The sequence below is a fragment of the Bidens hawaiensis genome, unplaced genomic scaffold, assembly GCF_021521415.1.
Source record: "Bidens hawaiensis isolate Kalapana, Puna unplaced genomic scaffold, B.hawaiensis_p1.1 tig00000097_1, whole genome shotgun sequence".
Taxonomy (NCBI): Eukaryota; Viridiplantae; Streptophyta; class Magnoliopsida; order Asterales; family Asteraceae; genus Bidens; species Bidens hawaiensis.
Window position 1 is genome coordinate 675939 of NW_027491017.1, and position 72089 is coordinate 748027.

The following is a 72089-nucleotide window of genomic DNA, read 5'->3' on the forward strand; positions in this document are numbered from 1 at the left end:
ACTCTCAAACAGACTTCAATATTCATGATAATATCAAACTTTGCTCGATAATATCCTACAAGCAAACATGTTCTCCTTGATCTCTTCAACCTTTATTAATAACTTATTCTATCAAACTAAGTGTGTCGGTTACTATAGCTTGCTTGGGGTTGAACCTTGCTCGTAGAAGTCCTTAGTATAATTTCATTCATTTCCTCCAAGTGTTCTTGAGATCACCATTATTGAAACCTTTCTCAACCCACAAAATTACTTGGTTTAAGCTCGGTTAAGTCAAGATTTTGCTCTGAAGCAAACCTTGCTCGATTGAAGAACAACCTTGCTTGATGAAGTGTAGTTTGCTCTAACTAAAAACTTAGAAGAACTCCAGAAGATAAGCTTGCTCGATGTAAGATACATTGCTTGAATAAGTATTAGGCTTGCTCGAAGTGCCTAGTTTACTCGTATTCCATACTTAGCATATTTCTTGAGAAAGTTGAGAAGATTCCAATCTTCCTTGATCATTTTTTATCCCAACGCGCATACACATAGTGGAAGGGTCCGACAGGATATAACCGCGTCGCTTAATGCTTCAACTTCGGTTGTTATGCTTAGTGGTTTTCATTTCCCCTATTACTATGGATTTGGCTAAAGGAATGGGAGGACAAAATTTTATATATATTATGAAAGCTCACCAACATATTTTGTTGAGAAATATTATTATTTTAACGTGCTACAGGTTAATACGATGTAGTGCGAGGACAAGAAAACTAGTTCGACCTTGGAGTTATTCAAATGAATAATATTTGTTTCATTCCGATGAACTGTTATTTGTCTTCTTATCAAAAAAATTTGTGTATTTGCGAAGTTTATGGAATAAAATAATTATTCTGTCACTATTAATAGTGTAAAGAGCTTATGAGTGATCTGTACGTTTCACCCGAGTGCATTCCATTTAAATCTGGGGTGTTACAAAATTGCATACTCCTAGCTCAATCATGGATGCTATTGTCATAGCTCGCTTGGTTAAGTAGAAACGTAATCTGGATTATTGGGTCATAAATTGGTGACACTAATGCATATCAAAAAAACAACAATATGATCAAGACGAAAGAAGTGTGGCGAGTTGATATTGTACACAAAGATAGTTAAATATATTTAACATATGTTTTTCAATTTGGGTAGGTTACCGAAATCTCCATTGAGATTTCGGTCTAGATGGGCTTGCCCTGTGGGCTTGAAGTAGAAACCCTATATAAACACTTGTTAATTTACTGTTAGGTTAGTACTCTTAATAGAAAAAAGCATAGCCTCCATCATACTTAGAGAGTAAGATATCCAGTTTGTTGGTTTATTATTTGACAACTTAGTTCATACTATAACTGTATGCATCGAAACCATATTACATAGTGTTCATCTTTCTATTACTTCGTTATATTCATCTTGTTCATCGTTGTTCTTGAATAACCACATTAACTAGATTCCTCCTGCGTAACGAATGTTTGTTGTTATCATATTGTCAAGATCTAGAGTTCAGACTTACATTTGGTATCAGAGACTATAGATCTATTCTAGGCTCGGTTTTTATACCAAAGATTCATGAAACTGGTGTTTTTAGATTTTTCAAGGTGCTCGGAGTTTTGAAGATTTTTGTGGTTCTCGACTGTGTTTTAGCTGTTGAATCACTGGAGGTAGTTGTAAACCGAAGAACCCAAAGAACATGTCCTTCGGGTTTATCGGATCTCATTGATTGTTGAGTTGGGATAAGATTTAACAAAATTATATTTGAAATTCGATAGATGTCAAGATCTCTTGCAATTCAGGATTTTGATTTATTTTCAAATTTTGGTTCTCGGCTTATCGAGTTCTTGGCAACAAGGAGTTATCAGTAACAACATGTTATCAGCTATCATTAGTTCTCGGTAAAGATAAGTAATTGGTACAAGGTTATCAGTGGAAATGGTTTTCGATGATAGTAAGGGTTTTCGGCCCTCTAGGGGAGTTTTTCGATGACAATTCTGATTCTCGGTTTAGTTCTTTCCGCTACGATGGAATCAAAGGACATCAGTGTTTCCACCAATATTCATCAAGAGTTCGACTCTGTGATGGGAACCACGATTCGGATTCCTCGTATGTAAAGTGTTGAGGTTTGAGAAACACATGAGAATGAAGGATCCAAGGCTTAGAGGAGTATTCTAAGAGGAACAACCATCATCACTTATGAGTTGGATGACAAAGAGAAGACTAGGCTCCCAAACCAGTTGAAAAATTCACTGATGATGACTTTGAGAAGGTTGATGATGATAAAAGACCTTATCTACTCTTACTCTAGCCCTGGCTCCTGACATTTTTCTAGGCTTTAGAGAAATCAAATCGACCAAGGATTTGTGCGAGCCTCTCATTAATGTTTTGAGGGAAATGAAGACATGTAGCAAAGTAAGAAGGATTTGTTGCGTTAGGTGTTCAATATGCTTAATCACATTCTGGGTGAATCTCTTCATGCACAACTCCAAAGGTTCACCAAGCTTGTAACACGAATGAGATCGGCAAAAATTGAGTTAACTCATTTAGAAGTCAACAAGAACCTCCTGAACTCATTTCCTCAAAGCTGGGATATGAATGTTGTTGTGATTAAGAAGACTAAGAATCTTGGAAGGATGACCATAAATGAGATGAAGGTGTGATTAATGCCTGTGAAATGGATTACAAGAAGCGTCCTATTAATCATGCTAGCTCCTACAATATTGTTGGCTTGAATTCATCCTCCAACAATGCCTTTTCGGCTCAAAATGGGTTTGCAATGCTCAAATCCACATTGAACCAGTCCATTGCTCCAGTTTATCATCAACCTCGTAACCAACAAATTAATTTTAACAAGATGGTACAAATAAGCTAATGAAAAAGACCCAATGATTACTAAAAGCGGAATCAATAGTAATCAAGATGTTGCTATAATAATACCAAGATAACAAACAAACAAGACTCTCAAAAGATCTACATTAATATTAATCAATAACACAAAGGAATAACTTTAGGGTTTCTAGGTAGAATGTCAAGTGCGGCGGTTTTCAGTACGAAAATATTTTACCTGCTTGGAAAGTGTGTAACTTGCCGTTTTTCACCGTTGTCATAAATGTGACCTAGTATTTCCTTAAATAGTCACCCCTGAGACATTTTAGAAATCCTAATCATTCTTAAAACATATTCCAACATATTCAAAATTATTGCAAGTGTCAGATAGGTCTTCGAGTAAGCTTTTGACTTTATCGATCAAACCTTGTAATCCATAAGTGTGCTGAACATTTCTCTGAGCAAGCTTTTACTTTGAATATTTTCCTTAGAAATTATTCTTCAAGCAGACTTCAATCTTCATGATATTATCAAACTTGGCTCCAGAATATCCTACGAGAAAACTTGTTCTTCTTGATCTCTTCAACCTTTTGTCAAAGACTTATTCAAACAAACTAAGTGTGCTTGGGTACTGTAGTTTTCTTGAGGTTGCACCTTTCTCGTAGAAGTCCTTATAATAATTACTTTAACTGCTACAAGGGTGCTTGAGATCATCATTATTGAAACCTTGCTCTACCAACCAATTTACTTGGTTTAAGCTTGGCTAAGTTAAGGGTTTGCTCTTAAACAAACCTTGCTGGTCTAAATAACAACCTTGCTTTATGAAGTGTAGTTTCCTCGAACTAAACACTTAGAAAAATTCCAGAGGATAGCCTTTCTTGACGTAAGATACCTTGATTGAATATGTATTAGGCTTACTCGAAGTAACTAGTTTTCTCATATTCCATACTTAGCATTTATCTTGAGGATGTTGAGAAGATTCCAATCTTCCTTGATCATATTTTTTCCCAACAATCTCCCCCCCTAAATTAGAACAAACTCAGATGCACCAAAACATCTCCAGATTACATACACTTGTTAAAAATTCACATCAATTGCTTAAAAGCAGTAAATTATATTACTTGTAAGAAAATTTTGCGTATACAGAATTCTGCCACAAGGGCATTACACATCAAATTGAAATAAAGGCTACTAAAACAAACCAACCATCATAAGGAGTTTTTAGCAACTTCTTGTTGTTCAACATTATCTCTAGTTTCTTAGTTGGTTGATTAGGGGACATGCTACTTCAGCTTCATTTTGTTGGAACATGAAAATTTCATAGTTAAAGAGATGGTCACAAGATAGTTTCCATATCTTTATGTTGATAAGATCTTCCAAGTCCAGATATTTCAATTCACTGTCATTGGAGATTATATGAGGTATCATCCCCTATGAGTTTCTCAGCAAGAATTTTCCATTTCTGTAATCATACAGAATGTTTGAAATTCTTTCATTTATTTCATCTTGTGAGATTGGTACATTCATTACCCTTCTCATGATGATACACTCTTTCAGAAAAGGGAAATCCTAACTTTGCATGTTCCCTCAAATATCTTAATAATTCATTTTTTTTTTGCACTAGTAGATCTGTGTCTTTTCTAATAATCAGACAAGTTCAATATTGCCATTTCAGTTAATTGTTCATTAGTAAAGCTACTGAAGTCATATTTGAGGATTATTGACCTTATTTCTCCATTTTTCATCAGAAATTTAAGATCCTCTATACAAGAATCATAAAATAATCCGTTTGGTAAGTTCCCATTATTGACTGAATGACTCTCTTCTACAACTTTTGCTCTTGTTAAAGGTTCAGGTACCTTAGAAGTTGTTTGTCCTTTAAGAGATGATTTTGATTTTCTTGAGGTACATCCTGACCTTTTTCTCTTCTTTTCATCATTTAGTTTAGAAGATGCATAATTTGACTATTATGAAGATGTTTTCATTTCAACTATAATGTGCTTTGATTGGTAAGTCTACTTTTGGGACACCATCTTGATCTTTTCATTACTGAATTGAGTAGTTGTTTTTTCTTCTTTACGGAGTTTTCTTTTGATAATTTTGAATTTACACGTGATTTCTTTCTTTTTCATGGATTTCACAGTGTCAAATGTTACTCCATTGTCCACAAGATATTTTGGTTTACCACCATATTTTCACGGTAATTTTTCATTTTCTTTCTTTTCTTTCTGTACATGTTATTCTCTTAGTCTTTCACATGCTGAATCAACATTGTTGACATTCTTTTTATCATTCTTATCATCCAAAGCCTTGATGACCTTTTCAAACACATTTTCTAGTTTTTCTTTTGCAGCCTTTTCTTTTTCTTCATTTTGAATTATTGAGTAATGACACAAGCACCCTCTTTGGAATCTCTTTATCATTTAATAATTTTTCATTCACTTATTGTGGGATATATTTATCATTTGCATTGTTAGTTTCATATCTAGGTTTTTTCTTACTCTTATATTTGATTCAGGAATATTCTGTCTCGAATTTTTGTCTTTCTTTGCTCAAAGACTATTCTAGCCTTTAGTTCATATTCAGCAACTTACAGAATTTCTTCATTGCTCCTTAGAGTATTTACGAACTGCTTTTGATCATTTGTTGTTGCAATTTACTTTCCCTTGAACTTCTTTCTCTCTTCTTCATCATTTTCATGAATCAATTTATTTCTTCTTTTTCTGAAAACTTATCACCTTCAATCTTAGTTTTATTTGAAACTGAGTTCTATGATGCATTATCATAGAGTTTCAACAGATGTGAGGCATTTTCTTTTGCATCAATCATCTCATGATGTGAATCATCATTTTCATATATTGAGAGAAGATTTAATGCATTCCCCTCCTGTTTTGGTGCATCTAAGGTCTTCTCAACCTCATATTTCAGGGCTTAAATTTCTTCAATGCCTTCTTCAGTTCATCTTCAAATTCTGTTAAACGATTTATGTTTAAATCATTGCAAAAAGAGTTGAAATTCATTTTGTTCTGCATATTATTGACCAAAGCACAATCCGAGTACAAATTAGTAAATTTAAAGCCAAAACGTGAGAACAAATCAAGTATAATGAGAGATAATTTTTTGTTGAACATGTTTTTCAAAAATGTGAATACCAACAAACAAAATAGAGATGTGAGTTAAACTTGAAATTAAAACCCTTAATCGTCTGAATGTATAAAGGCGACAACTGATTAAGCAAGTTTGTGTAAGATGACAATTTGATTTTAGGGTACTAATACATAATAGGTGGAGAGAAAAGTGACTAAAAAGTTCTGTTGATTGTCTTTGTACAATTGTACACTGGTTACTTTAAGGTAAGGATTAACGTTTTTGTCGTAGTACATGAATACTAACATCCACCCTATTTCCAAATCTTCAAACAAAAAGTTGGCTCAAATCTAAAATAATTTGGAATTTGCTCAAAAGCATAATAATCAAGCAAAGAGTTAACTTTGTCTAAGGCTAAACTATCAAGTATGCTCAAAAAACAAAGTTTATTTTAAAATACATCAAAACATCAAGTATGCTTGAGGACACTTATAATGTCAAAGGTATATTAGAAGTGCCCTCTAAAGTTAAAGTGTACTTGAGATAACAAAGTTTGCTAAAAAACACTTACATTTCAGACAGTAATCAGACATAATCAAAAACATAATCACATCAAGAATTTATCAAATATGCTCTAATGAGACAAATTGTCACATAAACATCCAAGTTTACTCGAAAGTACGTATTCATGCAAAAATTTTCACAAGTATACTACAAAGATAGTTAGTAATCACACAACATATTCAAAATAGACAAATCATCAATGAATATTTCATTTTGAGAGTAGATTTGCTATTAAATGCAACACTTTTGACATAGACCTTACTTTAAACAGTTTTCCTTTTAGTTCAAAGTTTCAGAGAAAATGGTGCATTTTGAGATCAAATTTTATTTTATCATTTTAAATCCTTTTCTTTTATGAAAATATATTAACATGGGGTCATATTGACTAGGTAACCTCTCAATACTTCATCCTTAGCATCATTATGACACATCATGCAGGTTAATTGCAGGTAATTACTTAGCATGATTTTCATTACATCGATGATATGTTTAAGTTTCAATTAGTTGCATAATACATAAATGGATAACACTAAATGCACTATGATGTCTCATATCTCTTCTTAAAGCTTATTTGGCTTTCTCCAGATAAACCCCAAATTGACTTCAACCCCATGATAATTGGTCAAAACATCTTTTGATGACAGAACATGAATAAATTTTCTTTAAAACAATTTATCTTTTCAAAACTTTTCAAACTTTGAGGTGGAACGTTGGACGTACATGCCACACAATTCGGACTTACATACCTTTGTAGTTCTAGTTTAAACCCTCATGTTTGTTTTTTTATCAACTTTTGGTTGATGTATAATCTTTTTGCACAATTTTGTTCTTTGTCAAATATAAAATGAATTATGTTGAGTGACCAAATACCAATAGGCTTGTGTATGACTGGGTAGTTACCTTTCTGCCTATCATTTGGAGAGATTTATCTTGAAACATGCATATTTCAAAAATGAATCTCTACATTAAGTTTAGTATTTTCTTTTATATTATATCACCTCAGTTATTAAACATCATAGAAAGCTACCATACTTATCAATGATTGCTCTAATGGTCTTTTTAGCCTATTAAATGCATAAGATTAGTGTAAATAACCAATTTTCTATCATTTCCCAAAAGGTTTGATCAATTTCCATATAAAACCTTTTAAGCTTCTTTAAATTTTGAAATGAATAATCTTATTATGTCTCAACACCATGAGCTTTCACTTTCATCAAAAACATTTTTCTTTTGAAAAACTTCATTGATAATTCATTCAATCACTTAAGTTTCCGCCCAAAAGTAATTTTGACAAAGACAAATTGTTTACATAATCAAACTTAATCAAGAGTCATATTAATGCATAAATACAAGCTGGCAGACATGAAATTCTTATCAAGATAAAACATGCATAAACCAACTTCTTCTTATCAAGATAAAACATCCCTTTGCCCACAATTTTCCCTCCATTCTCATCACTTTCAAAAGCAACTAGGCCTTCTCTTCATAATTAACCAGTGATCTCTTATCACAGGTCATGTGCCTGGAACATCCACTATCCATGTACCATACATCATTGACTTCTGTGGATTGTTCCTGCACAGTTGAAAACAAAATGATCAGTTAAGTGAAGAATCACAAGCCATGCTAGATTGCAAATCATCAGCAACAACAGTTGTTGGTGCATGATGCCAGTAGTTCATTTATCTCGTGTTTATTTGTGTCTGTAATCATTACATTGTTCTTATCTTGTTGAACTTGTTTAGTTTGCGTTTTGTTTAAGCGAATTTGTTTAGTAGCGAAGTTAGGACAACTTCGCCTAGTATGTTAGGCGAAGTTGTCGTGCTTTATAACCTAACTTCGGCTACTAGTTTTGTGACATGACGGCTGAGTTTGTGACTCGGAGTGTTACGTGTTTTTGGTGTCTTTGTTTATAGACATCGCAATATAACAAGTATTCCTTTTTGTTTGTGTGTGATTTACGTGTTCCTCGTGTTAGCACTCGTATCGTATACGTAGGGGATTCCGCACCGTCATGTTACGAGATACTCCTGTGTAGATCCGGCTGGGAACCTACAATTGGTATCAGAGCAATTCTGCTCGTGATTGTGTGGTTCGGGATTATCACACGAGTGTTAAAAGTGTTATGTAAGACCTTTCACGGAATCGTTTTACATTGAAACATCGTCTTTTGTTAGTTTCTCTTCAATACACTTCAATCGCTCCCTCCTGCTACTCCCACAACCCTCCAGCTCAACATAATTAAACTGAAAAACTAAGCCGTTCATCAGGCAAAGTTGCCGTCACCAAGTTTAGGGTTTCAGCGAAGATATAGGTTTTCAGCGAAGATATAATGGTTAGCAAAGTTAAGAAGCGAAGTTGGGATCAAGGCGAAGTTGGGATCAAGGCAAAGTTCTGATAAGTTTGATTTTCACTGTTCACAGAATATTGTATTTGGATTCTAGGTCTCGTTTCGTTCAAGTATGACTTCGGTAAACATCATAGAACTGGTAAAGATGGAAGTTAAAGCTGGTTCAGCAACAAAAGCTCCAAAAATTCTGAAAGGAACTGAGTTCGTTGCATGGAAAGATAGGTTTGAACAATATGTGAAGTATCAAGATGCAAAAATGTGGGTCTGCATTCAAGATGGGTACATCCCTCCAACAGCTATGTTTGAAGGTCGAGAGCAGCTTAAGAAGTACAATAAGATGGAGGACGATGAAAAGAAAATGTATGAGGCTGAAAGCAATGCATTAGCTAAAATCACCATGGCACTACCTCAAGAGATTCGTCATACTTTCAGAAAGTACAAATCTGCTAAAGAATTATGGGAATCATTAGAGAATCGCTATGAAGGTAATATTGGGATTCGTAACTCAAAGTCGAAATTGTTGAAAACTCAATTCTCGATGTTCAAAGGATTTAAGAATGAGTCACTTGATGACATCATCACAAGATACTATCACTTGATGACAGAACTGAATAACTACTCCTTGAAGTACACAGAGCCGGAAATTGTAGAAAAGCTTCTGGATGCTCTCCCAACAAAATGGGATATATACACAGTTTTGATGAGAGAAGATAAAGAGTTTGAAACTTTTGATTTAGAAACGGTGGTCAATACGTTACGTAATTATGAGCTAAATATGTAAAGGAAAGAGACCCCTACTGATTAGGTTCAGGATCCAGGAATGTATGGTGCAAAAGGGGCTCCAAACTCAAGATCTAAATCAAAATCAACTGCTTATTACTCAGGAGGTGTACCAAACTCAACTTAAGATGGTCATATGGTGATGAATATGGATGGTGACATATTCTTTGTAGCGGGTGGAAGTAGCTCGTCAAAACCTCAATCCTCAGCTAGTAACTCCTCAGCCAGTGCCTCTAACAAGAATTACTCACAGATGCCTATGAGTGTGAAATCAGCTGAACAACAGTTTGCTCTTTATGCCTCTTTCATCGCCTCATATGAGAACTACATCAAGGGAAAGATAGTCGACCCTGAAACTTAGGATGAGGATTATGTTCAGATAGATGCTGATGACATGAAGAAATGGATCTGCAGTGGCAAATGGCAATGATTGTAAGAAGGATGAAAAGGTTTATGAAGAAGACTGGTAGAAAATTCGTTGGAGAGAGACCGGGGTTCGACAAGTCAAAGGTTCGCTGCTACAACTGTCAACAGAATGAACACTTCGCTAGAGAGTGTACGAATGAAAGAGTCGATCGAAGTCAGAACAGGTCTAATCAACAGAATGGAAATGGAAATGATGTCAAGGCCATGGTATCTCAACAGAACGGTGGATATAACTGGAATATACAAGTTGAGGAGGTAATTGAACAAGCAAATTTGGTGAACATCGAGAGTGGAAGATGTGACAAAGAGTCAGTGGAAAATCAAGCATACATGGCAGAAGTGAATAATCAGCTTTTAGAGGTATGTTCGGAATCTCAGTGTAAACAAAGCGAGAAATTAAATGCTTTAACTGATCAGTATGTTAACTTGGATAAAGAATTAAAAAAGGTTAAAGGAGGAACATCACTTTTCTAAAAATAAAGAAAATAGTTTCTCAGTAAAAATAAAAGATAGTGAAAAAGATATAAGAAGCCTTAAGGCCACACTTGCTGAGAAAATTCAAGTCATCGATATGAGCAATGAAGTTGTGGAAGATAATACTAAAATTATATCTGCAAAGGATAAACAGATAGCTGATTACCAAGTAAAAGTGGTGGAATTAAATAGGAAGCTTAAACAGTTTAGGAATTCATCCATGATGCTTGATCATACCCTAATTGTTCAACGTTCCCCTATCAACAAAGGGGGAATTGGATACAATGAGGTTCCACCACCTTTCGATTATAATTATACTTATAATCCTTGTAATCAGCCATCTGAGAGTCTTGAAACTAATCAGACTGTAACGGGTAATGTGAAAGTCAACACGGTACCCGTTAAAGTCAATAAAAGCAATAGTAACGAATCTGATCAGACAAATTCTCCTATCACAAGTCAAGGGTCAAATCCTGAAAAGTCCGTCGACTCTGTCAACATAGATGATGAAGTTGTGTTACTAAAACGGGGGGAGAGTTATGTCTTTGATGAAAAGAAATCTTCTTTAAACCCATATGCCCCCCCCCCTATGTTAGACAATCTGTCAGTAACACAGCCTCATCTTCTGCTACCACTTTCGAAACAAATGTTCGTATGGACACTAGTTGTCTAAAAGGAGTTGCTTTAGGTGTAACAAGATAGGACACCTTGTAAATGAATGTCCTCTGAAAAGGAGAAATTCTAGAAATATGAGGCCAACAAAAACTGATAATAAAATGCACTTTAAAACAGATGCTGGTTATAAAACTAATGCCTCCAACTTTAAGCGTTGGACAAATTCAGGATTTCAAAGAAACCAACCTCAATTTTTCAAAAGAAACCACAGATTAGGTAATTTTGAATTCAAGAATGCTAGAAACTTAAGAATGTTTGGATGGTCTCATAACCAATTTTCTAGATATCCTCCATTCAGCTCAAATAGAAACTTCCCTCAAATAAATCTTGGGCGGCCGAGGAATTGGATACCGTTTAACAGGTTTGATCAACCCAAGACCAGCAGGTCTTGGGTCCCTCCTTTTTAATTCGTTTCTTTAATTGCGCAGGAACAGTCGAACATGGCTGTGAACAACATGTGGGTTGTCGACGGTGGCTGTTCCCGGCACATGTGTGGTAACAAGAAATTGTTACCTGATTGGAAAGCTGTTCAAGGAGGAAGGGTAAGTTTTGCAGGAGAAAGCGGAGGAAAAATTACTAGAATCGGTATAGTTACAAATGGAAGAATAAAGTTGGAGAAGGTAAATTTCGTGGAAGAGTTGAAGCACAATCTCTTGAGTGTCTCTCAAATATGTGACAAAGAGTACAATGTACATTTTACGAAAGATGATGCACTCGTGCTCTATCCTGGTTTTAGAATTCCTGAAACCTAGATTGCGATGAAAGCTCCAAGAGAGAAGAACACATATGTAATGGACATGCGGTTAACAGAGATGGCGACGGAAGAATCGTGTCTATTGTCAGAAGAAAAGGAGTCTGAGTCGGAACTGTGGAACCGAAGAATGGGTCATATCCATCTTCGAAAAATGAATTATATTGTGAAGAATGGACCGGTACTGGGGTTCCTTTAAAAAGTTTCAACTCTGAAGATCAATGCGTGTCATGCAAGAAAGGAAAGCAGCACAAGAAACCACATCACTCCAAAAGGGTTAACTCAATTGTCACTATTCTGGATTTGCTTCACATGGATCTGTTTGGTCCCATAAATGTCAAAAGTCTAGGTGGCACGTCATATTGCTTGGTTGTGACTGATGATTACTCGCGTTACTCATGGGTCTATTTTCTGAAGACAAAAGATGAAACAATTCAGTTGGTAATTAACTTGATTACCAAAGTTGAAAATATTGTTGGGGGAAGGTCAAGTTCATCAGAAGTGACAATAGCACAGAATTCAAGAACTATCAAATGGAGATGTTTTGTTAGCAGAAAGGGATTGAACATCAGTTTAGCGCACCATATACTCCACAACAGAATGGGGTAGCTGAGAGGAAGAACAGAACTCTAATCAAAGGTGCCAGGACTATGCTGGCAGACGCTAAACTTCCCGTGGTGTTCTGGGCTAAGGTTGTTGCCACAGCTTGCTATATCCTTAATCGTGTTTTAAATGTTAAAAGATTGAATAAAACTTGTTATGAAATTATGCATGGTAGAAAGCCTAACCAGAAAGGTCTTGAACCTTTTGGGTCCCCATATTCAATTTTAAAGACTAACTCAATGTTCGGTGAGAGGGCTGACGAGGGTATTCTCGTAGGCTACGTTGTTGGGACCACCTCAACCCTGTTGTTCGATAGGTTAAAGCCAAGCAGGGGACCGGTAGGGGCTTTCGACTATAATAAGTTATTTAAATCTTTTAATTTTCCTTACTTGGATTTTGCATGGACAGAAGAAATAATAACCACTCAAATTCTATTCGATGAAGAAGAGACCGTCATACATCGTCCATAATGTAGAGAAAAGCACACTACCACTCCAAATGCCTTTGAATCGCCTGCTGTCTCAAATGAAGAAGAGTTTTTCAATCTGTTTCACACTCAACACAACTCAGATGAACTCTCTTCGAATCTTGAAGAAAACTTACAAGTGGATCCCGTTCAAACTTCTAAGATCCACAAGGATCAACCCCTGGAGAATGTGATCGGTACCCCTTCTGATGATGTGCGAACCAGAAGAAGTGTGGAGGAAAACACCTGTGTGTATGAAAGCATTAGAGACACTGGTATTATAAATGAATGCTTGTATGCCTGCCTCATCAGTCAGAATGAACCAAAGAACTATCAGATGGCATTAAAGGATAGCTCATGGGTAGAAGCCATGCAAGAAGAACTGGTACAATTTGACAAAATGGAAGTATGACGGTTGGTTAAAAACCATGAGACGTGACTGCAATTGGTACTAAGTGGGTTTTCAAATGCAAGAGAGATGAGAAAGGGGTAATCATTCGTAACAAGGCAAGATTAGTTTTCAAAGGGTTTAACCAATAGGAAAGGATAGACTACAATGAAGTATTTGCTCATGTGGCAAGATTGGAGGCAATCCGACTATTCTTGGCATTTGTTGCACAAAAAGAGATGAAAGTGTTTCAGTTGTACGTTAAAAGTGCGTTTCTTAATGGAAAAGTCGATGAAGTGGTATATGTCGAGCAACCTCCGGGTTTCCCTTACTCAGACTTTCCTGATCATGTGTACAAACTCAGCAAAGCATTATATGGCCTACATCAAGCCCCACGAGCTTGGTACGCAACTTTGTCAGAATACTTGCTGGAGAATGGATTTGAGAGAGGGAAGATCGACAGTACTTTGTTTGTAAAGAGGAATGGGAGTGATTTTCTCTCTTCCAAGTCTATGTGGACGACATCATCATTTTTGTTTACAAGTAGATCAGAAGAAGGATGGCATGTTCATTTATCAAACTAAATATGTTCAGGATGTCCTCAAGTGTGTTAAGATGGACGACTCCACCTCGTTTGACACTCCAATATGTTTCAACCACAAACTGGGTGCTGATTCAGAAAGTGATGAAGATGTAGATCCCACTTAGTATCAAGCAATTATAAGTTCTTTAATGTATTTAACTGCTTCTAGACCTGACATTATGTTTGCAGTTTGTCTCTTTTCTCGTTTTCAGGCCAACCCCAAGGAATCTCACATGAAGGGAGTGAAGAGGATGTTGCGGTATATTAAAGGAAAGCCCAAGTTGGTTCTTTGGTACCCAAAAAGAGGAGATCTGGATCTGGTAGCATACACCGAATACGACTATGGAGGACGCAATCAGAACAGGAAATCAACAACAGGTGGCTGTCAGTTTCTTGGAGGAAGATTGGTGTCATGGCAGTGCAAGAAACAAACCTCAGTAGCCATATCCACCCGCGAAGCAGAATACATGGCAGCATCGAACTGCTGCTCCCAGGTTTTATGGATACAACAACAAATGCGCGATTATGGTCTGAATTTCACTCAAACTCTTATTTGCATTGATAACACTGCCGGAATCTCAGTAACTAACAATCTCGTTAAACATAGTAAAAAACATATAGACATTTGTCATCATTTCATATGGGATTGTGCTGAGAAGAAATTAATTATGCTTGAAAAGGTTGATTCACTGGATAACTTTGCCGATCTTTTTACAAAAGCATTTGATCGATCACGTTTTCAAAATCTTGTTGAGCTTAATGGGATGATCAATCCCGAGTAACCTTGTTTTCCTTGTGTTTTTATATATATAAAAAAAACACCACTATTGCTGAAAACTATGTCGGTAGCTTAAGTTTGAAGGACATATTCATGAATATGTTTGGTCCTTACATCTACTTGTAGACTATAAGGATAGCCATTAACCTAATAACTGAAAGCGACCGGGGCGGTTTATGTTAAGTTTTTATCCCTTCGCTGAAAATTATGTCGATCATACTTTGTCGGATGGACACATATTCATATGTGGTTGGTTCTGCTGATCCACTGGATCTTCAAGATAGTCGTTTACCTAAAGACTACGAAGTGATCGGGGCGTTTGAATCTAAAATTTTTTTTGGGGAAATGATATACTTTTTCAGTCTACAACTTCACAAGAAGTTTCTTAATTGATGTTAAATGTGAAAATTGATCCAACCTTGGAAAGTGATAGATAAACTGATTTTGGGTGCCTAAACAGTGAAGTTATTAGTCCAAAAAGACTCTAGAACAGTCATTGCATGTTATGGTAGCTTTCTATGGTGCGTAAAAGTAGAATGATACAAACTTAAACTACTCGATTTACTGTGGATAGTCATTTTGAAATGTTCATGTTTCCACATATATCTCCAGAAAAGTGATTACACAGTCATACACGAGCCCGTGAGTGTCTTGATCCCCTGCGTAGATTGTGCTAGTTTTTTGTAGTGATCCTGATTCAGGACTTGCAAGCATTCGTTAAAAAAAAAAAAAATTTATTGTTATTATTATTATTATTATGTCTTCCTAAGTTCATCAAGTCACAAATATCAAAGATATAGTATCATCTTGAAAAGATATAGCATCAACTGAGCTTTGTGAAAGCACTTTGAAAGTGTCGAAGAGATGACTCGTGCATAATGATTGATCAGACACTACGGGTCGAAGTCAAATCGGGGTGATTTGGGAAAGCCAAATACGCCTTGAGAATAGATAGGAGGCATCACCATTTCTCAAGTGATGTCCATCAAAATTTTGAGCATAATTGAACTTAATCCATATGACAGAAGCAATGAAAACCATTCTAAGTTTTATACCTGCCTACAACTAGTTTCTCTATGTTATAATAATGCTGAACATGGATCTGTGTGACAGCCTCTTAATCAGTATGATTCCTGTTCGGATCTTTTCTAAAAGCATGCTGGGTTTCTGCAAGACTGAAATTTGATCCCGTTCTTTTATTTAACCATATTTATGTAGTTTTTCTTATGGTTTTTCTAATAAAAATCTTGGTTACTCGTTCTTGATATTTTTGTTAAAAATTAACTATGCTACGGCGAAGTTGTCTTTCAAGCGAACTTATATCCCTGGCGAACTTAGCAATAAGGCGAAGTTAACTTAACTTCGCCACTGAGTTTTTCTAAAACTATAAAAGGTGAACTTAAGGTCAAAATTGGTCAAACCTTTATTTCTTAAACCCTTGGCGAACTTACCCATTGATTCAAACTTCTGTTTTCAATTTCTCGTCGGACATTAAGGTTCGTCGGCCTCCGTTGTGACATAATTCATATATTTTGTTCGATAATCTGTTCCCCACTGTCAGTTTAATTCGGTTAGGTTTGAAAACCCTTGAAGCACTGATCATGATCAATTGGAGGTTGTGTTGATGATAAATAGTTATTTATAATCATAATCACTCTATCATATACATATGATCAACCTCTGATTGTCCATCCTTCAACTTACCTGGGTGTTTCTGATGAACCGTTTATGTGGCGAAGTTAAGGTTACAACGAAGTTAATCTTAACTTCTCTAAAATAGCAACTTCGCTGCATAAACCCTTGGATCCAACATCATCATCTTTGCTTGTATACTGTACTCTCGTATATTGGAATGTGTAATTGTTTTACATACCCAGCGAAGTTTTATTTCAAACGAACTTATTAACTTCACTATAGCCACAACTTCGCCAGTATAACAATCAGCGAAGTTGTCATTTGTTCCCACACTTGTCTAACTTAGATCGATCGTTTTTGTAGATATGGCTGTTGTGGTTGGTGTTGGTGATACTGGTAGTGATGAAGGCGGAGATGAAAAGAGACAATTCTTTCCGGTTCACAACATGTATGTCACTTTGGATCCGGATGGTCGTGGAGCTGATGAATTTCGTGAGATCATCTCGTTTCTCATTTGCTCACGTATCTTTCATGCCATTACAACTACTTTACCGAACATTAATGACTTCTAGAGGACACTTGAATATGACTATCGAGTCGAACCTCCAGTAATGCGTGCTACTGTGAACAATCAAGTGGTACAGTTCTCGGCAAATAAGATTAGGGAAGCTTTACAGTTCGGGGTTGAAACCACTCAGGATCCTACTGAGTTTTCAGCTTCATTTAGGACTGGAGCGTTTCTTCGTATGGGTTATTCAGGTCCGTTGGACGATTCTCAAAGGAGAAAGGGGTTTCTATTGGACCAGTGGCGTTTCTTGATGCACGTGATGATTGTGTGTATGTCTGGTCGCAAGGCTGGTTCAGATAGTATGGGTGCGATAATGCAATCTGCAATGGCTGCACTGACTTACAACAAGCCTTATAGGTTCAGTCCGGTGGTATTTTATTAGATCGATCGTCAGCGACAAGCATTGGCACGGGAACGGTTCTTGATGTACCCAAGATTCTTACAAATGATTCTCAATCATGTTGCTCCCAATCTGCCACAACGTCGCCCTATCTCCTATGTCGAAAGTATAAGCAAGAGGATTTTTGCACAATGTAGGTCATCTAGTGCGCGAAGAAAGCCCGAACATAGGCCAAGGCACACAGCACTGTTTGGGTATTTAGTGAATCATGCATATGTTGCTCCTCCAGAAGATGAATTTAATGATCCAGCACCGCAACATGTTGATATCCCTCAACCACCTCCTGTGGTTCAACCACCACCCGTGGTACAACAAGCACCTCTTGTTGACCTTGTTGCAGCTCCTGAAGAACAAGTTGATCTTTAGGTTGCCTTTGGAGGGTAAGGTTTCTTTGATATGGAAAGGGTTGATCCTGCTGCTGAAGTTCAAGCCTCAGTGGTTAATGTTTATGGTGTACATGTTTCAATGGTCGGTCCATCTGTGGGCCCGTCTGTTGCCTTTATGGAAGATTCTGAGGGAACTATATCTGATTCCTCCACTTATGACGTTGTTAAAGCACAGCGAGTTCTTGCCAGACAAGAAAGTATCCAAGGTAAACGAAAGAAAGACTCAGATGATAGTGAATCAGATTATGAAGAAGAGATTTATCGGTTGGTACGAAGATCAAAGAAGGAAAAAGTTGGTGAAAGTTCAAGTATGGTCCATTTTTCCCCACCGTCATTATCGGGTATGTCTATGTTACCAATGTCGTCGTTTGACCCTTTGCTAGTTACCTCGAGTGTACCATTGATGGTCATGTCTACACCATCTGGTATAGCTCCATCTACGGTCCAATTGTTAGCACCGGAGATTGTTTCTTTCCCACACCCTACTATTACTCCATCAGACGTCGTCGTCTGTTTCAGTTTCACCCACAGCTACTGTACAGCCTACATCTGATATTCCTGTAAGCTTGAAAATTCCACCACCGTACGCTCAGGATACTTCTGACATGAACTTTGATTTTAATCCTAATTTGTCTGATTCTGAGAGTATTGCGGCTCTTGAAAGGGTGGTTGTTGCACAGTCAAGAGTGAATGTTATTCAAACTCAAGCTATTAATCGATTGGTGACAGAGAATCAACTTCAGACTGCACTTCTTGTTGAGCATGGTAAGTTGTTTGATCAGCTAAAACAGTTCTTAGCATCTCAGGGGAGTCGAGTTGCAAGGGTGATGAGTTAAGAACGAAGAAAAGACAGGACAGAGATGATGATCCCAATGCATCGAAAGATGAAGGTGGTGAGCTGCCAAGAACTGAACAAACTCTTGGAGCTTCCACATCTCAGGAGTTGTCTGCTGGTCCATCGGGCAGTGCAGGTGATGAGACAGTGGTTGTTGATGATGAGGATGAGTTGGGTGAAGATGTGCTGACTGTTAGTGAGATTGAGAAAATTGGTGAACAGATAGAGATTGATAGTGGGTTAGAGGAAGGTGAGATAATTGATGATAGTGTTGAGCACGATATTCCAAGTGTTGATCAAGAAAATGTGGTTCAAGATGAAAATGTTTCGGGTGATTTTGAATGGGAAGAGCAGCCAAGATGGAAAGAAAGATGTGCTCAATGGTTCGTAAAGACAAAGAAACATATCAAGGGTTACAATATCCACAATGTTCAAGAAAATTTACAATATCAAGGGTTATGCTGAATCGAAGAAAGTTATTATTTGCTGGTTGTATGATGAACAGTTAAAGTTGTTTGTGATAAAGCGATATGATGGGGTTCAATATTTTGCTAAGGCATTGAGATCGCTTAACACTTCGCCTGAGTGTGAAGTGAAATATTTGGCTCAGTTGAGATTGATAAATAGAAGTGATGATGATTTTGCGAGATGGGTTGGAAAGATCGTGTGGAAGGAAAGTGTGAAAGAGAAAAAGTTTGAACTTCCGAAGCCTCAAAAAGTTTGAACTTCCGAAGCCTGCATGGAAAAACGAAGCAAAGAAGTACCAGAGGGTGGTCTCTGTCTGTGTGAGACGGTTAGTTCATTCTTGAAGATGCTAGAGATATGAAGCTACTACCAAGGGGGAGTCTGTTGGTGCATGATGCCAGTAGTTTATTTATCTCGTGTTTATTTGTGTCTATAATCGTTACATTGTTCTTATCTTGTTTAACTTGTTTAGTTTGCGTTTTGTTTAAGCAAACTTGTTTAGTAGCGAAGTTAGGACAACTTCGTCTAGTATGTTAGGAGAAGTTGTCATGCTTTATAACCTAACTTCGGCTACCAGTTTTTGATGTCTTTGTTTATCGATATCGCAATATAACAAGTATTCCTTTGTGTTTGTGTGTTTGTGTGTTTGCGTGTGATTTACGTGTTCCTCGTGTTAGCACTCATATCGTATATATAGGGGATTCTGCACCCTCGTGTTATGAGATAAGAACAATGTAAACTAGTGGTTGCTTTGGTTTTGGGTCTTCATAAACTAGTTCACAAGACCCATCGGTCTCTTAAACAAGTTCAAACGACTTTCGAAAATAGGGAATTATGCTTGTGCATTCTTCAAATACAATCTTCCTTTTGATAATTAATTTTGGAGTTTCATCATATGGCTTCCACGAGAACCCTTTTGTTTCATAACCACTTTTCAACAAGAATTTTTCATCACCATTTAATTCTTTTCTTTGTATTATGTTGAAAACTTTCTTCTTGAATTGTTTGTTCTTATCAATTGAATTTGAATATCCAGAATCAACAAAGTTTTCTGAACTCTGAGATTTAATAGATGATTTCCTCTCCAACTTTTCATGGACATCTTCTTTTTCTTCTAAGATACATCATTGAATTTTTTCTTTTCTTCTCAAGTTCCATCATTGACTTTCATACCATTTTGTAAGTATTCATCATACTTATTTGTATACAAAACAAAGTCTTGACAATAAAGTGTAGTGTCAGGAACAATGAAAGGTTGTGGCATGATTCTTTCTTGGAATGAGTTTGTGTGATGACCATAAACATCACATATTCTGCACCATACCTTTCCTTTGTGTTCATTCACATGATTTCCTCTCTTGAATCATTCACTTGGTTTTGGAAGATCTATAACAGTGGTCCTTTGATGGGTATTCAAATTCAATTGATAAATCTCAGAGTTCAGAAAAAACAATTTGAATAGAAAAAACAAAGTCTATGGAAATAGGTTGAAAAACATTTGCTTTTTCAATACTCTTTTCATCTGAACCTTCTACAAACTTATCCCTTTCCATCTTTCCTTATCATTCATTCAGTTCTTTTTCTTTCATTGGGCTCACATACTTTCTTGCAAAGTATTCAACATCTTCAATATCAAAGAATTCAGCGTTTAAGAATACTGGGTAAATGGCTGGATACTGAGTTTCTTCTTTTGTTTATGTTCCATTTCTCTTCATTGAGGTGCTTTCTTTCTTATGAGGACTTCTAGTTGTTTGGGAAACAACAGTGTTCTTCTTCCTATGAGACCCTTCACATATGTCAAATGGCTTATGATTTCTTCTCATATTTTCATGAACCTTCTTCATTTTTGGTGTAATTTTGGGTAACATTGGAATCTTTTCCTTTGAATTTATTTTTTTTATATTCTTTACCCTTGTTACTTCCACAGCTTGAACATTTACAACTTGATACACTTGTGTTTTCTTCAAATGACTCACTTGATTCTTTCTCTATCACATAAACTTTAAACTCATCAGATTCTCCGTTTTCATTCTCTTTTGTTTCATCAATCTTCAACACAAACTCTCCTTCATCATTTACAACAACTTTCTTGTACTGTTCAATAAATTCTTCTTTCTCATTGAATACCTTCTTCAACTGATTTAGATAAGCTTTTCTTTTCTTCATGTCAACTTTCAATGGATAATTGTAATTAAAAGGTGGTGGAACAACTTTATACTTATCTTCAGCCTTAAACTTCAACATTTTCCAACTTATATTACCAGTTGAAACAAGGTTTTTCAGAAAATCAACTTCAACTTGAAGTTGGGTATTCTTGATCTTTTCTTCTAAATACATCTTCTTCAAACTTTTATTTAAGTGGTGTATCTTGATTGAATTTCATAACTCTCCAGACAGTCTTGCTCTAGATCTTTGATCTGGTTTTCATAAGTTATTTCACTCATTTCATAGACAATTGTTATGCTCTCTTTCTTGAAACACTCAACATGCAACAGACCAACCTTCTTTCTTATTGAATCTTTCAAATCAAGTAAATTTGAGGTTGAGTAATTGGAATATACCTAACATGTTAAATATTCAGCTTTATCATTGACCTTAGCCACGAATGATACATTATCCTTTTCAATCTCTTTAGTATGATTGCTCCAGTCAAACAAATTATCTTGTGGTTGTTGCGCTAGAGCAACATTTCCTTGATTTCTTGGTTGAGTTGCATTGTTTCTGTTCTGGTTTGCAGGGCCTTGAGGAGGGTTCTGTTTATTTCTTTGGATAGGTTGTTGTTAAAGAATGATTTGATGTTGGTTTTGTTGTGATTGAAAGTTGTTGTTATGGAGCTGCCTCACCTGTTGACCTTGACCTTGATTCGGATATTGGAATTGATTTCTTTGAAGATTGTTGTTGTTGTTGTTGTTGTTGGTCTGGAATTATCTTGGTTGATTTCATTCTCTTGTAGAGTGACCAGGTTATTGACAATTGTAGCAAATTGAATTGGATTTATCGAATCCAATTTTGTCATTTGAACTAGAGAATATAGATCTTCCAGTCTTGTTATACAGCCATTTACTTCTCAAAGCTAACACGGCATCTTGCCATTTTAAATCCATATCTTCAAGATAATCTGCATTAGTCTGTTCAAAATTTTCTTGCACAACACTTGTGTGAATCAAGTTCTTGGCCACAAGTGCTTTATAAGATTGAGTAAACATAGAAAACAAAGATTGATTTCATTTCCTTGACTTGAACTTCTAGGAACATATGGTGCATGTCCACTAGCCATAGAAGAGTAGAATGACACTTTTTTCCCAAAAACTAACCATGTTAGCCTTTGGTTAGTTTGGAAAGTGACACAGAAATACAAGTTTGAAGTATAGAGCAGTGGTGGTTAACTCGTTAGTTGGGAATAGTCACAGTCAACATGTGATAGTTGGGGTTATTAAAATCTAATAACCCAAAAGATAATTGTTATATACTTTATATGATATGATTGTACGGGTTAGGTTATAATAGGAAGTATGGTTTTTGTAGGAGGAATAAGAAGTAATCTAGTCCATTGATTTTACACATGGATGGTTGAGTTTAGTTTATGGGTGAAATTAAGTGTTACGTAAGGGGAAGGGCATAATAGAGTTAACATATTTGTTGGCTTTCTCTCACCACATGCAAGATACATGTCAATTCCTCCAATATTTTAAAACGCCCACTACTCTTTATGAGACATTTAAAAAAAATCACCATATTAAAGAGTGTTTTTTTATCTTTTATATTAGTATCATATTGTTATATAAAAAAAATAGTGGTTTTTTACAAATGGTGTTCACAAATAATTGTGTTTAACAAAATTATGTTTTATCAAATTGTGTTATACAATTGTGTTTTTATTGTGTTTTTTTTTATAATTTTGTTTTTTCATATTGTTTTCCATTGTGCCTTCCAGTGTCTATATTCCGGTGAAATTTTCTGGCAAAAATTCCCGGTGACTTTTCCAGCCAAAATATTCCAAAGACTTTTCCGGCGAAACGTTCCGCTGACTTTTCTGTGAAATTACGAGCGAAATTTTTCGGTAACTTTTCCGGCAAGATGGTAGCGGTGGGTGCTGGTTGTGGTGGCGGTGAGTGGTGGAGTGGTGGTGGTTGTAAGAGATGAATGAATATGTAAGTGGGTTTTTGAGATTAAATTGAGTGAAATTGAGTGGATTATTATTATTATTATTATTATTATTATTATTATTATTATTATTATTATTATTATTATCATCTTCGTCATCATCATCGTTTCATACATGGCATTTATCTAATAAGAAAATAATGAACATTTTATGTAAATAAAACATATTAAAAGAATTAAACATTTTGAAAACCTCTTAATCCATTTTAATTTTTGTTTTTAATTATATTAAACATGATTAAATTCCATAATAAATTTTATACGCATAACAACTATACCATTTCACTATAAAAAAAGAGGACTAATCTGCCATCATTTTCACACCTTAATATTCTTTTCTTAAGCTTGATAGCCCTAGCAAGTAGGTTTTACGATTTCATGCATTTTATAGCTTTTGTTTTGATTTTACCTTAAATGTTCATACTTGTTCATAAGTTATTCTTAATGATCATGAATATCCAAGATTAACACTTTGATTTTCCAAATATTAGATCAAACCTAGTTACTTTGCAAGAACAAACATGAATATTTAACTAAATCTTATGATCCGTTTATCATCATAAACTTATGAACTTTCTTTTTAAGTAAGTTGATTTATAAAAAAAGTTGTTTTATTAAAATATTTCTTGACATCTCTCAATAAATAATTGGGTAAATTAATTATTTTTTATTTTTGTTCAACATAAACTTATATTTAGAATTTTTTTAAAATAATTCTTGTAAAAACCTTTAATTAATTAATTTGTAATGTTACTAAAAAACTAAACATTTAATCATAAATTATTTTTAATCTTGTTACTTAAGCGTTATAATTATTTATTTAAAAATCATTCTTCAACTAATAAATATCATATGATTTACATAAACTCCCCGGTCAATATTAGTTCTCCTTAACTTGACACTTACTTATCCACTTAAGCTAGTACGCAACGATTTCGATTCCTATTCGGATTATTCCCCGCTCTCCTCGGTCAATATATATAATATGTATACTCTGAATCCATTATCTCTTAGAGGATTCAATCTTATTAGTCCTACGTTACGTACTTTAATTCATATTACTTAACTCATTCTAAATAAAAAAATCCCAAGGTCTCAATTTTTCATAGTTTCCTTTTTTATTTAGACCCGTTGTTAAAAATCTAGCATACATATTTACTTGTCTAGGATAACTCATCGTGATTATTCGCCTTGTTTGTTCGACTCGTTCAAATTATCATCCTCATTTTTTAGGTGGGTATTTCATAACCCTTTTTAAACCTTTAACATTTTTGAGGAGTGACACGTTACCATGCTTCCCGCTATTTTACGATCGTTGTTTACAAACTGATTCACGGTTATTTCATGCATGTTAATAGCATTCTTTTATATTGTTTATGATGACTATACATGTATAATGTGCAATGATTTTATCGCTATATGGTTGGTACATCAAACATCAAACATCAAAGCGAGAGTGTCCAACAGAACGTACCTCCGCTACCTATCCTTCAACCTCTGTTATCGAGAATGGCAGTATCATTATCATTCTCCTAGTATGGGGAGTTATTTTCGGTTGCATTCATGACATGTGAATCAACAAATGTTTTACACACACACACATACACACACGCACACACGCACACACATATACATATCTATATATATATATATATATATATATAAACACATACATATGTAGGCTTATGTTCAGAAGAGAAGTCAACTTAGTGGGAGAAGTGAATTACAACTATTGATTAAGTTTGATCAATGACCTAATTTAGTTATGACATATTTGTAATTATTTGTAGTTATTTTTGATGGCTTTTAATAGAAAAGGGCAGTGTGGTAATTTTCCCAGTATGTTAAATAAAGAAACCCAATAATTATCAACCATAATCTCTTTCATGCGCTTGATTCCCTCGATTCCAGACAAAATTCACACATTAGCTCTTAATCTTCAAAGAGTAAACATCGAGTCATCAAATATTCCTCTAGTTTTTGAAGTTTGACCATCAATTTTATTTTATGTAAAACGGTGTGTTTCTTTCTTCAACCCTAACTATTATATTTGAAGGTGTAGGAGGCAACGATTAACAAGGTAAGTGTGATGTTCTTCACCGTTTTTTGTATTTTTATGGCTCTAATAGATCACAAAACAACATTTAGATGGCCGAAATCCTACAATATGTTACTGAGAACTGAATCTGATTCATACCGTAATCGGTTGTGAAAAAATTGCTTTGTTTTTAGGGTTTATATTGGCCGTTGAATTTGCTATATATTAACGAAAATTAACTAGATGAAGGAATAAAAAATGTTTCGACATTATATATGTTTAGTTTTGTTTAAAAAAATAAAATCTGGGTTAACATTTTGTTTAAGAGATTTTAACAAAAATCCATGAAGAAAACAGTATAATGAAATTTAGGTTATGTATTATTGTGTGAATTTTTTCCCTCAATTGTTATTTTATTTTGATATTATTGTAGACAACTTCATTATGAAGGGTTAGCTGAAATTGAAGAAAGATATATTCTCTATTATTCCTACATTATATTGTTATTATACAATATAAATGCATTCAATTGTCATAATCTTCAGTGTAGGACATTTAGTGTAGGATGTTTGATTTGCATTATAGGATGTTAAATTTGTGGTGTAGGATTTCGCCATAGCAAATGCCTATTTTTGTAGTAGTGAAACAAGATTTTATGTTATAAGATATATAAGACAGACCAGATGTAGGTTGTGTATGGAAGTATAAATGATGTGTAGGCTTTGTGTAGGTAAATTTCAATTATTGATGTGAATCTTTATTTAATTTGCTTTTCTTTTTTTCGTTCTATGTGAAGTGTTAAGGTAAAAAATTTATGTTGTTGTGAACTATTTAAAAAAGGTTAAAACATTCTTCGTGAAATGCAGGTGAGTAGTATTGATGTAAGGATGACAATATGAATTGTAGCATGATTAATACCTACGTATGATATATTCAAATGCCAATGTGGGTTCTTTAATTTTTTGTAGAGGGTTATATGTCACTAAAAATGATTTCAATATCGTTCAGATTGTTTTCACTTACATAAAATATATTCAAATACCAATAAGAATGATATCTTAACTGTGTAGAATGTTTTCAAGTTATGTTGGGATATTGTTAATGAGAATGCTAATTATGATGTGCAGTATATTTATTACTTATGTATGATATATTCAAATACCATTTTTATATTTATTACTTATGTTTATTTAGATTTCTTATCTAGGTAGTGTGATTAATACTTATGTAGAATATTTGTTAGTTTTTTGTAGGAAAAGTAATATGTTAATGTTCATATTTTTCATTTGTGTAGAACGTTCTACAACTGTTTTATGAGTTTAGGAGATGATTCAACAAAGCATAAACACCTAATGTTCAATTTAAGGACCAAATACACGGCCATGATCATGCTATCGAACATAAACACCAAAAGATCAAATATTATGGAGATTCTTAGTTCAGAATAGGTTCTTAGTTTAGAATGACATTCTTGTTATCAAGGGATATCCACATAAAAGGACATACTTATTTGGTGGTTTTAACCTGCTTGTTTTTTCAAACTGTGGTTTTGGTGTAAGCCCAACTGATTGTTTAAATTTTTTGATCTACTGCTTCATGTTGGAAGTTTATGTATTTGGGGTTAATCTGAACTCGTCTTATCTTGTAGGAATGTATATTTTTTTCGATTATTGTATAAACGGTGTAGAAATTTATGTTTTATATTAGCTAAAAGCTCTCCAATTAACTTGTTTTGGATTTTCTAAAAGGTTTAGAAATTAATTTATATTTTGGATTATTGTATAAAAATGGATATTTGAGATACCAAAATACGAATATTGTTCAGTAAATGAAGACCTTTGGAATTTGATCAAATTACGGATATATGAAATACTACAAAATGAATGTTTACCAAATGAAGATGTGCATAAATGTAAATGACAATGACAGATAAATCTTAAATGAAGAATTTTGAATAAATAATATCAATTAAAAAAACTGTTTTATAGCTTTCAATTAATTAATATAAGTCTCCAAATATTTAACTACTATGTACCCTTCTTTTTAAATTAATTAGAAATTTAAAAGAATTGTTGGAATTGGTTGAAACGACTTCTCGCACTGCTCGCAATAACTTGACTTCTCTCCCGAACCATCACACACACACACATATACATATATATATATACACGCCAAACCTATTAAAGCTCACCAACACGTGTTGTTGACAAAAATATATAATTTTCAACGTGTTGCAGGATGAATTCAATGATGTGTTAAGGACAATCATTAGCTGACCTTAGGATATTTAAATAAAGTGTATTTTTTTTATTACAATGTAATGGTATTTGTCTTACAATCAAACTATTTGTGTACTTGTGATTTATAAAATAAAATAACTATATTGTCACTGTTAATAGTGTTACAAGCTTATGAGTTATCTGTACGTTGCACTCGAGCGTATTCCGCTTATTGTTGGGGTGTTACAGCTGGTGGGTCTGATATGTGCGTCTATTGTCTTACTGAAGACCGAATTTCTTTCAGACTTCTATTGCTTTGTGAAATGAAGGTGGCAGTCTTCTAAGTCGGGGTAGCCATGTTTTTTTATTAGATTCTCACAAGATTGAAAGAACGTTAATGAACGTTAGAATCGACGTGTATGAACATCCACGATGATATCTACTCTTCAATGTTATGGGCAGAAGCCATAACAGGGTGAAACGCACAAGTATTCCTTTAATATCATTTTTATTTTTATTACTTGATAGTAGTGAAGTACATAAAGATATGACAAGCATAAACACATATACAAGTCGGACAAAAGTCAAATGAATATATAAGCCTAGTAAACTACTTATTGACATGACAAAGCACATATATGGCGTGTATGTTTATACAGCACCTGATTTATGCGCCGTATAAGTAACTTATATGTTCTAAACTTTAAAATTTATTCCAAACACTACTATCCTACAACGCAGGTCCTACAAAACCTAAGCAATATACATTTAATGCACTAACAAATATTCCCCTACTAAAGGGGCCTTCAGTTTGTAAAAAAGAGCGATTGCTTGGCCACTTTCATCCTCTAGCGTTGGTGAGATGCAATACCTGCACGGATATTTGAACAAAGGAGCATGTGAGAAAACGGAGAAATTGGTTTTGTAAACTATGGTGGTAAAACCTGGATTCAATATCGCAACTATCAAAATTGGTGTGCAAAGAAAGTGAAAATATTTTTTTTCATGACATGATGATTGTGTGCAGAAGCATTAGTTTGTTTTTTTAACTTAACTAGGTTTAAAACCCGTCGCATTGCGGCGGCGGCTTGACGTAAATTCTTTCGGTATCGGTTAAGTTCGTCACGACATCTAAACTAAATCAAAAAATATATGTGAACGCCCAAAATAGTGTCAGCACGCGTACAACATATGATGAAAGCGGTCCATATATGATCGGTATTTGATAAAAAAAAATAAATTAGTAAATGTATAGCTTATGATACAAAAAATAATATAAGTAAAATGACTTTTATTCGGTTGGCAAACAGACGAAAATTAGGTCGATACCTATAGGTTCCCCACAACACTCCACTAAACCCAAAAAATAATGTTGAAAAATTTACATATTTAAAAAAAAAACATGGGCGTTGCGGCGAGTCAACATACATTAGGTCGGTAAAGATTAGGTTCGTTATGATACCAGAAGTAAACATAAAAAATAACTCCGTTATTGGCTAGGTTTGTTACATTACCAAAACTAAAAAACAATATCACGGGTGTTACACCTATGAGGCTTGCTTTTTTAGTTGGGGCCGCTTAAATTCGTCACGATGCCAAAAACAAATCTAAAACTCAGTTTCCTAAAATTAAAAACTTTTAAAAAATAATTTAAATAAAAAGGCCTTTCAAAAATAATATAAAGTAACAGCCCACCAAAATTAAAAACAATAAATAGTTAAAAAAAAAATGCATACATACAACCATTAAGAATTGAACCTTAACAACCTTACCCCATAGAAAGTTAGCAAAAAAACATCTTAGCCAACACACTATCACTAACTAACTTGTTTCATTGATGAAACTAAAATCATAAATACTAAATAGTTGGTTTCTATAAAGAAGTGGTGACACCAACATTTAATATTTTTCTATATATATATATATATATATATATATATATATTATTTGTTAACCTTATCAACAAAGATAATGCAATAACATTTTTATTTCATGGCATGACAATTGTGTAAAGAAGAATTACCTTATTTTATTTATTTATACATATAGAGTAAAATAACATTAAAAATATAATGTTTCGGTATTGATATATTGTTAGGAACGTAGGTCTAACAATCTAAGCTACTTAAACACAAACACAATCAATGAAAGAGTAAACAATTGATTTAATCTTTGAACGGATTAGTGCACTTTAATTGAAACCGTATATGAATTACAACATCAATTAGTCTATGAAATTAACAAGTTAATAAACAAATTTATTTGAGCTAAATAATAGGTTTAATATGAAAGAACAACTATGAATTAACTATAATCGAATGATTACAATTTTTTGTTCCTCTCAACCTTATCTCGTCATTCACACTGAATTATCTAGTACGAAAATACACAATTCAAATGAGTATTGTGACGTGAAAAGTATTAATGAAGAAGAGACTCTCTTCTTTATTTTACATAAATGCAAAACTACAAATGGGCTGAAGGCAACAGTGATAGCTAACAAAAACAATTACAAACTACTGATACACTAAATACAAATAACTGCATATAGAGAATCCTATGTTAACTACTGATCTTTGTTTTAACAAGTGATGTTTACGTCATTAGTTGTTTGTCTTTAGCAGTTTGAATATTCAATAGTTTATAAAGCAGCTGTAGAGTCTTTAGTTTTTTTATGTTAGCAGTATGTATTATAAACAGTTTAGAGAAATAGATATGAAAACACCAAAATGGAGAACAATTGATGTTTTTGGCCATCAGTTGTTTGGTTATTGGCCATCAGTTCTTTGTCAGCTTCAACAATCTCCCCATGAATTGATGATGCCAAAATCATTTATTATTTTTGCTCCATTGTTTTATTTTGATATTCTTCTTTGGGCTTAGTCTTTGATAAACTTGAGAAACTCAGTGCCCAAACAATCATTATCTTTCATTTCCAAAGGAAGATCTAGCAAACATTTCAACAGCTCTTCTTCTAGCATAGGTACATCCTGCAGATCCGCCCTTTGTATTTTACCGTAATCAAATTCCAAAGTCACAAAGGGTCTATTTTCGATTTTACTCTATTTTATAACATTAGGAATTGATTGGATTTGAGCAGCAGTAGAATTAGTGGACAATGTTGATAAAGACAAAGGATTCAGATTGATATCATGTGCAAATCCCATCTTTGCATCTATGTATAGACCTTCAATGGCTTGTAGTTCTTCTTTCTTCAACTATCTTCTTCTGGCTTGCATTAATGCTTTCTTGTGCAGAGATTGGAATCAGAGTACCTGTCTGCGCATGTCTTTGACTCTTCGTGAGTTTGATTGTTAACAAACCTTTTGGTTCAAGAAACTTACTTGAATTCTTCTTTCTCTCTTGTACAAGATCTCTGTAAGCAACCCTTTATTGAGTGAAAATTATCCTTAGCTAATTCAGTTTTCATCTATAGGATCTCCCTTTGTTTTTCTTCTGGTATTCTAGTTTTTACTACATCCCAATAAGGTTCAGGATGATCCTGACTAGGGTCTTGTTTGAGAAGGTTTTCAATCCTTCCACATTTAGCTTGCAGCTCTTCATAGGTCCACCCTTTTAAGTTGTAGAGAGTGAGTTTGTACTTGGCATGATCTTTTAGCCATCTGAGAGCAGCTTTCTTAGCTTCCATCAATAGTTTTTTATATCAGCTATTGGTCTTTTAGAGACAACAAGGCTTCTTTCATAAGCCTGCTGCTCAAAATCTCTTGCCTTCAGAAGCTCTCGTTGGTATACTCTTGCAGCTTTTTCATCAGAAATAATTTGTGTATTTTCAGCCAAAGCTCTTGCAGCTTCTTGCTCTTGATGAGAGATCAAATCATCAACATTCTTTGGCTTGAATCTCTTTGCAGGAGCAACAGGAGGTAAATCTTCCTATTTAGGTAATATAAGTTTCATCCTCTTCAAACTACTGACAGATCCCATTTTTTTACTAGGCTTTGACTTTAGGGTTTCAACTACCTTTGATTTGGTAGTTGGTTCTTGGTTACCTTAGGTGCATCAACATTCTCTGAAACTATTGTTGGTTCTTGTGGAGAACCAATAGTTTGGTCTACAGGTCTGGTATCAGCTGTTGGAGTAACAACTGTTTGATCATCAGCAGTTTGGGAAACTAGTGGTCTTTTCTTGGATTTTCCTCCCCCTTTTATTAATTGATTTTAATCTTTTTGTGCTTGAGTGGCCGGTTTCATCTGGTTTTTCTCTTAATTGTCTAACTAGTTCCTTGTCTTTTGCTTCTTTCTCATTTTTCAGCATCTCTTTCAATTTTGCAGCTTCTTCAGCAATTTTGTTTACTAAATCGATAGGTTTCTTCTTTGTTGCCTTTCTTAAAGCAACAAGGACATTCTCCCCCTTTTTGGCATTAGCAGCACCCGAAGCTTTCTCTATAAACCATTGATGTGCAAAAAGTAGTTATAAATTTATTAACTAAATAAACGCTAATCTAGACACTAAGTAATAATTCTAGACTCTTAAACTTAACTAACACTATCTGCCAGCGACTCTAGTACGTTTTAGTAAGCACTGATATCGAACCCACAGACTCTTCAAATTACGTTAACTAGCTAAATTAGACTTAACTACAGACACGACTATTTTTTGTTATTTAAAAGGAGTGTTTTACTAAAAACTAAAATTAAAACTAATTAATAAAACTAAAGACGACTCGACTTAAAATCTGGAAAAATGCTTTCTTATGAAACTGGGATCATAAAATAGTCACTTAAAAGAAAACCGAACATGACCCCTGACACTTCTCAAGAAGACACCTTTAGATTTCAATTAACTTCTTAAAAACACCGGTTTAAGCAATCAATTAGGTCGCTGGTTGAGATCTTGGAACCAAATCACCGGATGAGGCATTCGAGATCTTAGAGAATACTGCCAATAAAAGATTGACTGTAATCCACCGCGATCAACCCCATCACACAAAGGCATACACCATGTCTATAATAGCACCTTTATCTCTGCACAATTCGAGTCCCTTTCGAAGAAATTTGAACTACTTCAGTCTGAGCTGGTCAAAAGCAAAGGTGAAGTGTGATAGGTGTGGGGGAGATCACAAGGTTAAATACTGCCAAATTATGACCATCGAAGAATGTGATTTTTTAAGCGGGCAGGATAACATGTATGTCAACAATTACAACCCTGGTTGGAGAAACCATCCGAACTTTAGCTGTAGGGACGAAGCCAACAATCAATCCCACCTGGCTTTGATACAAGACCCTCCAATCAAAACTAACCCTCTCAACCTAAACCTCCATACTAGAACCAAGGTACAAATACCAGCCAACAACCAAGTACTGGATATACAGTGGAGACTCTACTAAAACAACTCATAGTAAGTACTGACGCTTCAAATAAATTGGCTGAAGACCGATTCCTAAAGAATTATGTAGAGTTAAGGCACCATAAAGCTTCTTTGCAAAACATAGAAAACCAATTAGGTCATTTAGCCCTGCTACTGTCTGAGCGACCACCCAGAGGACTCCTTAGTAACACCATTATCAATCCCAATGCTCAAGCCAATGCCAAAACCCTAAGAAGTTGCAGAACTGCCATAAATAACTCATAAGTCGCAGCTATCCAATTTGAAGGTAAATTTGAGGTTCTTGACACATCCAACACTCAACCTATTCCAACAACTAATCCTAAACATGTCAAAGAACCTGTAAAACCATATGTTCCAGCAATTCCTCATACAACTCCCATGTAACAGGAAAAGATGGATGCAAAATATGGCAAATATCTAGAATTCATTAAGAAATTGTTAACCTTACATTCATAGAAGCCATTTCCCAACTACCAAAATATGCAAAGTTCTTAAAAGAAGTTCTATCCAACAAAAGGATGCTAGAAGAGTTATCCCACGTGATACCCAATGAAGAATGCCCTGCCATTCTCCCGAACAAGATTCCAAAGAAGATGACTGACCAAGGAAGTTTCACTATTCCATTTTTCATAGAGAACTTGTTTGTTAGCAATGTTGTAGCCAACCTAGGAGCCAAAATAAACCTCATGCCTTATACGATTTTCTCCAAGTTAGGAGCGAGAGAACCCACTCCAACTCGTATGATCATCAAGCTAGCAAATAGATCACTAATATACCCAAGGGGTATAGTTGAGAACATGTTAGTCAAAATCGACAAGTTTGTCTTTCCAGATGACTTCGTTATTCTAGACATGGATGAACACAATTTTGTACCCCTTAACTTAGGAAGACCATTCTTAGCTACCGCTAGAGCACTCATAGATGTTTGCACCTGCAAACTCACTCTCAAGGTAGAGGATGAGGGAGTACCTTTTGACATAAGGAAGTCAATGACACACCCACAGTACACAAAAGACTTTGCATACTTCCTGGATATGTGTGAATCATTAGTAGATAGAGATAATGCTGTTATTTAAGGAAAACAATTGAGAAAGAAGCATGTGACACACAATTGATTGTGGAGAATGCACATGATGTCAATTCAGAAAATCAAGCTATGGATGAAGAAAAAAGCAACCCCAAAGAAACATTTGAAGAAGTAGATAGAGATATATGTCACACCCTAACCTACGACTGAAATGCGGGGCGTGAACTGATTTTCACAGCCCTCAAGGTACTATTATGCAATATTAAATGTGACAATATCTATTAAATTTAATTAAATAATAAAGTACATCAAACATATAAATTAATTCTTATGTCTTCTTCTCTAACATGCTTCCTAAGTTGCTTTAAACAACATTGATAATCACGTCACACGATAACCTGCATATGCGTTAAAAATACAAATAGGTTTTGTCAACACAAAGTTGAGTGAGTAAATCACCAGATTTGAGACACTATATAATAATAAGTAAAAGTACAAACTGTTTCCTGTGAGATATACATATAAGCCATAACCCATAACAATCAAACAACTATAATGAACGCAAACCATAAAGAAAGGGTTCAACCAATCCATATAAATGGACATTGGTTACCAAGCAAGGAATAAACCGTGCCATAAAAATGGAAATCGGTTGCCGAAATAAGCAAGTAGCATTCAAACAAAGCAATTAAGAAAATAGCAAGTTACGCAAACTGATAAACACACAAGGATAAACTGTTGCGGTTAAGTACTATATAATATAAAAATATCTACGAACGCATATGTCCCCAAAACGGTTAAAAATAAGTAAAAGAGGGGAGTGAAATACTCACTTTAGCAATATGCGAGAGAAAATAAATGAGGTAATAAACTATAGCAACAACTGACGAGCTCAACGAGATGAATCAATGGAAACACCCTAAGTAGTAATAATCGAAGGAAATACTACAGATCAATAAATGAATAATAATAATTCAAGATTGAGAGTTTTTAAAATAACTTACTTTAAAGACTATTTTTATAAATATTAATAAAATATAATTAACATAATAAATCCATTTTAATTATAAACATCTTATTTTAGATTGCACTAAAACAATATAAGGATTTGTTTTGAAATAACTAATATAATTATTTGTTTATATCAATGTATTGACCACATAATTATCATGTAAAAATAATAAGATATATTTATAAGAAAACCCTTTTTTGTTAAAACCTTATTAAAAATCCTTTATTAAAATCCTTTATTGATATATTTTACTACTACTATATATATATATATTGTTCAAATCAAGATTCGGAAAAGACAACGAGTTAATTTGTCGGTTATTTTAAAAAAATACTGATTAATTAATATGTTAATAATATTTATATTGTAATTAAATTGATTAAATATCTTAATATCTATATTATTAATAATATAAATTAAATGGTTCAAAACATAATTAACTTGATTTTAAATAAAAATATAAAAGATCAAAACGGGTCTGGAGGGACTCGAACACGTGCCCTCCAGCCCAGAAACCATTAACACACACTCGCATGACCAACTGAACTGGCTTGTAACTTGATACAAACACGCAAACAAATATTAATAAACAGCGTAGACAATTACCCAATAAACTTATGAACCCTAGATCGTTCAATCGTTTAATCCCAACCATAAACGATCAATTAACATTAGGGTTAATGATCCAGACACAAAAACGAGTTAACTAGCATGATTAATTACCTTTAACACAAGCAAAACGATGTTCAATTATGACGATAAGCAGCCGACCAGATGAGGAATCAACAACACGATTAAACAAAAAAGGTAATATAATTAAGTTGCTAGGTTATGATGGCGAGGGTGTAAGGATATTAGTTGCAGGTTTAATTGAATTTATAAGGCCATAAACGTGTATAACAAGATCGGTTTTAGGTCGGCCTAACAAATAGAGCAATACGAATCAATTGCGATCGTTTTAGCATAAATAGAACGTCGGTGGTACCGTTTATGGTATTAATAACATAATACAGATTCAATTTCCAAGTTAGATACGAATATTAAGGTCCAAGAGATCCAGATTTATAATTGGGTTGATAATTAGGGTTTGGATTTGGGGTTGGGTCTTGGGTTACCCAGATTCCTTGATGGGTTATATAGAATGGATTTGCAATTTAGTCCTTAATGTTTGGTGATGGATTCAACAAGGATTAAAAGTTTAAGTTCGGGAGATTTATGCCATGCTTTAAAAGTTATAAGTATATAATATATAGATAATAATATAATAACAATTTAACTTGATAAACGTGATAAATCTCCCGAACATCAAAAAGAAGTCGGGTTTTAAATATAGATATTTAAATTTTGAAATGTCCAAGTCGTGACAATATAGAACCTAAAGCCAAACCTTCTGTTGAAGATCCACCTACTTTAGAGCTTAAGGAATTACCCAAACACCTTGAGCATGCTTTCCTCGAAAGAAGACTTTTGGAAGTTCTTAAATCTCAAAAGAAATTTATCGCTTGGAAAATCATGGACATTGAAGGCATCAGCCCGTCATTTTGCACTCATAAAATCTGATGGAAGAAGACTTCAAACCTGTAGTACAACACTAGAGACGATTAAATCCAAATATGCAAGACGTGGTAAAAAAGGAAGTACTCAAACTGCTTGATGCAGGATTGATTTACCCCATATCCGATTCACCATGGGTAAGTCATGTTCAAGTAGTCCCGAAGAGAGGAGGAGGAATGACGGTCGTCACCAATGACAAAAATGAGCTGATTTCTATGAGAACCATCATGGGATAGCGAGTTGCATCTATTATCGCAAACTAAACGATGCCATCAGGAGAGATCTCTTTCCTCTCCCATTTATTGATCAGATGCTCGAGCGTCTATGAGGAAAAATGTATTATTGTTTTCTTGATGGAGACTCTGGCTAATTTCAAATTCCAATATCTCCCAAAGATCAGGAGAATACAATATTCACATATCCCTATGGCACATTTGCGTACCAACGAATTCCCTTCGGACTATGTAATGCCCCAGCTTCTTTTCAACGTTGTATGGTAGCTATCTTTCACGACATGATTGAAGATTTAGTGGAAGTATTCATGGACAACTTCTTCGTCTTTGGCGGCTCGTTCAATTTATGTCTTGAAAACATGAAAAAGATGTTAGCAACATGTGAAGAAGCCAATTTTGTGTTAAATTGGGAAAAATGTCTCTTTATGGTTAAAGAAGGCATCGTTCTCGTGCACAAGATATCTTAAGCCAGATTAGAGGTGGATAGAACCAAAGTAGAAACAATTTCCAAACTTCCACCACCCACGTCTGTTAAAGGCATTCGAAGTTTCCTTGGCCATGCGGGTTTCTATCACTGTTTCATCAAAGACTTTTGAGAAACCATATCACATTGATTACAATTACAATTACAATCAAGATCTAGTAACTTGATATGATTATATGATTAGGTTTACTAGAATTACTTTAAGCTATGCTGTTAGAGGGAATTTGAGCAGCATAAAAAGGTGTTTAAATATAAGAAAGATAACTACTTCAATTATCAAATACCTTACAGGTATATATAGATGATGAAGTCATTCGTTATACATGTTATAACGAATGGACCAAAATAAATACGAATGAGCTCATTTGTTATTAACTACTCTATCGAATGGCTTATTTACATAACGAATGTACCCTTGTACATTAACAAAAATACCCATATTATAAAGACCAAATACAATTATACAAAGACCGAGATGATAAAACTTGTACTAACAAATTCCCTCTCGTCTAGTGCTCTTTGTCTTGATCACTTGAAGTGCTTGGTCTTCCAATTAGCACAACTATGAATCCCGAATGCATGGCAAACATGAATCCCACGCTGAATTGCATAGCAATATCGTAATCTTTAATCTCAGCCCATTTGAATAGATTGTTGAATAGTACATCATTATCAGATTCAGCTAAATTAACCAACCACATCGGGTCGACACGAATAAACTCCGTCTTCAGCCCTGATCCCAACACGATCAAGCCTTCACCAATACTGTTATCATAATACCACCTATTAAACTTCATGTAAAGAGTTTGGGGAAAAATCTTAACATGAACTTTCTTCAACGTACGGGGTGAATTTACTTTATGAACAAGTTTTCTCCAGCCGGTTGATGTGCTAAAAGTAGTTATATAGTTATTAACTAAATTACGCTAAACCAGACACTAAGTAATACTCTAGAACTTTTAAACCTCGACTAAACTACTAACCGACAAGTGAACTAAATCTAGCTATCTTAATCAACAAAGATCAAACAAATAAATCTAGCTATCTTAATAGACGGACTACTTACGAGAACTAAATCTAGCTATCTTAGTCAACAAAGATCTTACAAATAACATATCACTTTACAGCTCTTTAGGTTAGCAACACACTATTTGGTTAATTAATAATGTTGTTCTTATGATCTTATTGTAAACAAATCATAAACTAAACTACTCAAGAACACACAGTAAATGGCCTAACAGAATCCTATTATAGGACAGATAATCACCAAGGAAAAGGTGAAACAATATAACTCATCAATCAAAACCAAGCACGTATATGCATCAATTAAATAAAATCAAACCGTTTACTAATTCACAAAACCATAACGAAAAGCATAATACAAATAAAATCAAACATTAACAATTGTTCATTGATAGCCTAGGAAGTCTATAACATTTAGCCTAGCATCAGAAAATCAAACAAGAGTAGAAACGAAAGATTAAAGGCGTTAAGACCCGTAGACTTTAACATCAATCGAATAACACTTCACCGAATGATTCTTTACTTTGAAAACCGCCAAATAACTCAATTCTAAGCTCCAAGAAACACCAAATTTGGCTGGTATTCGTAGGGTGTTTTTCAGGTTAAGGTTAAGGGTGTTATATAGTGAAACTGGGCCTTAAACCTGATAAATCATGGAATTTTTTGGAAATTAGGGCTCTAGGCGCTGCGCGGCCAAGTAAGGGGAAGCTGGCTGCATGGCGTGGCATGCTCTAATGGGCCGTTCTGACCAGCCGGTTCTTCCGGTCGAATCCTCATTCGTCCCGGTTCCTTGTTTTAGCTCATTTTAACTCGTTTTTCGCCCTTTTCAACCATGTTCACCTCCCATAATCTACAAAACACGTATATGTTAGTAGTATACAAATCATAACTAAAAACAAACAAAAGTAATAAAATAATAGAATAAAATTACAAGGGTAATGTGTATAAATATCAATATATTACGTATCTCTACACTTAATCTTTCTTCGTCCCTATAAAAGTTTATTGCAATGGAATCAAAATCGGAAAATGTAGTCTTACAAACATATATATTATTGTAAAGTTTAGAAAAACGCAAAAACCGCGATCACCGAAATTGTTGTCCACTTAAACTCATGCCTTGATCTTTACCGGAACAAGTAAGATCCAACAATTTCTCTATTTATATAACTCGGTGGTTTCCACAGTTAAGACTCATTTAGTTTCAATTTTTACCGAACCAATCCACCCCCAACTTGACTTAAACCACAAAATTAGCAGATATAAAATTTTTGTTGCTCTTTTTGCATGAATAGTTAAGACGATCAAGTGTATTGTTTATCCACATAAATTTAAGCACAGAGCTTACCAGAGCAGCCTTTAGATATGATTAAGGTATAATTAATTAATTTGCAAGTGTTCCCCACAACACGACATACCCCCGTTATCAAGTAATACCCCGAAAACATCACCATAGGTGAGTATGCACGAATTCATCTGTATGGTTTACATGTGGCGTGTCCCTTATGGTCTGTTCTTAATGGTAATGAGACAATATCAACGAGGCCCCACATGGCTAACAGCGTGGATGATTAATTCAGTAGTGTATTTGTACTTTATGTACGAGCTGATCAAGTTTAATGACTTATGTTTGGCAGAAAAAACTGCGGTTTACTCTTTTTAGCTTTTAAATATTCACAAATCCACTTAGGAAATATGAATACCGAGATGATAAATCGCATACAAACCCATAGTCTCCGGACCCAATGCATCCCATCAATATAAGATTTAAGTTTATAAAACCATGCGTCAATGAAATTTAAAACACTAAAGCCAGATAGTTTAAGATTTGTATCACGGCCTACATGGCATACTCTAACGTTAATCATACCCAAGCATCATATGAAAACGTATTCAATTTTTTAAAATTCATAATTTTTATAATATTTCACATTTATACCGAGAATTGAGGCTTGAGTATGACCCGACCTTCTATTACATATTTTCCATGTATAAAACACATCACCCACTAAAACCATATCTATTTGTTACCCACTTATCAAATTGCCCTTTCATTCTCAAGGCTGAGCCTACCGACACATCCCAAGTCAAGTGCGTTTTATTTTTATATTATCTTATATTATTAGTAGTTTGAAAAACCAATTTCCGATAATTATCCATTTTTGGTGAAAAACCCACTATTTTCAAGGGACGTTATTCATAACTTTTTCTCATTTTTTTGTATTTTTTATTTTATTTTTTAATTTACTCTTAAACGATTACTCAAATATCCTATCCCCACACTTAAATTTTGCATTGTCCTCTATGCTAAGATAAGGACGACTTAAAATAATAATAAATATAAAATAAGTCGGACTACGAAAAACTTAAAACCTAAAAATTAAAAACAAAAACAAAATAAAAAGTTAATATGTTCGAAATGGAAAGACTTAGCTAGTAATACACGCACGAAACTTAATGCCAATATCTTCTTCGATGAATACCCTCCAACTCTGAACGTGCTTAGAAAACTATATCTCCTTCTCTCACACATGAACATGAGCAGCTAAAATGAAATGAGTGGCATCCCCACACTGGTTTACGACCATATCTCCTCAACAATCTAATAAGCAACCCCGAAACAAACTGCAAGTAAGAGAATCAACAACCGACAGAGCAAAGAAATAACACTAAAATAAAAATTAAATAAAATAAAATAAAAACATAGCACCGAGTTGCCTCCCGGGACACACTAAGTTTACAAATTAGTCTTCATCCAGACTCGTTCCCAAAATCTCATTTAGGAGGCTTCTTGATATGCTGGAAGTAGTCAAATAATTAACAACTAAATTACGCTAATCTAGACACTAAGGAATACTTTAGACTCTTTAAACTCGTCTAAACTACTGAGCGTAAAGTGAACTGATCGACTCTAGTAAAGCTAATTAATTCCGGATATCGAACCCACGAGACTCTTTTAATTACCTTAATTAACTAATTAGACTCGAAAAACTGACACGACTATTTATTTTATATTTATTAATGGAGTTTTTAAATTAATTAATATTAAACTAATAAAAATAACCAATTAAGAAAAGACAAGTAACAAAACACAAGACAATTAAGTTTAATTGACTCAGATGATGATAGAAAACCACCTAGGTTGGAATCCCCTAAGTTGTAACTATCAATTAATTGGAAAATACTTGTTATGGAACTTGGATCATAAAATACACAATAAAAAGAAAACCCGAACAAGACCCTTGACCCTTTTAAGACACACAATTTATATATTAAACTCTCTTACGATTATTTAATTAATTATTAACTAGTACCTTTAAAATAAACTCCTACCTTACAGCGTGGAAATCAAAGGTAATTAAATAAACTCAATTGAGTCGATAAAAATGTTAACCACCAAACCTAGACGGACTCCTTACGAATAACTATATCTAACAATCTTAATTAACAAAGATCTAACAATAGCCAATCATCTTACGGCTTTTTGGGTTGGCATCACATTTTTATTTGTTTGACTAATAATATTATTCCTATTATCTTATTGCTAATAAGTCATAAACTAGTCAAGAATACACAGTAAATGACATAACAAAATCATGTTATATGACCGGCAATCACCAAGGATAATGTGAAACAATAATATTCATCAAAAATAACCAAGCACACACATGCATCAATTTAATAAAATAAAAACTATTTACTGATTCATAAAACCATAACAAAAAGCATAATTCAAATAAAATCCAACTTTATCAAAGGTTGATCATATGCCTAGGCAGTCAATAATGTTTAGCCTAGCATCTTAAATCAAACAAAAAAGTAATAATAGAAATCATGTTAAAAATAAGTAGAAACGAAAGATTAAATACGATAAAACTCGTAGTCTTCGATCTTGAATGAAAAGCTCTTCACCGGGTGATTCCTTGCCTTCAAAACTGCCAAATAACTCTAATATAAGCTCCAAGAAACTCCAAATTCATCTGGTGGTCGAAGGATATTTTTCAGGTTAAGGTTATGGGTGTTCATATAGTGAACCGGGCCCAAAACCTGACCAAAGGGGGAAACTTTCCAGGTCTAGCCCCCATGGCCGCGTGGCACGGCTTACTCAAAATGGGGGCCGGTCTGATCGGTTCTCTTTCCTGTTCCTTTTCTGATGCGTTCCGTCTTCTCGTTTAGGCTTACTTTGATTCGTTTTTAGCCCTTTCAACTACGATCAACTTCCGAACCTAGAAAACACAAATATGTAGGTAGTATACAAAAAATAACCAAAAACGAACAAAAACTAATAAAATATTATATAAAATATACAAGGATATATATATATATATATATCATTATATCAAACATCCCCACACTTACTCTTTTTTCGTCTCTGAAAAAGTCTAATGGAATGGAATTAAAATCGGAAAATATAGTCATAAAAACATATAGTTTATATTAAAGTTTAAAAAAGCACAAAAACTGTGATCACCGATATTGTTGTCAAATTAAACCCATGTTGTGATCTTTAGTGGAACAAATAAGATCCAACAATTTCTTTTACTTATTTAACCTAGAGGTTTACACAGCTAAGACCCGTTTATTTTAAATTTTTATCGGACCAGACCACCTTAACTTGACTTAAACATCAAAATTAGCCGATTTAAAATTTGTTTCTCTTTTTGCATGAATAATTAAGACGGTGAAGGGTATTTTTTATCCACCTAAATTTAAGCATCAAATTTTACCAAAGCATCCATTAGATTCGTTTAAGGTATAATTAACTAATTAGCTAGTGTTACCCACAACATGACAAACCCCCTTTATCAAGCAATACCCCGAACCCATCACCATAAGTGAGCATTCACGAATTTATTTGTAGGGTTTACATGTGCCGTTTCCCTTGTGGTAATGAGACGCGATCAAGGGGACCCCACATTGCTACCAGTGTGGATGATTAAGTCAGTAGTGTATTTGTACTTAAAGTACGTCATCATCAAGTTTAACGACTTATGTTTGGGGATTATTGCGGGTTTGCTCTTTTTTAGCCTTTTAATTTTCACAAATCCATTTAGGAAATGTGAATGCCAAGATGATAAACCGCATACAGATCCATAATCTCCAGACCCAAGGCATCCCATAAATACAAGATTTAGGTTTATAAAACCATACACCAATGAAGTGCAAAACACTAAAACCAAACGGTTTAAGATTTATATCACCGGCTACTTAGCATACTCTAGCGTTAAACCCAACCAGTCATCATATGATAATGCATTCAAATTTTAAAATTCATAATATTTTCACATTCATACCAAATATTGAGGCTTGAGTATGGCCCGACCTTTCATTACTTATTTTCCACGGACAAAACGCTTTATCCACAAAATATAATATCTATTTCTTACCCATTTATTAAATTTCCTTTTCATTCTCAAGGATGAGTCAAACATCCCATGTTCGGTGTGTTTTCTTTGACATTATCTCATATTATTAATAGTTTGAAAAACCAATCTCCGATAATTATTAGCATATTCCATTTTTAATGCAAAAACTATATTCAATGCAAGGATTCAAATAACATATCCCACACTTAAATTTTGCATTTTCCTTAATGCAAAATTAAAAAAAGATAAGTCGGAATACAAAATGCTAAAAACCTAAAAAAATAAAATAAAATAAAAGGTAAAAGAAGCTAGATAATGGAAAAGACTTAGCTGGTAATATACGCATGAAATATGATGCCTAAGTCTTCATTCATGAATGCCCTCCAACTACGAATGTGCTCAGCAAATGGTACCTCCTTCTCTCATACACGAACGTAAGTGGAAAAAATTCAACAAAAAATATCTAACAATATATCTTATCAAAATGATAGATATTATGCATTCAAAGTACTTCTATAATATCCCAAAATTTCTAAAAATAATAGTAAATATATTTTTACTTACGGTGAGAAAATTTACTTGGATTAGTAGATAAATAATTAAAGAGATATGGGTAATGGACTTGGATTAGAAAGAGAGGAAGGTAGACCATAGGCTCAAGCCCATGACCAATAATATATAAGCCATTTCCTTTCCTTAGTTCATTCATTCACCCATTTCATAGACCACATAAAACACACACTTAAGCTCTCTCTCTTATTCTCTCTTTCTCTATCCGAAACCAATGAGAAGAGTCGATCCTGACCCGAGGTAATGATAATATGATATTGCATGGATCCAAACCCGCTAGATTTTTTCGCGGAACGATGAGCCAACACCCTTAAGCTGTTAAAGTCACGAGATCCGTGTGGAATCGGGTATATTAATTACTTTAAATAAAACTTGACTTCTGAATTCTTATCAATAGTTGAAGAAATCAAATGAAAAGTATTCTATTTTTGTTTTGCGCCTTAAAGGAAATCAACGGGCTATAATCGGTGGTATTCTATGAGATCCGAGAGTATGGTAAGTATGAAATTGATTTCTTACTTATCATACTCTCTATATCATGCTCTCTATTAGTGTTATAGTAGTGTATAAAATTGTTTCTAATAAAGTTGGTATATTATATTAGATTCTATCTTCAATATATGTAGTTCTTAATCCATATATGGAATTTACGTAGGACCCAATTCTATTTCTTTGATACATCTATTTATTCATTTATTCCTTTAGCCCTATGTCTCTTATCCCTAGGAGATCATCCTCCACTAGCAGGTTTTTTCGGAAAACTCTATATATTCCGGTGTGGATGGCAGGCAGGCCTATATTTCTTGGTTTTAATAGGACTCCTTACAAGAGTTGTTTCTATCTACTATTATCTATAAATAATCAAGTTATTAATGACTGGACGAAACCAAGAAATAACCCCTCACGTGCGAAATTATAGAAGATCTCCTTTAAGATCAAACAATTCCATCGAATTGAGTATGATTGTATGTGTGATAGCATCTACTATACCAGGAATATCAATGAATCCGATTATTGCAATTGCTCTAGATGAGCTTAGGGGTCACCCTAGCTCAGATATGGATCTAACGGGATGAAAATCGATGAAAAACGGTGGGAAATAACTGAGATCCCGGTTTTCGGCGATGACGGCGCCGAAAAAGCGGCGCCGGAAAAGGTGGGTACGAGGAAGGGAATGTCAGGAAATGTTTCTAACATTCTCTGACCTAACCCTATTTCGTTAGCGTGGAAATGGCGAACTAAAAAGTAGTTCTCTAAAGGGGGAAATGACGACCTAGTAGTAATTCGTTAACGAAGAATAACGAACTAGCTTCATTCTTTAAGCAATTCGTTATGTCAATTCGTTAAGGAAAGAATGACGAACTAACCCCATTTCTTTAAGGCCATTCGTTAAGTAAGGGACGAATGAACCTCATTCGTTATATGGTTCATTCGTTAACCAGACCAAACGAAAGAGTCCAATTCGTTATGAAGATCAGTTCGCTATATGGGTCAATTCGTTATGGAGGCATATTCGTAATAATAATCAGATCGTTATAACGTCAATTCGTTATTAAGCACCATTCGTTAAGGACTGGATAACGAACTAGGAGTTTGGCATAAAGACAGAATGGTCCCTGGACTTGAATAAAATAGTTTAATTGCATGGAAGCCGATGACTTTGCTAATTAATGAAAGATACCCTTAAAGGTTAATGAATAACGATTAACTAACTGGTAAGGATCAATGAAGTAAAACCGGCTTAAAAGATTAAGACTAAATAACAAAACGGTTAAGAATGGCCAGAGAGGTATTTAATACTGTGTTTATTAAATAGTCAGTTGCGCACAACTAAAGGGAGGGATAACCATTAACGGTGAAGATAACCGAGCTCATGTGAGTTTCTAGCCCCACTTTCTTGTTATGTTTTTGGGGCTGTGTGCATACTCGATGTGAAGTGTGAATACACATACCTTAAGTGGTAAGTGTATGCTATAAATGATATACGAGTTAGTATTTATATAGAGGTTGTGAATAAATTCTTGTCGATGCGTGAACGATCTTCGGATATTGCACGTATCACCAAGAAGAATGATTGCTACGTGGTTATGAGTGTGTGTGAATACTATGATGAGACTTGCATATTTTGTAAATGATGAACTGATAGGAAGTGTCTTATAGACAAGTAGATATAGAGTGTGTTAGAAGTGGAAAGGGGTCTAGTAGTGGTGACAGTGGCATGACGATAGTACGTGGTAGGGTAAGCATATACGTGCCCTCGTTATTAAGTGGTAGGATGATAGTATGTTGGGGGTAAGCCTCTACATGCCTTCGTTATTAAGTGGCATGACGATAGTACGTGGGATGGTAAGCCTCTACGTGCCTTCGTTAAATAAGTGGCAATACATATGTACGTGGGAGGGCAAGCCTCAATATGCTTTCGTAATCAAGTGGCTAAGCCGTAGGGGGTAATTAAAAGGTTAGTGTTGAGGTGAGCTCGTTAGATAGACGAATATGTGTCTTTGGACACGTATATAAATGCATGTAGTGGTTGTATGGTAAGTTGCTTGATTAACTAGAACTCACTCAGCGTAGCTGACTTTTAGTATACATGCAGGTGATCTGACTAAAGAGCTAGCATGAGGATGGCACATGGCATTGATTGAACGGTTGGCATCTGTAGATGGAAGAAATGACGTTTTAAATATGATGTTTTATGTTATGGTTTTAAAGAAAAGATTAAATGTTTTTTAACGAGTGATTGATGTTAACGTTTTCATGAAAAGTTTTAATTAACTCTGATTGTAGAACCGTGTTCTTGAGTAAATCCGACGTGAAATGCAGCGCACCGGTGACGGGGCCTAACAACTTCACCAAAACAACTAATATATAAAACAAGAATAATCAGCAGAAAATAAATAAACATAAATTATATAGCACCATTGTTACTCCATCCCCACATTTGTCTTTTTCATCAAACTTTAAACTCTTTCTTGGGATCGTCTCTCTGGCTCACTCACTCTTTCTTCAACCTAGAAAAACTTAAAAACACAAAAACAAAGAAGAAGTACAAAAAACTACATTAGTAACTCGATGAAATATACAAACTCTAAAACATTAAAACACGACTCAAAATACCGAACTAAATACAAGAAATCACACATGAATGATAACACAAGGAATAACAGAATAAATAATATATATATATAGGTTTAGGGGGGAGACCGCACCGCGCAGCAAGGAGTGATGCCCTGGCCGCACGTGGCGGCATGCAATGTCTGACCAATTCTTGGCCGCACTACATGGCTAAGTATCTCAGCCTCGTCACGCGGTGCGACGAGACATATTTTGCAGAAAGTTTCGAGTTTTGGAAGCCTAAATGCCTTATAAAAATTTTTAAAAATTACCAAGCCTTCCAAAACCCATTTCATGTCATTTGTACGTGCAAAACTTACCTGGAACTCGGACTTCATGTAGATTCCTCTCTCCATGATGGTAGTGATTCCTTGAAATGACTCAATGACACAAACATAACTACGAAAAAATATTGTTAGTGACTCAAAGAATATTAACATAGAAATAAAAATAGGATAACATATACAAACTCTACACTTGAGTTTTCACTCAAAAACTCATGCTATGCAAATCACTTGGCTGTCCGAGTGGAGCTTCCTCCACCTCGATAAACTCCAGTGCCTTCCAAAATGCTGAATCATGATTCGACCATTCATCAATCATGTTTTTCTTCTTTCTAACTCCACTAACTATCTCAAAATTTTCTTACCACCACCAGTTTCTCTCACACTCTTCATCAACACTCTAGAAAGTGAAACCACTCGCTCCTTCTTCACACTAACTCTCACCGAAAGGAAATCATCAAGACGTGGATCCCTGCCCGAGATAAATGATTCTATCTAGTAAACTGGATGACATGGATCAATGAGACCGTCTTGACCGCTCGGATGTCTCATGGGTTTAGCAATATATGTGACACTATCATCGCCGACTCTAAGAGTGATCTTTCTTTCTAAAACTTCAATCATTGCCCTAGTAGTCTGTAAGAATGGACGACCTAAAATTATAGGAACTCTCCCGTCGGAAACAACAAAATTTGCGGGGAAAACCAAAGTGTCGACCTTAATGAGCACGTTCTCCACGACCCATAGGATACTTAATTGAACGATCGACTAAAGACAATGTCATACGTGTAGGGGTGAGCTCTCAAAGGCCAAGCTTTTCATATAAAGAATACGACATGAGGTTTATGCTAGCTCCTAGATCTGCCAATGCTTGACACGTCATGTCCCTTCCAGAAAGGCATGGAATGGTGTAAACGCCGGGGTCGGATAATTTTTCTAGTGACCTTAAATTACTACCGCAGAACACTCTCCGTTCAGTGGAAAAGTCGAAAGCTCTTCCAACCTATCCTTTCGTTTAAAGAAGATCTTTTAAAAACATGGCATACTGAGGCATATGTCGGAGAGCTTCAATGAACGAGAGATTAATTTTTAACTGACATAACATATTAAGAAATTTCCCGTACTCCCTCGTATACTTTTGATGCTTAAGGAAAGCGGGAAACGAGACATGAGCATGATCAATAAGCGGTGATGATCTAAACTCACTCAGATTCTTCTCTGAACTTCCTTCCACAATAGGCTCACTGGTTGGTGCAAAACGTTCCGAACCTAGTTTAGGTTGCACCCTCCTGGGTGTCTCCATCTCTATCTCCTCATCTACCAACTAATCTTCCCCATCTTTCTCAACCTCTCCACTAACTCTCTCCGGACCAAAAACCATACCACTACGAGTGGAAATGGTTTTTATTTGAGCAGCCAGATTAGTTTCAGGAATAACTGAAAATTGACCCAAAGGCCTATCTTCTAAATGACAGGCAATACCACAAACAGACCTGAGAATGTCAATAATTGCAGACTGATGATACGTCAAAAGAAAATCATGATTGTTTAACGTGTTCTGCGTGGCCTGATCTCTAACAAGTATTTGTTTCTTCATTTCCTCTAGTCTTCCCATTCCACCACTTAAATCCTAGTCAGTACTCACACCTTGCCAATTACTTGAACTCAAAACATTCTGACCCACATTATATTGATCTTGCCTCCGGTTATAAGCATCTTAGAAACCAGGTGGTGCACCGGACGAACGCCAACTTGAATGCTTTGATTCGGGTTCTTTTAGTGGTTCAAATTTGAATTCTTGCTACCATTTGAAGCATTTGGGAACCTGTTCTTCCCAGCAACAAAGTCCACCTCTTGATTCATCAACAGGCACTCCAAAGTACCATGACCACCCCTGCATAACTCACACTTATCAACCTTGGCCTTGAGTTCCATCACCTATCTAGTTAAACATTATAAATGAGCAGCCACACTAGTGTCTAGATAAACCTGGTTCACACCTCGAGAATATGAGGGTATACTAGTGACAGGACTGGAATTTCCATGACATGGCCTCTTGGCATATTCTGACTGGGCAAAACTTTCAAACATTTCATTGCACTCCGTGACATTCTTCCTATCCATCAGATTACCCCCGTAGTAGTGTCGAAACGGGTTTGAGTTTCATAATTCAGCCCGGTGTAAAACTTCTCAACAAAAGCCCATGGTGTGAAATCATTCTATGAACAACGAGACCGCAAGTTCTAAGAACGCTTCCAATCCTGACAATAAAGTTCGTCCGGCTCCATGTGAAAGGAGTGGATTTCATCACGAAGGTGAGATGCTTTAGCAGGTGGGAAGTACTTCTTGATGAATGTTGAACGAAGTGCCTCCCAAGTAGTAATTATGTCGGGTGGCTGCGTCTCGAGCCAAAGAGTTGCCCGTCCTGAAAGTGAAAATGGAAACAAATGTAAGAATATAGCATCTTCATAGAACCTTGTAAATTAAAAGTTTTCATAACACGTTTGAGCGGGTTAATATGTGCTGGTCCATCTTCGTCTTCACGCCCATGAAATTGGTTAGCTTGGGTGAGAGCTTTCATGACGTATGATGAAATACGCCATGAGTTTTGGTTATTAATCTCGGGAATTATGATGAAAGATTGGTTTCCAGTGAAACCATCGAAAGCTTCCTCGGAAACAGTTATGTTGTTATTAGCCATTTGAACGTCTGGTAAACTTCTCGGACTTGATGGTGGTGAACTTTGAGGTGATGATTTCGGTGTAGTACCAGACTCTGATGGTTGTTTTTCTGTTGATAAACTAGCCTCAGAATTCAACGAAGATGGTAAAAGATTATCAAGTGGTGGTACTTGCGAACGAATATGTGGCATATATTTGAAAAAGGCAAAAGACCAAGTAAGTAGATTAAAAAGAAAACTTAAAATTTAAACAAAAATTAAATTAGACTCCTATGACTCAAACAAAAATAAAGAAAATAGCAAATTTCTAGCAAGTAAGTCTAATCGAAAGTAATAATGCAATTGCCAAGGGTCCCCGACAACATCGCCAATAACTTGATGTGCTGGAAATGGTAAAATAATTATTAACTAAATTACACTAATCTAGACGCTAAGTAATACTCTAGACTCTTTAAAACTCGACTAAATACTGACTGGAAAGTGAACCAATCGACTGTAATAAAGCTAAGTAAGTTCGGATATCGAACACACTAGAATCTTTTAATTACGTAAATTAACTAATTTGACTCGACAAACTGACACGACTATTTATTATATATTTATTAAAGGGGGTTTAAATTAATTAATATTAAACTAATAAAAATAACTAATTTAGAAAAGAAAAGTAACAATACACAAGACAATTATGTTTGACTGACTCAGATGATGACAGAAAACCACTTAGGCTGGAATCCCCTAAGTTGCAATTATCAATTAATTTGAAAATACTTGTCATGAAACTGGGATCATAAAATAGACAATTAAAAGAAAACCCAAACAGGACGCCTGACCCTTCTCAAGAAGACACTTATGGGTTTCTAATAAGTTTTACACACCAGTTTATATATTAAACTCCCTTACGGTTATTTAACTGATTATGAACGAGTACCTTAATAATGAAATGCCACACCCCAAGCTAAGGCAGAAATGCCGAGGTACGAGCTGATTGTTCATAGCTCTCAAGGTATTATCATGCAATAATTAAAAAGTGACAATATCTATTACATTTAATTAAATAATCAAATAAATCCCAACACATGTCAAATAACCAAATACAAATTCATCTAGTAAAAAATAAATAAGTTCAAAATTTAGGTATTGATATATTGTCTTGGTAATATTTCTTCTAACATAAGCAATCTTAAATCTTCACCAATCATGAAATCAACTCATTCTAAAACTAGCATATGCGTATAAAATAAAGATAGAATTTGTCAACACAAGGTTGTGTGAGTAAAACAGTAGTTAGTTTAAATACAATATAATACAAAAGTTCAAAACTGTCATTTGTGAGATAAACAATAAAGCCATAAGCAATTAAGGGTGTCGGTAATACCATTTCTCTGCGAAATGGGATTTGGCTACTACGACGGTCATATGATTAGACTATTAATGTGATTATGATGGAACTCCCCGAATTCAATCAAATAAAACAATTAAACACGTAGAAAGTTAGACATTTAATTGATATGCACACAAAGATTAAACAGTTTGCAAGTGTGAATACTATGTTATATGTGAATATAATAAGATACGCACATGTCCCCAAAAGATTGAAATTAAGTGAAAATGGGAGTGAATTACTCACCTTAGCAAATAAGTAAATGTATGAGAATAATAAATATTAAGTGTCACGCTCGCCAAGAGTTAGCAAGAACAAATCCTAAACAAGAGTGATAATTGGAGAATACTACGAGTTAATAAATTGACTAAAAGTGAACTGGGATATGAACCGGTATTGTGTGTCGAAAATAATTTATTTAAATTTAATTTTAAAAAGATTATTAAAATTATATTACTCTTTTGCTTATTAGTGTTATTAACGTGTTGCAATTAATTAATATATAAATATTTGTATATTAAACTATTTGACCAATAATTATTTTAAAATAATATGATATATTTTAAATTATATATTTTAAACTAAAACCTTTTTTAAACTCTTTATTATTTAAACCGTTAACAATTTTTATATAATCGTGTGTTTTTGTGTGTGTGTGTGTGTGTGTGTTTGTGTGTGAGTATATATATATATATATAGTTTTAACTAAGATTCGGAAAAACGACTAGTTAATATGTCGGTTTATGTAAAAAATATACTGATTAAACATGATTTGTATGTTGATCGTAATATAATTTGTGGATTAAAAAATGAATTAAACAAAATCAATAAATAACATCCCACAAAAATGGATTGGAGGACTCGAACCCGCGCCCACAGCTGTCATGCCTCTTATACAGTAGAAAGTTAGACATATAATTGATATGCACACAAGGATTAAACAGTTTTCAAGTGTGAATACTATGTTATATGTAAATATGATATGATATGCACATGTCCCCAAAACATTGAAATTAAGTAAAAAGGGGAGTGAATTACTCACCTTAGGAAATAAGCAAATGTATGAGAATAATAAATATTATGTGTCACGCTCGCCAAGAGTAAGCAAGAACAAATCCTAAACAAGAGTGATAATTGGAGAATACTACGAGTTAATAGATGGACTAAAAGAGAATAGAGATATTGTGTGTTGAAAATAGTTTATTTAAATTTTATTTTAAAAACATTATTAAAATTATATTAGTAATAATATATAACTATAAAAATATACTCTTTTGCTTATAAGTATTATTAACGTGTTGCAATTAATTAATATATAAATATTTGTTTATAAAAATATTTGACCAAAACCCTTTTTATTTAAATTATATATTTTAAACTAAAACCCTTTTTAAACTCTTTATTATTTAAATCGTTAACAATTTTTATATAATCGTGTGTGTGCGTGTGTAAATATAGTTTTAACTAAGATTCGGAAAAACGATTAGTTAATATGTCGGTTTATATAAAAAATATACTGATTAAACATTATTTTTATATTGATCCTATTATAATTTGTGGATTAAAAAATGAATTAAACAAAATCAATAAATAACATCCTACAAAATGGACTGGGGGGACTCGAACCCGCGCCCCTAGCTGTCATGCGTCTTAACCAGTTTTTACCAGCCAACTGGGCTGGTGACTAACTCGTTCATAGATCAAAAACATAAACTTAAATATAATCTGTTCAAAAACCCCTAAATCTCATAAGCCCTAACTATATCAATGAATTAACCGGTTATTGTTCATTCAATTAAACTTAGGTTTTATGTTTAGGGATCTTAAACGAACTAGGAACAATCTTTAATTACCTTTAATGACGCAAAACAAAGGCCAACTAGGACTATGAACAGCCGGCTGTAACTAGATTAAGAACGGGCACTAGCAGATGGTTATAATTAAATTAACAATGGTTGGTGACTAACTCGTTCACAGATCAGAAACATAAACTTAAATATAATATGTTCAAAAACCCCTAAATCTCATAAACCCTAACTATATCATTTGATTAACCGGTTATTGTTCATTCAATTAAACTGAGGTATTATATTTAGGGATCTTAAACGAACTAGGAACAATCTTTAATTACCTTTAATGATGCAAAACAAAGGCCAACTAGGACGATGAACAGCCGACTGTATCTAGATTAAGAACGGGCACTAGCATATGATTATAATTAAATTAACAATGGGGGTTTAGTCGACGATGTTATAAGGATGGTCCAGGTAGGTTTAATTGAGTTATGGTGATCATTATATGGTATAATACTAAACGAGTTAGGTCGGTTTGTTAATACAATGAAATCGTATCAACACGATTGTTATTTCCAAATTGTGTGTGTCGGTGAGGCAGCTTATGGAATGAATAACAAAATGCACGATTCAATTTCCAGGTTTACGTCAAAAATTCTGTCTCAAGCTAGCTAATTGGGTCACGATTTTGAGAAATGGGTCACACCTACAGGTTTGGTTGATAGGTAAACGGGTTAGATGGATTATAATTAGCAGAAATTGCAATATAGTACTTTTAATATAGAGGTTGGTAGGAAATGAATTTAAAGTATTGATAAGGGTTAAAAATGCATATAAACAACAGTTATTATGATAATTAATAAATATATTAGACAATAATATTAAAAGAAAACCTAGGCAATCAATAATGTTTAGCCTAGCATCTTAAAATTAAACAAATTATAATAAAAGAAATCATGGTGAAAATAAGTAGAAACGAAATATTAAAGGCGAGAAAACCGGTAGTCTTCGATCTTGAACATAAAGCTCTTCATCGGGTGATTCTTTGACTTCAAAACCTCCAAATAACTCCAATATAAGCTCTAAGAAACTCCAAATTTGTCTGGTGGTCGAAGGGTATTTTTCAGGTTAAGGTTAAGGGTGTTTATATAGTGAAGTAGTCCTAAAACCTAACCAAACGAGGAAACTTTCTGGAATCCAAATCTGACCGCGCCGCGTGATTAGGTTTGCCCCCTGGCCTCGTGGCGCGACATACTCCAACTAGGGGACCAGTATGACTGGCCGGTGCAACCAGTTCTCCTTCCGGCTTCTCTTTTAGGCTTATTTTGACTCGTTTTTCGCCATTTTCAACTATGATCAACTTCCGAAACCTACAAAACACTAATATGTTACTAGTTTACAAATCGTAAATAAAATGCGAGAAAAAACTATTAAAGTATTATGTAAAATATACAAGGGAAATATATATGTATATATATATCATTATATCACTTCTCCTTGATCCTCATCCCATCGGTACTCCTCAACACTCTCCTCTTAAATGTTAGTTGGAAGAAACTAATTTCCAAACTCATGCATGCACAAAAATATGCATTTAACTTGATCCACCAATTCTTAAAACTCTGAGGATTTGAAAACTTCGGCACTCTTTCATTTCTATGTCCAAATATCCTCCTTTTCGGGGCTCTGATTTACGTGGTTATCCACGAACGAGTATTTCTAAAAACTGGTTAGCTTCACCACACATATGCGGATGATATTTTACAACAAGATGTAGTTCTTTATCCTTCAATTGTTCGGATATCCCTTGTGCTTCCTCTTTGACATTTAGTTTCTTTACCGGCTCCTTGAATAATAAAACTTCAAGCTCCTCACAATCTCTTTCGAGGTTAAAATCTCTCTCTTCCATATCGGAAAAATCCACCAAATCTTCACCAAATTCATCCCTAAACTAATCCTCCCAAGAGTAAACCTCTGCCTGATTTTGCAACCCAAAATCCTCAAACTTGATCATCGGATCATTAAATTGTATTTGACTCATTAAGCCTAGCCAAAACTCCTCCATAATTAGTTCATATGGAAGTGGTGTATTTTTATTAGATCTATGGATGACACGTAATAAATCCATTAGTATCTCATATAGATGTGGTATATGATCCATCATTGTTCCAGATGAGTCTTTACAACCGAGAACATTCCCCATGTTATCAAATACCATGCAAAATATTGGCTTGTAGTGACACACCATGAAGATCACTGTAAAAGTTATCTTAAACATGAAAGGATTTGGGTACCAAATAGTACTAATAAACAATATACTAAAGAAAAACTAAGTAAAATTAAAGCATTAAAACTTAACTACTTAGACTCTTACGACTCAAAAACAATAACAAAACAAATAGCACTTATATAACAAGCAAGTCTAATCAAAGCTAATAACGCAATTGTCAAGAGCCCCCGACAACAGCGTCAAAAACTAGATGTGCTAAAGTAGTTATATAATTATTAACTAAATTATGTTAAACTAGACAATAAGTAATACTCTAGACCCTTTAAAACTCGACTAAACTACTAACTTGTAAGTGAACCGATCGACTCTAGTAAAGCTAAGTAAGTCTGGTTACCGAACCCACGAGACTCTTTAAATTATGTACATTAACTAATTAACTCGACAATGTGACAAAACTATTTATTTTATAATTATTAAAGGGGGTTTTAAATTACTAAATATTAAACTAATAAAATAATCTAATTTAGAAAAGAAAAGTAAACAAAACACAAGGCAATTTAATTTGACTGGCTCAATGTGTTAATACACGGTTTTACGTCTTGAGTCTTTGTAATTATCGTTAACGTTTTGTTTATTATTTAATGTAATAATTAGTTAACTTATTATCTAGTTCGTTAAGTTAAGTCTAGTTTGCTAGGCGATGTTAGCGAACTAAGACATTAAATGTATTCCCTCCTGATTCTTTAGGGGATGTTAACGAATCAGGGGGTGTTTCGTTAACTTAATGTATGTAACGAAGGAGAGTCTGGTTCGCTAGGGGATGTTAACGAATCAGATCCTCTTCTATATATAGTGAACCTCTGTTCACTGTTTATTTAAGCATTGAGAGTTAATTATCGAACCTCTGTCCAATTGTTCTTTCGATCTTCAAGCTAATATTATACGAATTACACTAAAACATATATTGATAATACATATACATATACAACACTTAATCTATAGTAATTATGATCTAGATCTATAAACGTATTAATCGGTAATTCATAGATCTGAGATCTGTTATAGTTATAGTTATTGGATCCATACGAATCGGGTTCCAACAAGTGGTATCAAAGCTGCTGGTGCTCATTACACTTGATTTGGTGTTTGAATTAGTTTGATATTGTTAGTTTTATGTTTAAGTGAATTTTGGACTAAGTTTATGTTGATTTGATTGAATTATGGTTGAATTGGACTGGATTTGAGTTGATTAAGGTATTGGTATGGATTAGTGAATTGGAATTGAGGTTTGAATTGGTTTTGTGTGGATTGGTTTTGGTTTCGGTTTAAGTCCGAAACAGGGTATATGTTATGATATAATTGGAATTGTTTGATATCGAGGTTTAGTGTACTAGATCGCGATGATGTTACGAGTTGTTTGATGGGTCATTTGTGCGATTTGGTTATGATTTGAGATAGTATTATGAATTTGATATTTCTGGGTTTCTGGGTTTTTGTAGTTTGATGTTCATCATTTCTGGACTTTCATGTTGAAGATTTGAAGATTCAAGATGAATATGATTCGTTACATTGATTCGCTATACTGTTTAACTTAATTCGTTCATCAAAGTTGCTAATTCGTTATCCTGTTCAAGTAATTCGGTAGCCAGTTTGTGTGAGTTGTTAATTCATGTTATTTGATTCGTCAATTGGATTAACCGATTCGTGTGACATGCGTCCACTTTGGTATTTGTGTCATAAAAACCTTTGCCACGTGGCATAAGGTGTCAGAGTTTGTTACAAACGGTTGTTACAACCTGATTCGCTATAGTTTGATTCGTTATCAACTATAGTCAATTCGTTATCTTATTCGCTAAGCATTCCTTAGTGATTCGTTAATGTTTATCATTTGATTCGCTAAGATTGATTCTTAGTGATTCGCTTGGTTAATTCGCTTGGTTAATTCGTTAATCTTCGGATTTGTTGGTTGATTCGTTAAGTTCTGTTGTGATTCGTAGACTAATTCGTTAACTATCAATCTTAACTTCGTTAAATCTTGATTCGTTATTCTACTGTTTTTACAGTTCGCTATAACTGTTGACATATTCGTTAACCTTATTCACTATTTGATTCGTTAAACCCTAGAATTTTCAAAGATGGCCGGTATGTATGCATTAGCATCTCAGAACATGTTGATGCAACAAATATTACAACTTGATACCGAGATATGTTAATATTCTAAATGTCCTAGATTGATGATGTCTAGTGACTTTGCCAAGTGGGAACCTCGGTTTCGTGCTCATTTGGGGTCTGTTCACCCTGATTGCTCATATTGTCTCGATGAAGTTTATGTAGCACCAATGATTGGTGACGATACTATTGGGTATACTCCTAAAGCTGTTTCTCAATACTCACAAGAAGAGAAGAAAGCTTTAGAAATCGAGATAAAAGCCTATTCCACTCTTACTATGGCGTTGCCAGAAAATATTTTTCATCAAGTGGGTAGTATCAAGAGATGTGCTTCTTTATTTCAACATCTACATATGAGAAGTATGGGGAACACGGCTGAGAGTAAGAAAGTGATGCTTAAGTTTTAGTTTCGAAATTTTAATCTATTGAAGGGAGAAACATTTGAAGAGATGATTACAAGGTTTATTCACTTAATTGCTGAAATGGACAGATAAAATTGACACTATTAAGAGTGTGCTTCCAAGTTCTTATTCAACATTTTTCATGGTGTTAAAAGAGAATGATTACTTCTTGAACGAAGACTTGACTGCACTTGAATTTTTACAAAAGATCGAAGCTAGAGAATATGATCTTAAGTGTCAAAAATCAAGATCCAGCTTTCAATGGTGGAAGTATGCCTCTTAGTTCAACGCTCTCTCCAATGCTTTTCTTACCCAAGCTGCAAGTGAAAAAGAATCAACTATGTTCAATGATCCAAAAGTTTGTTTCTATTCTGCTGGTAATTCTGGATTGTCTGGTGGCTCTGGAAGTTCAACTACTACTAATCCATTTGCTTCAACACCTAGTGTTAATATGAAGGAAGCTGAGCAAAACTTTGCTTTTCTGAGAAGCTTTCATGTCTTCATACGAAAACTTGGCAAGTAGTAAGATTGCCACAAGTGATTTAACTGATGTGGACTATGATCAGATAGATCCTGATGATTTGGAAATCATGGATTTAAAATGGAACATGGCTATGATCGTCCGTTAAGTTAAAAGATTCATGTAGAGAACTGGAAAAGATCTTCCAGCTTTAAACAAGAAGTTGGGTTTTGACAAGTTGAAAGTAAAATGCTATAATTGTCAAGAACTTGGACATTTTGCAAAGGAATGTGACAAACCAAAGAAAGAATACACTGGTTCTCGTGGTCAAAATTCTTCTACACCTCGAGGTAGTGATGCTGAAAAGAAACCTTCTTCTTCTACAACATAAGCAATGTTAGCAGATGGTAATGACTGGTCACAACGGTTATTATGTAATGATGGTCAAGCAAATCTGGCTATGTTTGGATTACATAAAGATTGTCAAGATACAAGTGGGAGTGAGATGTCTTCTGATAATGATTCTGGTTCTGATTCTGACGACTCTTGCGACAAACCTCCAACAATATTTGCTTGCATGGCCAAAATCAATGAGGGTTCATCCAGGACTGTGTCTGGTGAAAACTGGATAATGGATAGTGGATGTTCTCGTCATATCACTGGAAATCTCGACCTATTAACCAACGTGAGGAATATTCAAGGGGTTATGTGGCATTTGCTGGGAATTCTGGGGGCATGATCACACAAGAGGGTGAAGTTTCAAATGGTCACATCACATTTGAGAAAGTAAATTATTGTGATAAAGTAGATCATAATTTATTAAGTGTATCACAGATTTGTGATAAAAAGTACACAACGATATTCACTGACAAGGAATGTCTTATCTTGAAACCACGTTATGTTATTCCCGAAACATGGTTGTCATGCGATCACCACGATCGAATGATATTTATGTCTTGAACATGAGCTCTAAGATATCCACATCGATCAAAACATGTTTTGTCTTGAAGGAAACTGAGAAAGACTCAATTCTATGGCATCGTAGAATGAGACACATACATGTGAGAAAGATGAATTATTTGATGGCTAACGATTTAGTGGAAGGTGTCTCGTTGAATAATTTTAAATTATTCGATCACTGCGTTGCATGTAAAAAAGGCAAGCAGAAGAAGAAAACACATCCTTCTAAATTATTGAATCCCATTAATACTCCTCTTGAACGACTTCATATGGATTTTTTTGGTACTGTGAATCGTGCGAGTATTTCTGGGGATTGGTATTGTTTTGTGGTGACTGATAATTATTCGAGATACTCATGGGTGTTATTTATGAGTTCGAAAGATCAAACACCGGTTTTGGCACAAAACCTTATCACCAAGATCGAATCACTATACAAACAAAAGGTGAGGAGAATCCGAAGTGATAATGGTACATAATTCAAAAACACTGTATTGGAATTTTTTGTGTTCAAAAAGGAATTCATCGAGAATACATTGCACCTTAAGTACCTCAACAAAAATGGTGTTGCCGAATGAATGAATCAAACCTTGATTGAAGCTGCACGTACAATGCTTGCTGATTCTAAGCTTCCCGTCCAATTCTGGAATGAGGCAGTGAATACAGCTTGCTATACTCTTAATCGGGTTCTAAAAGTTAAAAGACTCAAAAAGACAAGCTATGAGTTATTGAATAATCGAAAACCTAATTTAAAGTACCTGGAACCTTTTGGGTGTCCTTGTACTATGTTGAAGAAGGATGCAGGGAAATTTGAAGAAAAAGCTATCGAAGGGTATTTCTTGGGATATGCATCTCCAAAGAAAATGGTATTCAACTTTACATCCGGTTGTGTTGAAGAATGGTACCATGTGGACTGCCAAAAGTACACAACTCCTTCTCAAGGGAAAGTTCCTGATTGGATGTTTGACTACGATAGTTTATTTAATTCATTTACTCCATCAACTGAACACATTGACGAAGACCTGGTTCGAGCATTCTTTGAAGATCATTTGTCAATTCCCCGATTTTCAAGTTCTAATGATGTTGCAGCTCAACCTGATGCTCCAACTGAGGAACCTCAAGTTACTTCTCCAGTGGCTATCGATAATGTTTCCACTTATTCTGATGATGATCAAACTGAAGATCAAGTTATTAACCTTGACAGTGATAATGTTTCATCTCCTGAACTTGGTGAACATTACACTAACTTATTTGATAATGTTGTTGTTCCTGAGAATCCCACTCTTCGGATTCATGGATATCATCCACAGGAAAACATCATTGGAGAACTTGATGTGGGCATTCATACACGTCATCAAGTTGTTCGTCAAGCGATAATAACATATTGTGTGCTTAAACTGATTTACATTCATCTGGAATTGTAAATCTTGCTTAATTCACGTGCTTTCTATCTCAAGTTGAGCCAACGATGGCTCGAAAGGCACTTGAAGATCCTTCTTGGGTAGAAGCTATGCAAGAAGAATTACAGCAATTTGCACGATTGGATGTTTGGGATTTAATAGACAAGCCTGCTAGAGTCAAGAAAGCAATTCCGACTAAGTGGGTATTCAAGTGTAAGAAAGAAGATAGAGGTGTGACTGTCAGAAACAAGGCACGTCTAGTGGTGCAAGGGTTTCATCATCAGGAGGGTAATGATTACACAGAGGTATATGCTGCAGTTGCAAGATTAAAGTTGATTCGAATCTTCCTGGCATATGCAGCTTACAAGAATATCAAGGTCTACCAAATGGATGTTAAGAGTGCTTTTCTCAATGGTGAACTACACGAAGAGGTGTTTGATCAGCAGCCTCCTGGTTTTGAAGATCTAGAGTATTCGGACCGTGTTTACCGATTAAACAAGGCCCTGTATGGTCTACATCAAGCCCCGAGAGCTTGGTATGGCACGCTCGCGGACCATCTGACTGATACTGGCTTCAAAAGAGGGACTGTCGACTGCACTCTATTTCATAAAACTGTTGGAAATGATCTTCTCCTAGTCCAGATTTATGTTGATGATATTATTTTTGGGTCTACAAACGACACATTGTGTAAGGAGTTCGAGAAGTCTATCCAAACAAAGTTTGAGATGAGTTCGATGGGAGAGATGAATTTCTTTTTAGGGCTGCAGGTTCACTAGTCTGCTAACGGAATCTTCATTCATCAGACTAAGTATGTGAACGACGTCTTGAGCCGATTCAAGATTTCTGCCGGAAAAATCCCTTCTACTCCTCTCCCCGTGGGTCACAATTTATCACCGGATGAATTGGAGAATACCATTGATCCTACCCTCTATCGTGCCATGATCGGATCTTTAATGTATCTAACGGCTTCTCGCCCTGATATTATGTTTGCTGTTTGTCTTTGTGCTAGGTATCAAGCAAGTCCACGAGTGACTCACCTAGCTGCAGTCAAGAGAATTCTTCAGTATTTGAGGGGAAATCCAGACATCGGGTTGTGGTACCCCAAGGATGAAACTTTCGATCTTACTGCTTATTCAGACTCGGACTATGGAGGTTGCATGATCAACTTCAAATCAATGACTGCAGGATGTCAATTCTTAGGAAACCGGCTTGTTTCCTAGCAGTGTAAGAAGCAGACAACGGTCTCCACTTCAACCGCCGAAGCTGAGTATGTTGCAGCCTCGAGTTGCTGTTCCCAGGTTTTGTGGATACAACAACATCTTCGCGACTATGGTTTGAAGTTTCTTACTACTCTTATTCTGATTGATAATTCTGCTGCAATTTCTATCACAAAGAATCCCGTATAACATTCGAAAACAAAACATATCGAAATTCGATATCACTTTATACGGGATTTCTTTGAGAAGAAGTTGATTGACCTTGAGAAAGTACATACTGACTTTCAGAAAGCCGATCTGTTTACCAAAGCTTTTGACAAAACACGTTTTAAATTTTTGTTTGATTTAAACGGATTGAAGACCCTCGCTGATATCCTTAGACAAGGATAACTATCTTTATTTTCTGTTAATTTTTCTTTTAAAATTTATTTTGGTTTTAGGGGGTAAAAATTTAGAAAATACAAAAAGATTGTGTTTTTCGTTTGTATAGATAAAATCCAAAAACATTAGAAAACTCAGAAAAATCAAAAATACTGTTATTTCTTTAATATTTTCCTTTAAAATATTTCTTGAAAAACCAAAAAGAATGTACTTCTCTGTTTGTACAGAAAAATCCGAAAATCCAAAAAGAATGTGAAGTTTATTTTGTTTATAAGAATATTGAAAAAGACAATAATATTGTGTTTTTAAAGTTTGTAGAGAGAAAATCCAAAAAGATTTTTGCATGCGTTTGCTGAAAATTATGTCAATTATCTACATTTGACGGACATGTACGTGTATATGTTTGGTCCTGATATTTACTTGTAAATGTTCAGGTTAGCCATTTACCTGATAATGGAAAATAGTTGGAGTGTTCGTTATGCGTTTTTAGATTATTTTCTCGCTGAAAATTATGTCGGTTATTTAAGTTTGTGAAGCATGCTTGCATGTCTTGGTCCTATTATTCACTTGTTGGATTGATAGAACAGTCATTTATTTATAGACTTAAGTTAACTGGGGCGATTAAATTTATCTTTATTTTGTTTTATGCTCCTCAAAATTTTGAGTTTTTGAAGCAAAAAGAGAAAATGATAGTACATTGATTATTTTGACCCCAAGTCCAGCAGGAAGTAAGCTTTAAAGACTATGTGCTTAATTGCATTGGTGCATTGGTAGGTCTTAAAACAACCTAGTAAAGTAAAGTATGTGATATAAACATAAAGAAACGCCAAATTGAAAGGGGTGTTAGTCTCTAGCAAAAGTCTTGGTGAGGATGACCGAAATGTAATAACCAGACATACTCAAGCCTTATAGTTGTTGATCACCAAAAATATAATATAGCAAATAACAAGTTTTAGGATTCTGGACACTGTGAGTCTTTATGCGGCTTAATCATCTGGGTATTTATATGCATGAATATTTCATTCGCTTTCTAGAGCAAACCCAAAGTCATTAAACTTGATCACTGCTATACTTAATACAAACTTTCAAATTACTGACTTGATCAAAATTCGCTGTTAGTCATACATTTGTTCCTCCCTTGCGCGCTTCTTAATACCATTAAGAAACGGACCCCAGGGGATACAATGTATGTAAGTCGACAGATGGACTCGTGCATACTCACTCACAGTAAAGGAAACTTGATGCATTGCTCAAAATTTCTAAATTGGTATCAAAATTTTGGATCAACACTATAATGGTTTAAGTCAAGTTGGGGTGTTTTGGCAAAAATCAAATTAAGCTTGAACCGAGATTAGAGGCTGATAGTTTCTGATATTCTGTGCTATAATTGAACCAATTAATCATATCACAAAAACACTTGAAAATTTGTTATTAGATTTAAGTGGAAAACAATACCAATGACCAACTTAACGTCATTCATAATATCGCTGAAATATAAAACTGTTATGGAAGGGCAATTTGGTCAATATGATTCTCTGCTCAAACTCAACAAAAACACAAAAATATGTATTGCTTTTGTTAAAATCATAGAAAAACACAAAAAGATTGTTCAATTTTTAAATGTTCGGATATTTCTTTGTACATACATTCTTTAATTTTTTTTTTTACAAAATACCAAAAAGATTTAATGGCTTTAAGTTATGTTTCGTAAAAATGAAATGTCTTTTAGGTATTTAGTTATCAGGATAAAACGGTTCTCGGTAATGTTTTTAAGTTAAAATATTATTTAATTCATTTATTTAATTAATTTAATTATTTAATTTAAAATTAAATAAAGTGTTTAATTTGTTAACACTAAGTCGTTAATTATGGATAACGAACTAGGTGATTCTATAGCGAACTGACTTCCAGTTCGCTCACCTAATTCGCTTCCGCACTCTGTAACGAATCATCCCTCTTCGTTATACATATTTAACGAATCAAGACACGAATCATGTCTTGTTCGCTACCCTTAAGTTAACGAACTGAGTTAGAGAATGAGCTAATTCGTTTATTTAAAATCCATACGAATCGCATGTTTCGTACAACTTGTACCTCGGGTTGCGTACAAGGTTATAAAAGACAAGACAGGCGAACAGTCCTTCACTGTTCGTCTTCTTCCTTCACCCTAAAGACACCCTATTCAAATTTTCTTTGAAATCTCAACATTCACATTTCGATATTTCTAAGATATATTTGGACTTCTCAGGTATAGATGAACACGGCGATATGTTTTTCGTCAAAAATGATTGTGTATTTATGGTTAAATTATGAACTTTTGTGTTTAAGGGTTTTCCGAGTGTATAAACCCATTTGATTTATGATTTGTTATGGTGAACTTGATTATTTATGACTTAATGTGATCGGAGTGCTATTCCGAAACCCTTGGTGGACTTTAATCGACATTTGATTATCGTTTGCTGGGTTAATTATGTATTCATGCTCTCGGTGTTTATGTCTGGTTCGTTTAACCTCAGTATACCTAGGTTTTGAGTCTCAATCTCATCACCGTAGGCTTACGAGTGTGATTGCGAATTTAACAGGCTCATTATCTTGATGATGCAACGATAGTTATAGCCTAATTGATTCTGGGTTTACACTGTTGACTATTGATGTTCATCCTAATTTTGACCTTGACTATGCGAGTCAAAGAACAAGTCTAATTTAATTGACCATTCGTTAGCCTTAGCGAATTGGGACTGTTTCGTGTCCAATTCGTTAAAAACTTATACGAACTAGCTAAGCGAATAATATAGTACACGAATCAGATGTGGATTCATTTAAAATATAACGAACTAGATCTTTATTTCGTTTAAAATAGTAATTCACTATGTCTAGTTTGTTAGCTCATTTACTTGATAGGGAATCACCTGATTCGTTACTGAATTTTAACGAATCAGAGTGATATTTAACGAATGACATTTAATATTAATTAAATTTAAAAGTCACGTAAATACACATATCTTTTATCATTGAATACATTCCATCTATAAAATAATCTGACATATTTTGATGTTTAATATATTTTACGTCTTCTCATATTCGTTTTTATGTATACAGTAATCATGGCTGATCAACAAGAGCAACCACCACAACAAGACGATGTTATTCTACTCCATTTTGACAAGAAACACAATATATGTGCTTATGTGAATCAAGATGTTACAGATGTGGCTGTGTTTGGGGATATGTTGGCCTTCTTACGACGTTCAAAGATACACTATGCCATAACCGCGAGACCTAAAGTGTATCTGAGTATTATCAGGCAATTTTGGAACACAGCTGAATATGTTGAAGAGGACAAAAACATTCGAGCAACAATCAATCAAACTCAGATTTCAATTGATGTTGAGGTCATTCGTCGTGTACTTCAAATTGAAGATAATGATGATAACCCAAGTGAATTTGACAGGCCGTTGGTTAGAGGCTTATTCACATGCTTGAATTATGGTGGCGACATTCGTAAATCTATGCTGAATAAAAACGGGTTATATCCACCATACAAGTATCTTATGCATGTTCTACTTCATTGTTTGAGTGGGCGTCGTGGTGGGTTTGATGAATGTAGGCTTAGCTTGTAGTCAGTATTTGTTGCTTTGATTCTGAACAAGCCGTATAATTATTCAGAATTAGTCCTCGACCATTTGAAGGAACAGGTTCAGCAAACACTTCAGTCAAAGAAGTTCTTGATGTATCCTCGCTTTCTGCAGCTGATTATTCAAGATTTAATTCTGAACTTGGCTATTGATCAGACTTTGGTGAACGATGAACTTGATATGGAACACATGACAGCTGAAACTGTGCATTGTATGTTAACTTATAGAAAGGAGAGGCCACAAGATAAACGGATGATTGGTCATATAATCAATTCTAATTATGTCTGTCCTCCTAATGAATGCTGGATCCATGATGATTCGGATTCCGAGCGTGAAGGGGGAGAAGGTGGGAACGATGATGATGGCGATGATGATGGAAATGATGGGAATGAAGGTGGAAATGGTGGTGCTGGTAATGCCGCTCTTAAAGAAAAACAAGATGCAGTTGATGCTGCATTAGCCGCCACCATTAAGGCTCAATTAGAAAGAAAAAGAAAAGGGAATGCTGTGGCAACTGTTGAGCCATCGAAGAAACTACGTGTGTCTGCTGGGGCTGGTGTCATTATTGGTGTGCCACCACCTCGTCAATCAATGCCTCCACGCCCGGTAGTGCCAATTACGACTGATACTCCGGCAATTACCTTAATGACGACGATGGTATCACATGACCAGTTGGGCATGATACCTCAGTCAGCATTAACTGAAATACCATTGCCAATTGCTACTGTGGCTACAACTCCTCCAACCATACCAATGAGGCCTCCTCCTCCTCCTCCTAGTGATCTCTCATTTATGAGAATTACAAGGCCTCAAGGTCCAATCCAACCAATTCATCCATCTTTGTATGCTATGCCACCACATCGTCAAACATAAATGCTTTTAAATCTTCTCCATTTGTATGAGAACCAGATGAATGCTGATCGATTAAATCAAGAACGTCTCATGGAGAATCAGAAGAAATTAGTCAGCTATGTTTCTTTCTGTCAAAAGGAAACAAAGGCTCTACGTGAGATTGTTGAGTCTCAGGGGGTGAAGATTAAAGAGCAAGAGGATCTGATTCTTCAATTAACTTGCAAAGATGATGCTTTGAAAAAGATAAAGAATAACGAGGAAGATTCTGATGATGATGAGACTGGTTCTGTTGGTGAGACTAAACAAGCTCAAGACCCTGCGTCTGATGCGGGTACGAGTTCTGTTGACGATTCAGAAAAACAGATTGTTATGTATCGTGATTACTCGGCTGCTAAACCAATTGAGATGATTGAAGCCGACACGGTAAGTTTTATGTATGGATCGGGAGTGATTAGAAGCATGGTGAATAAGGATGAGATAGAGGAAGGTGAGTTTGTGGAGAGATCTTTGACACGGGAGCAGATTTCTATACTACTTGGGCTGAATGATGATCAATTAAATGCTTTGGAGACTGAGCCCGTTGTTGAAGAAGTGAATGAGGAAGGTTTGGAAGATGATCCGTCTATTCAGATGAATACGGATTTTATTTATGAAGATGAGGATATCGAGGTGGAAGATGTCACTGCTCAGGAGTACCCTGACTTGTTTCAACACACTAATGTTGATCAAGGTGCTCCATCATTCGATGAGCAAACATTTAAAGAAACCGAGGATGAACTGGAAAAGATCTTGAAGTGTAAGTGGACAGTTCACTCACTTGCAGAAATAACTAATGATGATATTGAGAGATGGTTTAAACGTCAGAAAGTGGGTAAAATTATTAGTGCGTATCGATATGTTGATCAAGAAAGGAAAGACACTGCTGCTGCATGGGTCAAAGCAAATCAAATTACCTCTTTCAAGACGGTTTCCAAGGTACATGGTGATATTGTCTCTTGGTTGTATGATTCTGAGCTTAAAGTATGCATAATAAAGTGGGAGAAAGGTGTACAGTATTACGAAAAGATGATAGATGTTCTTACTTTGCCGCGGTGGGATGTTCGTACCCTCAAGAGACGTCCGTTTATCAATCGTGGGGGTTACTGAATAGCTGAGTGGTTTCATCAACACTTACTATTCGAGGTTAATCATGGATTCAAGTTCTTCAAGCCCCAGGTCCCGAGACGTAAACGCATTGATGAGATTGATCCAAAGACCGGGTGGAAGAAACTTGTGCTTAAAGTTAAACCGCTGAAGACGATGAAGAATGTACCGGTGAAGACGATGCCCCAACAAATGCATCTCTCTTTCAACCGAAGGTACTATGACAATCGTACAGGCGAGGTCGTCATTGTTCTTGGTCGAGGAGTGGAGACTAAACTAATCAAGATAATCGACCCGATGTGGTTGGTTAATTTATTTGAAACAGACAATGACTTGCTATACAAGAAGCAGATTTTGATTGAGCGCCGTGAAGATTACGACCTGGCTATGCAATTCCAACGCGTTGTGCGTGTCTGTCATGAAAATGGAATTCATAATTGCAGAGACTGGCGGTCCAAGCGCTTCAAATAACTTAAAGACAAAGAGCTCAAGACGAGGGGGTGTCTGTTAGTGCACGGTTTTGCGTCTGGAGTCTTTGTAAATATCGTTAACGTTTAGTTTATTATTTAATTTAATAATTAGTTAACTTATTATCTAGTTCGTTAATTTAAGTCTAGTTCGCTAGGGGATGTTAGCGAACTAAGACATTAAATGTATTCCCTCCTGAATCGGTAGGGGATGTTAACGAATCAGGGGGTGTTTCGTTAACTTAATGTATGTAACGAAGGAGAGTCTGGTTCGCTAGGGGATGTTAACGAACCAGATCCTCTTCTATATATAGTGAACCCCTGTTCACTGTTTATTTAACCATTGAGAGTTAATTATCGAACCTCTGTCCAATTGTTCACTCGATTTTCAAGCAAATATTATACGAATTACACTAACACATATATTGATAATACATATACATATACAACACTTAATCTATATTAATTATGAGCTAGATCTATAAACGTATTAATCGGTTATTCACAGATCTGAGATCTGTTATAGTTATAGTTATTGGATCCATACGAATCGGGTTCCAACACAATGATGATGAAAAACCACCTATACTAGAATCTCCTAAGTTGCAGTTATCATTTAATTGAAAAATAACTTGTTATGAAACTAGGATCATAAAATAGACACTTATAGGAAAACCCGAACAGGACCTTTAACCCTTCCCAAGAAGACACCTGTGGATTTTTAATAAGTTTTAAGACACCAGTTTTATATACTAAACTCCCTTACGGTTATTTCAATAATTATGAACGAGTACATTTATAATGAAATCATATCTTACATCACGGAAATCAAAGGTAGTTTAATAAATTGAATTGACTTAAAAGACAATGTTAACCAATCAAACATAGACAGACTCCTTACGAGAACTAAATCTAGCAATCTTAATCAACAAATATGTAACTAATGACATATCACTTTACAGCTCTTTAGGATAGCGGCACACTTTTATTTGGTTAATTAATAATATTGTAGAATCCTATTATATGACAGACAATCACCAAGGAAACTGTGAAACAATAAAACTCATCAATCAAAACCAAGCACGCATATGCATCAATTAAAAAAAATCAAACCATTTACTGATTCATAAAACCATAATGAAAAGCATAATCCAAATAAAACCAAACATTAACAAAGGTTCATCGATAGCCAAGGAAGTCTATAACGTTTAGCCTAGAATCGGAAAATCAAACAAAATAATAATAAATGGAAACATGGTGAAAAGCAATAGAAATGAAAGATTAAATCGATAAAACCAGTAGTCTTTAATCTCGATCGATTAGCACTTCACCGAATGATCCCTTGCATTTAAAAGCGCCAAATAACTTAATTCTAAGCTCCACGCCTAAGGGTGTTTATATAGTGTTACTGAGCTTTGAACATGACAAATCGTGCAAATTTCTGGAATTAAGGGCTCCAAGCGTCGTGCAACCAAGTAAGGGGAAGCTGGCCGCGAAGTGTGGCGTGCTTCAAAGTGCCGGTCCGACCGGCCGGTTCTTCCGGTTCAATAGTGATTCGTCCTGGTTCCTCCTTTTAGCTCATTTTAACTAATTTTTCGCCCTTTTCAACCATGTTACTTTCCCGGAACCTCCAACACAAAAATATGTTAGTAGTATACAAATCTAAACTAAAAACATACAAAAAATAATACAATAACACAATAAAATACAAGGGAAACATATATAAATATCAGTATATCACCGTTTCTCGGGTCTATCTCATCAGTGTATTTCCGATTCGGAACTTGTGGCTTGAAAAACTTAAAACCATGTTTTACCTCATGTAATAAATGCCTATAGAACCAATCCGACATCTGGTTTCCACCACGATTCACGAATGGTCTGTTGGCCGGTGTACGCACATCCCACCTCATTAAAGTAAGAACATCGACGATATGTTGAAAGTATTTAATGCCATGCTCCCATTTGACAATACATACTTCCCGCTAAGAATCATATAACCATGAGATTATATCAACCTTCACCGCCTTCAAGGTTTTAAACTTCTTCATTTGATAAGCAGTAACATGAGCTTTCAACTACGTGTCATCTTCCCGTTCCGCATACCTTAAAACACAATAAGCTTGTTCATCCAACACATATTGTGTCCAAACATCCCCTCGAATACATTAAATTGCGAATCCATCAATCAATAACCTACTTCCCTTACTTTAGTCTTCTTTTTCTTCTTTTCCAAACGTTCTTCGGCCGCTTGATAATGCTTTGTTCTAAAGAATGGAATTCCTTCATCTATGTTAGTACGAGTATACATATTAGGGTATTTATCAGTCGTCACATCTTCTACCTCCACCTTATCATAATCAAACAAGGTACTCCCAATTGGAATACTCGTGTCAAACCGTACCTCCTCGTCATCCACGACCTCGACATCTTCCTCTTTCTCCAACACATCTACACCTTCCTCGTTTAAACCCAGAAGCAAGGAAAATTTTCTTTTCATAATGAACAATCAACAAACTAACCTTCTTCGATTTCATCCACATTCACCATGCTCACCACTATCCCGTTCTCATTAACCATGAATAGGATCGTTTTCGCTTTTAAAGATTCTATAGGATGCACATTAGTAGTATCAATGGACACTACTAATTGCTTATCCGATCCTTCACCACCAAAACTGTCACCAGATGTATCAACAGTTGGTTGATGTCACACCCGACCATAGGGGCCTAGACGTATGACCAATAGTTGGTATCAGTTTTAAAAATATATCAGAGTTTATTTTGTTGCAGCGGAAATTTATTTTGACAAAATATTTCTTTATATGCAAAAGGTTTTAAATAACCTTGATAATATAAAACATTTATTTTAACACAATCATGTTTTATAAGAAGTTTAACAAAATGAGCCCACATATCCTTCTATATCTCCAATGAGTTGTCTCATAGTTACTCTACTGTCCTTATCACTTACTACTGATTACCTGAAATGTTTAAAATAATACGTGAGCTATAAGTTTATATTTGTATATCTACACACTCGATGGGACTATTTCACTCGAGTGTACAACCACAGAGCACACTAGTATTTTTACTCATATTGATCATAGTTTTACGTATTCCAGCAACTGAGACACTTTACTAGCCATGTTACGGCCTTTCATCCGTAACACGTGTAAAACATGGATCCAACTATGCATGCACTTATGGCCTGAATGCTATGTCGTTATATTACCTTTTCGCATCAAACGCTTTGAAAACCATTCAAGACATTTGTTTCTTTTTTAAATCATATGTAAAAATGCTTAACGCCTGCGCGTTAGTTTTAGAGTCAATGTACTCACCCTTGGAATGATCAAAATGTCTTTACTGATTTATGTTGTGCATGTTATCTCGAACCTATAGTTACGAGAATATCTTTGTATGAATATCTAGATCAACTGATATAG

The 72089-nt window shown here is 34.9% G+C and overlaps 1 protein-coding gene across 1 annotated transcript; it reads left to right on the forward strand.

Moving 5' to 3' along the window:
• The first annotated feature begins 33326 nt into the window (after positions 1-33326).
• LOC143558328 (uncharacterized) lies at positions 33327-33884 on the forward strand. Its single transcript, XM_077047200.1, has one exon. The coding sequence runs from the start codon at positions 33327-33329 to the stop codon at positions 33882-33884; it is 558 nt and encodes a 185-aa protein (XP_076903315.1).
• The last annotated feature ends 38205 nt before the right edge of the window (positions 33885-72089 follow it).

Excerpts from the sequence above, each read along its gene's own strand:
- LOC143558328 (XM_077047200.1), top strand. The coding sequence starts at position 33,327 with ATGCTAGAAGAGTTATCCCACGTGATACCCAATGAAGAATGCCCTGCC.